Genomic DNA, 72,089 nt, shown 5'->3' with positions numbered 1-72,089 from the left:
TTTATTGTTTGCCTTAAAACAGAAGCTGGAGACCCAGTCAAGCACAGGACTTCATTGTTTGTATGCACGTTGCAGACATATAAGAAAAGATAGTCTTTGTCCTGAAGAGCTTGAATTAAAATAATATAGATCTAGAAGAAAGTATATCTTAAAAAAATTGCTTTTTGCTTATAAGAGTCTCTTCTTTCTGCTTTTCACTCAAACCCAAGAAAACCTGCAGTAGCAATGGGCATTTAAAGGTAAAATCAAAACCTCTTGAAATCTGTGGAAATTATGGAGTATGCTCTTAAAAACTGAAACCCAGTTACCCAGATGTCTGAGGAATCTCCTACTGTAAATGAAAGGAAGGCATTCTCTGCTAATTCACTCACTCTTACAAAAAAGCTAACTGAAAATGAGAATAGTTCTGATCACCAGAGTCAGAAATTGGTATTCCAACAGTTTCATAACAGAAATTGGTTTGCCTCCATTTTACTAAATTATACTGTTCAGTAGTTAGAAACTCATTTTATAAGCAAATACGTACTTACCTATTTTTTAAGGCTCTGACCCGCTGCTTGTCTTAATGGCTTATAACTAAGAGTGTTCCGACTGGTTGATACCATCTGTCTGAATCTGCTAGACAAAAGGGTAGTGGACTAGATCTGCGGCTCTAGCTCATTTAGTTTATATTCAAGAAACTGTGACATTAGTCTTCAGTATGGAACACTGTTGAAATATTATGAAAGCCAAATGATTGTTTTCCTTTAAAAGGAAAAAAAAAAAAAAAAAAAAAAGCAGTGAGTAATTAAACAGGAATAAAAAGGAATGACATGGCAGCTGTGGACTGTGTTATTCTCTAGTCCCTAGATAGGGACAGGCATTGAAATAGCCTGTCTTCTGGGAATTCAAAAAGAGGCACAGAAGGGGAAAAGTAGATTTCTGAGTGCCCAAAGTTAAAACCGTCTCACTAAAATAAAGGCAAGGGGGAAGGGAAGTAGATGGCTGCTCTGAACTGTATCTGGGGACCAAACCTGTGGGCTTGCGTATCGTAGCTGTGGATGGTCCTATGGTTGGTTCCCATGTGAATTCGAGGTATACGATCACCTCCAATAAGCGGAAAAGACTGTTAGTGATAGACGGAAAAATCCTCTCTGCCGCAGGAGGTGTCAGAAGACCATTCAGCACACGGATGCTAACTGCCTTCAGGCATAGGCAAAAGGCAGGTTTGTGTCAGTGACCAACATAGTTTCTGACATGCAATGCCCATGACACTGAGTATTAAGGGTAAGAGAGATCAATGCCTCATTTTATAGAACTCAAGGTTTATACTCTAAAAGCCTGTTTAGAACATGGTTTTCACCCAAAGAGTTAAACACTGACTAAAATCTTTTTAACATAAAGGGTCCAATTTGCTAATGATTTGTGTCCATGCACAAATCAACTTAATAGCACTATTTCTGGAAATATTACAAGCAGAGAGATAGGTTTCACATTCATCAAAGCTGTTTAAACCCATTTGGAGCTGTTTTCTTGAGAAGCATTAGAAAGAGTTAGCAGTTTAAGGAGAGATCAAGGCTATTTTCACACAATTATTTGAAATTGTTAAAAACTGCCTTTTCTTTTTCTAAAATACACGTTGTGATGCCATTAGGGCAGCTCTGACAGGAGTATAGACAATGGATTTTTTCCCTTTCCCTTTTTTTTTTTTTTGATATTGTTTGGAAGTTGCTTTAAGGACTCTGCTCTGGCCATTTGGATACACAGCTGCCTTGTTCCCTTGAGAAACAGAAATTATTATTAGTAATTTGTGAAGAATCAGAAAATTATTTGTCTTTGGACACTGATAACTATACTTACACTCCAAACTCCTACCAAACAAAAAGCTGTCTTTAAGAAGACTTGGTGTTAGCAAGAATTTTTTTCCCCTCAGCAGGAGGGATGATCACAAAATTTAGATCATGGTAAAAACTAATAACTTCTTTTTCTTTTTTTTTTTTCTGCTCAAATTAATTAAACATATACTCAGTTTGCTGCATAATATAGTTTGTCTATGTTTTATGGGTCTTATCAGTCCCTGTGGCAGCTCTGAGCGCCTTCACTGAAAGAAACCTATATAGTAATGTTTTGCCCCAAACCTTGTGTGTCCTGAATCAAGCAACGTACTTAAACATACAAAGAACAAAGTTTCCATTACTCCTCTGTGATTCAGGCCTGCAACTGCCATCAAAATTAAAATTTCCTTTTACTCCAATCTAATTAAAATTAATTGAAGGCACATGCTTTAAGCCAGCTTGCCATACTGTCAACGTAATCAGTTTGTCTTATTCTAGATAAAGCCATACCGACTTGCTAAAGGTACACACATTCCAGCTTCTTTGCTCACCTTTGAATATTAATAAACTTCCCAGAAGGCAGGTGAGGACGGTTTTCTCAGTCAATGCTTTGGCTGTTGGTGAAAAAAGCTTTCAAACGTTAAAATATACTACCATAGGTAAGCATGCTACTCAGAGACCCCAGCCAGGCCATGAAATGAAGCTGAAACAGTATTTCAAGGGACTCCTCATTCAGTGTCTTGGGAGATACATGATCAGTGTGATTTAAGAAAGTGAGTCTGTAGGAAAAGGGACAGGGAAGACAGTCAGGGGAATGAAGAATGCACACTGGAAATGTTTAGCTTGCACAGATAAACAACCACTATCTAACGGCATCATAAATCATGAGACAAAACACCTTTCCTCATCCAGCTGTCACTGTCAGATAATATTATGGGATACTGATTGTTCATAATACATACCTGCTCATTGAATGAAATGAGAGAGTTAAAAATTCTGAGAAACATTTGTTAAATACTCAAAAAAGCAATGAAGTTTTCTTCTTTTCCTGCACCTCCAGTCCTTTCCTTGCCTGCTCACATTCTCCTTCTTTTTGTTGCCAAACACAAGCACAGACCCATGTGTGCGTGCACGCACAAATACACACACACACATTTTAACTTGACATTTGTTTTAAAGGCTGCTGTGCAAAGTCTGGTGGACTCGTAACATGATTCACCAGGATACACACACACACTTACCATGTGTTTTGGATGGACTACTTTGGTCTGGAAACAATTCCACCTTTCCCAGCTTCCAATAAACACGGTAACTAGGAAAAAAAAATGCAGCTTGAAAATCAAAGGATAGATATTCCTGGCACTGCCAGATACAGAAGGTGCAATGTAGGTAAATCAAGAAAATCAGCTTCTCTTATGTCTATTCCTTTCTGTTTGTTTGCTTTTGTAAAAATAGATTCCTTCATTAAGGATTGATCACTTTGCACATCTCATGACCAGCATTAAGTGAGTAGAATTAGTCTAGTAATGCCCCCCATTTCCACTGTGACTTTCATCAAAAGATCTTGGAGAACGCTACAATGCACAAATGTTGTTGAGCCATGTGGTAGACAAGATCAGAGAACTAAATATGCTGAAAAAACACCTTTCTTTAGGGGCAGAGGAGCCTATGTTTCAGCCAAGTCAGTCCCCAACTGTGACTCACCAAATACATGTTTGTGCCAGTAGAGCACCAGGCTCAAAACAAGTGGCCAGGGGAACAGAAGGGCAATATTGTGCCTGCTGAAGCTATCACTGCCATTAAATATCTACTTGTAATCTAAAAAAAAATATTAAATCTAGGGTCCTGCCTCTTCTCAGATCAGGATCAAAAATCAAATCTTTAGTTACCCACTCAAGGTCACAGAGAAAGTCCGCAGAGACAGGATACAGTCCCAGAAGTCTGCTTACTGGGTCTGCATGGCCGTGATAGAGAAACCCTGTTTAAAATAGCTCTTAAAAAGTTTTCAGTGACTTGCTTCTCAGGATATATAATTGCACATTACTTGTGGCATTTTAATCACTTCTGAAAGTACTGTCTGGAATTGTAAAGTTATTTGAAGACAAAGCAATCTCCAGCATGCATAGTTTAAAACGGGCTAACGTTAGAAGTCTGCATTGTTCGCGGGCACATTAACTAGGCCTTTTTGCCCCCCCTCCTCCCCTAAACTGCATGCCAAAAGATGTATGATCCACTTTCTGAGCCGGGTCACCTTTAAGAGCACAGTGACACGCCACAGAATTATTCGCCAGTCCTCACCAGAGATGTCTGCAAGTGCAAAGCCTGTGACAAAGGACTGAAATGACAGCACTTTGACTCACTTCTACATTGTGTTTGTTTAGGAAGGTCCTAGAAATTGTATTTCACCAACCACATTCGCTATCAACACACAATTATCTGGCTTAATCATGTGGAACAGTGGCAAATTCACCTGGGGCTTAAGAACTAATGACATTCTCGTCTGAGCTGCTTTAGTGAAATGGCCTAGCACCTGAAGCAGGAACAGCAAGATTGCTCAAGAAAATTTGGTTTTCTTTTTTCATTTCACAGCATAGGGGCTCTGCTCAAATCAACAAACGCTCCTGATTAAATAGCTGTGGTAGTTGACTTATTTGCACTTGTGTGTATGGCTCTGAATGTACATTGAGAATCCCTAACCTTTACAGGAAAAGAATTGTCTGTGACTTGTTTTTAATACGCTGTCCTTTTGACATAGAAAATAGTCAAATAATTTCGTATTTGATAATTTTGGTATGATGAGATCCGTAAGTGTGGATAACCCCAAATATTCCAAAAGTAGCAGAGGGGCAACTGCAAAAAAAAACTCGCCTTTTCTAATGTTGAATGTATTTGTATCTATTTTCGTCTGCAGCCTGGGCAGGGCTATTTAAATTCTGCTTGCTCGACATAAATTCAGGCCCTTATGTTGGCCTCCCCCCTAGCATATAGGAGAGGAGTTGTGCTGCTGCTGACTATGGCACTCAATCCCAAAAGTTTACAGGCTGGCAAAGATGACAAATTGAGTGTTCAGGCTCCCGAATGCTTCAGAAATGGAGTAAGAAGGGTTGCAGGATCATTCACTCCTATTTTGGCTGCAGGAAAGAAACTAGTCCCATTTCCATGAACAAAGTCTGAAAAAAATAATCAGAAAGATATAGTAGGTGAGACTTTCATACTCACTTTTCATAGTCATCTTTAGCACTTCATGCTCAAGTACTCTGTGTCAGAGCAAAACACCCTCAGACTTGCATAGACAACCACAAAACAAGGCAGCTCAAAACTGGGCTTGGTGTGACCACTTTCCCTGCTATGAAAATTAATTAGCGTTAACAAAATATGGATATTGGCTCAGATTGATATACAGATGAAATTTAGTTCATACAGGTAAGCTGCACAGCCACCCACCCAAAGTTGAGCCTGCATTCGACTACTAATAATACTGTATCTTACTAATGCAGCATCAGCACCGAGCTATATTTGTAGCATAAGCCCCCTGCACAGCCTCTGTATCCTGATTACTCCCACATGAACATGAGAAGCACTCATGTAAGGCTGTGCACAAAGCAGTTTTTGCTAGATCAGCCTACGTAGCCCACATTTCAGAAGCCCGGTGCCCTTTGACTGATTGCCTGGCCCATTGTAACAAAACTCTGGCTGCAAAATCTTTGGTAATTGCTGGAGGAGTCAGTGCTTCAGGATCCTCTTAGTGAGTGGCACTATCGCAGATAGTCCTGCTAGATTATGTGCAAATATGTACTTCCCCTTTTGGGTAAGTGCCTAGACATAGTCAGTCAAAAATCTGACCAAAGGAGTTTGGCTGAAAGATAGCAAAGGCAACTCCAGTTCTGTAAATACAGGGCTAGAAAGCAGCCATAGCCTCAGAGGGCCACAAGGAAGCTATTCAATATGGTCACAAATGAAGCAAGTTTGGTTTGAGGTTGCTCTCCAGAGGAACTGGTTGCTGATGTGTTATGCTATTTAACTGGAAAGAGCTGAAAGTCTGCAGCAGATGGACTAGGGTAGGAAAAAGTAGAGGGGGAGTTATTCGGATTAGCTTTACTGTAACATTCAAGCAACTCAGGAGGTGGTTAGAGTATTCTCGTTTGCTGTGGTACTATAGGAGCTACCTCAACATAAAACTAGGTAAAACAATAATAATTTTGGAGGTTATGATGCAAACAAATTCTTCGTAGCAAGCCCTCTGTGCCGCAAAATGCTGAGGCTTACTTGGAGACCCCATTACACAACCGCCATCAGGATAAGAACCACTACCCCTCAGCATAATTCACTGTCCCTGGAATTTGTCAAGCATCCAAAGACTTGCTTTCTAACATATATCTCAGCATTACTACTATTGACTTCATGGAGAGCTTGGAGTTTCTAGGAGCCCCAAAGACAGTCCACCTATTTACTTCGCAAGCGCTGGGCTCTGCACTGTCTCAGCAACTGCATGACAGCCTGCCCTGGGCCTCCGTGCTGGGCTTTGCGTGATGGCAGGGATTATTTTCCCCTTGATGTCTCAATCTGTCATAATTGTAGTTTCATTAGCACTCCTGATCAGTGTGCTTTTTAAATCTTAACTCACCACTAGTACAAATCAGTATAGCCAAGACTGAAGTCAACAGTTACAGCTAATAATACTGACAGAGTATCCAGACAGTAAATCCAACTCACTGACATGAAGAAAGTGGTTTTTCAATATATCTGTGTCACTGCATCTATAAGACTCCTATGTGCTCTAAGAAAAGGCCATGCTTTAACACTGGAACATCTAACATATCAGGGAAAAGACCATAGTTACCAAACCGGTTGTATTTCGGTGACAGATAGGGGGATAAACGCAGTCAGCATGGATTTGTATGGCTTCTGTGACACCAGTGCATTGCCATCAAGAGCAGTTTAGTCAGTGAGCTCAACAATATAGATTCACTGGATGCCAGCAAAAGTGTGTCACAGTGATAATGGAGGAAAGTTGCTTCCAAATGGTCTTACCCTATGGATGTTTTGGACATTTTGCTGTTAAGGCTGTAGTACTGGTTAAATGACAGAGAAGCAGAAAATGTGAGTCTGGGTGCATTAATGCAGGTATGTGCGTGAATCCTATCATTAAAGCATTTCATACCAGTCCCTACACAGAAGTTACTATATGTACAGTCACTTATCACTAATACTAGGTTTCATCGGGCATAGCTGCATCAGGAAATAATATGGTAATTTTCACAGTCACCAAGTGGAAAATATTTATGGTGCAGCAGTTTAATATATCTGTATTTTATATTTCTAAGATTGTACCTGATGACATAATAAGAGTTTGAGTTTAAATAACAGCTGGATGATTTCAGAAAGAAAAAAAATCTGCACTGGTAGAAAGCTTACACCTTTATAAAAAACCTTCTCCACGTTCATCAGGATTGCCAGCCTGGGGCAAGCTTAATTAAAGTCAATGGAGAAAAAAATTGAATACTTAAAAGTGCTATTTGGGGCTCACAGAGCTTGAATGACTCAAAATATGAAATATTCAATTACTAATAATTGTGAGGTTTTGTTTGGTGAGCATTTTGTCACTCACTCCACACTTCACATCCTTCCCCTTTCTTTCTCTGCTAGACAGAAGGGTTAAAAGAGATGAAAATTAGCAGCTCAGCTCCAGGGGTGAACAGGCGCCCATGTTTCCCCAACCCCTCGCTCTTCATCATGCTGGTCTCTCCTTTTGATTCGGACCTTGTGCTTGCTGCTTGCTCGCTTGCTCCTTCCCTCTCTCCCTGAAACACGCTCTCTCTCCTCTCAGTCTTTCTGTTTCGCTTGTTCAGAGCGTGATCATGATTCATGAGGCGATGATCTGGCTTTGAACGTGACCTTACATTTAGCAGCTCTGTTGGCTTAGGTGCCGGGGAGAGTTTGAATTTCTTACTGACTTGGGCACACCATTTAACAAACCTAAACGCTTCGAATGGCGATTTGGAGGAAATGATGCCAGGACTTACTTTTCAACATAAGCTCGACAGGCTTTGTAAAGGGAAAATCTGTTGGGCGAGGACAATGAAACTTGAAATGGTTTTATTTACTGGATTGCAGTAATAGAGGAGGTGAGCTCAAATTTAAATATATGCCCTGCCCAAAGGTGCATCCGATTCCAGATATTGAGTTTTACATCATGGGAGGCAGAGATCATTGGGATTGATGCTTCAGTGAAAGAAAAAGCGTTCTGCAAGAGGTCAAGCAATTTCCTCAACTTTAGAATTAAAACCAAATCAAACCAATGTTTGGATCAATGTATTAAAACAGGACACGAAAGAAGTGAAGTCAGCCTGCCAGACCAATGTTTAATGTTTCCTCCTTTATTCCAAATATACTCCAAGTACTATGAATAAAAGACAAATTGGGCTCAGTTTCGGGCTATTCAACAATTCCAGAATTACTGGAAGAAACAAGAGTAAGGTTCATTAAGTGACTGATGAGGACAGGCTACTTGAGTGCAAATTTTTTAGCATATTTTGCTTTCTTACAATAAAAGAAAATCCTAACCTGGAGAAATGGCAAATTAATTAACATATTTTCCAGTACTTAACGACACCTCAGTAGAAGGCAACTCCTAAAATGTGAAACCCTTGACATTGCCAGCATAGAAAAATAAAGTACATGTCTCTCAGTGGGTACCAGGGACCTATATTATGTCCTACTGTTGGTTACAGAATTTTCAATATTTTCTTATCCTTTTTCACTCATATGAACCGCAGCTTATAGCAGTGGTAATCATTTCCTGTGTTTGAAAAAGAGATGAAAGCATTCATGGATGAAAGCAAGTTGGATTTAATCTCCTTCTCTCTCATCCAGTGCACTGTACTGATCATTTTCCAAAAAAACAAGACTTAAGCTCATTTTTGTCATGACAAAACTAGTTTCATAATAATCAGATGGCAATTCCTAGTGTACACAATTCTAATATAATTACCAGGAGGAAATGTAGAGGGAGTTGCAGGTTTGAGATAAAGAAAAGCCTGTGAATTTTGTATTAATGTCTCAGACTCTCTTATTTGTGCAAGTAATCAATCTTTCGGGGAGTAGAATAGTAATTCTTTGTGAAAAAAATGACAAGAGTCTGAGGAAGAAAGAAGATAATCTGAGTTTCATTCTGTACACAGCAGGTCAGCTGTGATTGACAAAGCTCATCACAAAACTATAGCTCCCAGAATAATCCCAATAGCAGAGTTTCATTTGCAGCCGAAGCAGTGTTAATGACATGTTTAACAGCTGCTTGTTGAAGTTTGGAATCTGCATTAACCTGCAGAGCAGTGAACAGAGAAATGAGGGGAAGTATTGAAATCAAGCCTTCATTATGCCGACAGCCCAGGGTAAGGGGTAGCGAGGGGTTCGTGGAGCAGGAGGGCGGAGAGGAGGAGGTTTGGAGGGTTCAGTTGCAGATAAGGATAGTCAAGGAGATGACAGCGTCCGATCAACGAACACAAAAGGCTGCAAAAGGGAACTGATGTGCTTGACTCAAGCCACCAAGGAAGGCAAAAATTAGACAACTGGAATGAACAAAAAGGGAGGGGTGGAAAATGAAGGGCTGACAGCATGGCTTGTGAAGAGGAGAACCGACAGCACCATGCCTTGCAGGCTACCACACTTTTTGGCCAGCCCATTCTCCAGTCTGTAGTTGTGTTCTTTTAACCCAAGGCTTTTTCCTACCCTTTAAAAGGGACGAGTTTCACAGCATTCAGTCTCCTGTTGATATCCATTTCAAGATAAAAAGCCATTCCCTAATGAAGAAACAATGACAGGACACTGAATGCCTTGCCATGCCACACTGGTATCCAGCAATTAGAAATTTAGAAATCCTGGTCTGACTCCAATCTTCCTACACCAATGCACATGTTAAGAGCCAGAGTATTTGCTTGAATTGCCCATATACTGTACTGTTCTATGCAAAACCCTTCTCTCATACTGCTAATACTAACATGAATGACACATAAGCAAAAGGCAAAGGCCTGGAAGTCCCTGATCTCTACTTGCATGCTTCAAAATGTTGGCAGTGCCAGCGGGCATCTTTTGATGGAGATGGAAATTAATAGAGACATATACATAAAGTACCTTCATAGGTTAACCAAAATACTTCATGCTGTGCTTTGTTACTCTGAGTACTGGAATCAGCTATGGCTTCCATTAAAGTCATTGGAAGGCCATCCCTCACACCAATTATGTTGACCGTTCCTGTCTGAGAGGCTGCTTAGTCAGCTTTTTTCATTGGACTGCGTTGTTCTCTGTTGCTTCATGATATAAATGGGACACATTTAATTCTTTAGAAAAGGATATAGTTTAGACCATAAATTGTAGGTGGAAGGCACTTCCACCTCAGTCCCAGACTGTCTCAGGCTTCCAGGCAGGTAAATCCAAGCACATTATGGCTTGAACTGAAGAGCTCCACAAGTGCCTGACAAAATGTCTTTCCAAAGACAGGCATTTGAAAACGTAGGCACATTTGCAGTTAAGTTAGACCTAGCTAGGCTAGGCTTGGTAGACCTATCACAATGCCTCTAATCTACTACTATAGGTGCCTTTACCATTTACCTGAGTGACCATTCCAGGGAAGCTGGAAAAGATTTTAGTCTTACAAGAATATTTAGTATTTAAAGCCAAGATACACTAAGGATAAGCACAGGCCATTAAAAACAAATACAAATTTGGAGGTGTGCAAGTCTGACCCAAATTTAGAGGTCACACTAATGGTAAGGTCTACCATTCAAACTGCCTATGATTTTCCTTACGTGCCTACAGCTCCAGTGTTTCATTTGTTACTTCTTTTTTATTTTTAATTCATATGTCTTTGTCTCTAGTGAGGGTCAAAATCTCTGCTCTGGAACAACATTGTCTGGGAAGCAAGCCAAAACACAGTTGATGCTCTCTGAAAACAACAGGAAAAAGCAGAGCAACATTGAATTGGCATGGACCAGAGGCTAAAGCAGGAGTCAGAGACCTGTGTTATATAAATACCTTCAGAGTGACTTATCATAGGACCAAGGGCAATATTTCTTGACATTCTTAGTCAGAAGGGGTTTTGTTTATAGGAAAATCAAAATTAGGCTAAATATTGAATGTTCCTATGGTCATTTTCTCTCACATGCTTGATTGCAGGTTTGTAAACATGTTTGAAAGATTTTGGTGGGGAGTCTTTTCACAAGCAATTTTGCAGACAACCTTCTGACATCTTAAGGCACATAGCAACCCGAACACTGCACTAGGGCAAAAATAGAGATAGAAACATACTGAAGGTAGAAGTAATATACGTCATTTCTCCCAGTTAAAATCTTCTGCTACCACAGAAAATATATGTATTTTGTCATTCTAACCTCTTGTCCAGAAAAATCTTCTCATCCTCTGAAGAATTTGACTTACTCTGTCAGCTGTCCTGTAGACTCAGGTGTTTAAAATCAGCCAAACTTCGGGATCATTTTCTTATGTTTAAACAGCCATTTGCTGACAGTGAATAATGTCAGATACTGCTTTTAGTCATCTTTATGCATACCTGCTAGCTATTGCATTATCAAAAGACTTAGATAGTATTGTTAATTTGTCCCCTAAAACATATGCGGTGGATTTACACAGATCCTGATGGTTTTGACAGTAACATCTACTCCTGGGACAGTCTCCTTAATCCGTGTTCCCAAACAAACCTGAGGGCAAAGACTGAATGATAGTAAGCTGTTGAATGTGAAAATAAATAACAAACAAAAGGAAATGAGATATATCTATGGAACAATTTGGCAGTGTGTTTAAATGCCTTTGTTTTGATTTTCGCAGCTACTTTTTTTAATAAAATGACTATGTTAGATAGAGAATTTTCTCAGTGAGAGCTTAGAAAGCCATATTATTTTCAGCTCAGCCTTTGATTTTGCAGTGGCCAGATTTATTACAGAGAATATAAAGTCAGAAGCAGGGGAAGTCTTTGGATCCAAATACACAAAGATTCACAGTCACTAGAACTAATCAGCAGTTCCATTGCCACTCCATTTTGCTTCACAATACTGCAGTATTATAACTGCTATTTAATGTTAGCATAATTTATGAGTTTGAATATTTTCTATATGATAATAATAAACATTGAGGGGTTTGGTAGCATTATGTACTACTTGTGCTCTTCATATCTGACTTTGTCAAGTGCTCTATCTTCTTCCATTTGGCTTCTCTGCAATAAAGTTAGCTAATACATGCTTTACACTTGCAAGAATAAAAGCTCAATTTAACTTGGCTGAGCAGAGGTTGGAAGACAGGGCTTTGCAGAAGCTGGGAGATAGAGTATGTAGAAGCTACAATCTATGAGAGTTTCCTTAGAGATAAATATTTCCAATGTGAGCACGCAGCTTTTAAATCAAGACAGAAGTCATTTCAACTTTGTTTGAAATTACCCTTTGGGAAACAATATTGCTGTGTTAACATGTGCTGTTGCCATCTCCAGTGACCATGACTTTATATCAGGTCGTGCTGAATGTTATCCATTAATATTATCCAGCTTTGCAAGTGTTTTAGAGAGGCAGATAGTATCACAGCATCTGAAGCACAGAGAGGTGAAGGGACTTACCAGATGCCCCTCATCAGACCAGAGTTATACTCATTCCTACCCCTTCAGCCACACAGCTTCCCTATGCACAGTATTCAACAACCCGACAGCTGAAATAGCAATGCTTTCAGCCTTGTCCAAGTAAATTGTCAGCTGTATTTTAGGAAACTGGGCTAAACATGCACGGAAGTGTTAATGAAGTTACTGAAATGTCCCCAGAGCCAGCAGTGGGAGTTATACAAGATAATTTCATAATTTTTGCTTGTTTAACTGACCACTGAGCACCCTTACTGAAAATCCCTTTTGAAACTAAGGATATTAATCTGAGGTTGTGTTTATACTTCATCACAAAGTCTCTCCACAAACAGTAGGATCAACTCTTTGCACAATAAGAAATAGTCAAAACAGGGATTGCCCTGTAGGAAAAGGGAAGTATGCACAAGTTAAAAAATACATCGATTTTCATACACTTTGGGTGTAAAAATATTGAAATCCTTGTGTGACTTTTTTCCAGTTGTTTAATTTCAGACCAAATAAAAATAAAAAAGCCCCAGAGACTCAACTTTTGGCCAAACAAACATATATTACATACACACACTATAGCCTAATTTAGTGTAAGGAAGCAAGAAGGTTTTGACACCTTGTAGCGGGAACATGTGCTATATTTACCGTTAGCATTTCAGGGCCTTTTTTATAGGCAGATAAGAATGAGGTGGCAGTAACATAAATGAGAATCAAAATCCATACCTGTCTGAACAAATTTCTTACACTAATGGGTTGGATTACAGGAGATGATCTTGTTGCCATATGTGCGTTTTGCTCTTCTTAACCATATGGTTTTATTGCTAAGCAAAATATTTCTAGATTTCTATTTTTTTCATCCTCAAGCTGGGACAAATGTCAGCATTTTGAAATTTTTCCCACATTAAGAATCGGGGTGGGGGGCGAAATGTATCAAAGCAGTTAAAATATTTCCTTTACATCTCAGACTTTTGCAAAAGTTTATAGTATAATTAGTCTAGCTTACAAAGCAATCAGTTATTTTGAGCTGGAAATAGGGATTTTTATACAGAGAAGGTCAGAACAGAATGATAATTTATCAGGATTTTGAAAAGTTTGTGTTTGAATGAATCAGCATATTTAGCAAATCAATACAATTTAGTTGAACATTTTTTCCAGTCATCTCCAAATAAACATAATGCATGCTCTGTGATTTGAAGGGAAGCCAATGATCTTTGTTTCAGTGCAGTAAGTGACTTAGGGAAATGTGAAAGTGGGAGAGGGAAGGCAGACAAAGGTAGGTTTTGTAGAGGATCAAAGCTTTCAAATCAGGCATGGAATGGGACTCAGGAACAAGCAAAGAAAATGGGCAAACAAATGGGAATGGCAAATAAGGAGTAAGTAATCAGCAGAGCTTTGGTAAAGTCTGTGATTTTACCTGTGGCAGAGGGAAAATGTGAAGTCTCCACTTTGTCATTAACCTAGCTATGACTTAAGAAAATTGCTGCCCTTCTGTTGGATTTGGGTCAAGAAACGCTGATGAAACCCAAGGGTCATGAGAGAACATTTAAATGGGCCTGTGGTTTCAGGACCTGTTACTACATATAGCACACTATGTGCATTCCTGTAGTGTATCTCCTGACTTAGTTTCAACCAAAAGAATCAGTTTCAGACAGCCTGAGACTAGTCCATGACATGAACCGATCTGGTAAGAAGAGCCAAGGGCAGACTTCCTTCAACAGCACACTCCAGAGCTGAATTAAAAGTGTTAACATACAAAATCCTTGGCTACCTTTGTACAGAAGGATGGAGCCAGTCAGAGCATCCTCCCTTTGAAATAGTTTCCTAACTGAAGGGGGAAACAGTGGAGGGCTATATGGATGAGTGACAGCCGCCTTTTAGCATTTTTCCACTGGTGGCCAGCTCACATTACAACAAGAAATAATAAGTGATCCTTCGTCTCTCCCTTGATCACAAGCATGAAAGAAAGACCAAGACCACTGATAACTTGAAGAGGGAGGATGGAAAAAATGGAGAAATGGTCTCCACCACATTGCAAAGCAGTGATGCTGGTTCTCTGCCACATTTTGGGGCAGCATGCAGTAAGCAGTCCTGCCCCCCCAGTGCCCATGGCTAGAAGGCACGTTCCCCAACTGTGGCCCAGCTACATGGCCCAGCTACATGACCCAACACTGTGAATGCTTCTCGCAGCCACATATCCCAAAACAAAGAAGAAAAGAAGACACGCGGGAACATTCACCATGCCACAGCTGAAGGAGTAAAGAGGGCCTGCTCTGGTTTTAGCAAAAGATTTTCCATTCCTGAAGTGTCCCTAGGTAACTCAGGAAGAGAGACTTTATCCTATTTAAACCTGCAACATTGATCTAAAAGCAAACACATTCTCTGTGAGTATCAGTGAGAGCAAAGATATGGGCAATTATTGTATATTTCATAATCATTTTAGGTTTTAAGAACTCGGTTAATGCAATGTTAATGTATGTTTTCACTGATAGTTTTAAAGGTCATCCATCCTTTTCTTTAAAAGATCAAAAGTATGAACTAATACCATAGTAAATGGCCAAGCCCACAAAGTGTCCCTCCTCTGTGACATGACTTAGGTGGTTGTTCTTTCCTTGTTTTGACCTTTTCCAGTAGCGTGCAGGCACTATAACCTCTAAGTGTGAATTGAACTTGCAAAACCATAATGACTGATCAAAACTGAACAAAAGTAGTCTTTTCATTGCTAGTGGGATTAGAGGAGCCTTCCACAGTTTATGCTGTCAGCATGGAAAAAGATGTCCATGCTTATTTACCTTTAACTTAAAGAAGACATCTTCTACAGCTGCTGCTGAAGTGAAATTTTAGCCAGTTTCTCCATGCAGCTGTCATCACAGAAAGCTACTGTGTTCAAGACCAACAGTTCTGTCAGTATTTCTCTGGGAAGAGAAATGTTAGATGAATACCTCAATGGCAAACAGGAATTGACACCCTTTTTCTGTCTAGCATGGTAGGAAATGTGCTCGGGAAACATCTAAAAAAAAAAAAAATACCTTTGTCCTTCAAAACCAAAAGATACGAAATTAAAGAAGAAATTAAAAGACTCTTCTGGGAGATAGGGGTGGATGCAATTTGGCCATTGCTACCTCTGCTGGATTTTGGACCATCGTTATCGCTAGTGATACGCTCATGTTGGAGTAGCTGCCACTTGCAATGGTCGTGTTCACTAAATGGACAGCTGGTCTCCTTCCAGGCCAGTTATTTGTCTCACATTGCCCATTTGCTCACTGGGAACTTACACAATGATTCATTAAAGCCTGAGGCTCTCACAGTGCAACACTTCAGCTCCATGAAGAGGGAGAGGCAGGAAGAAGAGGAATTAGACAAGGGATCTTTAGAAGACCCTAGGGCTATAAGGTACCCAGTTCCCATGGATATGGGTGTTTATGAGGCCCTGCACTGACATTTCAAAATCAAAATTTCCAGTAACTGGAAAAAGCCTTAATATTAGACCTTTTTTGTAGACAGTTGTATTTTCTTGTGGGGATGGACTAAGCCATTTTTCATCCTTGCTTGCAATGGAGAGTTATTGAATCGTGACAATCTAAATGTCAACCTGGTCAAGTCATACTTTTAGTATGTGCTATAGCATGTTGCAGGGTATATATATATACTAGCACTTTCTCCTTGAATTTGGAGGTATCACTTCACTTATGGTTCTGGACAAAGACAGTGACTCATTACCCCTATTTTTGTTTATTAGGTGGGTAGAAGGTTAGGAACTACATCTCATTCTTTATTATAATGTGTACAGATTTATTTAAGAGCAAAACAATGAGCCATTAAAAAACTGGAGCAAGCAATAAATCTATCTGATAAATTTAGCTTTCTTTTTCAAAATTCTACCCATTATTAAAATCTCTTTTAAAGTCTATGAATTTATTTGAAGCAGAGCTCTGCAGATATCTGATATAGTCTCTTCAGTGGAATTTGGAGATTGCAGCATGTTCTGAAAGAGCAATGAACTTAGTGCCCCTTTCCATGTTGTCAACAGGAACTGCTGTCCTAGAAAGGCAGCAGCCAAATCTCAGTAAGAAAAAAGGTAGAGAGCTACTGTTTTGCCCTGGGATGACTAATTTGAGTTTCTTGCTGAGTCATCTTTTTGGTAGGGATGGGCTTTACTTCTAACCAAATTTTGCAGGCAAACTTGAAAACCAGTATTTTATTTTCTGCGTGTATGTTTGTGTATTTCAAATTAACATCCCATTAAATTTGTACATATAATGTCAGACAAAAAGGACACCCCAGATTGCAAGAAATGGATTCCTTGAAATGCGATCACATCAGTGTGCAGGAAGTGGTTTTGGCATACTTTTTTTGCTTTTTGCCTTGTTTCAATCTGTTATATTTAGGGTTTGTACTATTCTCCATCTCCAATTTAAGAAATAATACTTTTTTTGAGAAGGTTACCCAGCAAAATGCACTGGCATATGCAGAATTTGCCCAGAAACAATCCTGCCAGAAGTGATTGATAACCACAAATTGTTTTCTGACTCTGCAATATCATGAAATAAATAGTAGTCTTCTTGCTCAGGCAGCCAATGCGCTGCACTAAAGCTGAAATGTTACTTGAGGTTTGGTTATCAGAAAGGAGAAAACTTTGATTCTCTAAGTCAGGGGTAGATGAGTGCACATCATAGCAACGTTATGACCATTTAATCATTTTTCCATAAGAAAAGATTAAAATGCCTTAGTTATGCTAGATTAAATGCTCATTCAATAATTGCAATGGACAGTATGCTTTCAGAGTAGGAGAATTAAATTAAAAGAAAGACAACTACAGAAAATGTACTAGTGGTAGAATTAGACAATGTTTCATCAGTCCCTGATGTCTCTACAGTAATGAACCTGTCAAAAGATAATAATATTTTAGTGAAAGGTGTGATTGGATAAGTCACGTTATTTATTAACTGTTACCCTAAAATATCACTTTTGTCTTATTATTAAAGAATGGTTAGAGGGCAGCAGGGATGCCTGACATAAAGCATTAAAATATGGATTATCGCTATAACAGGCCATGGAGTGTATATGCTATGCTGTAAACTCGGTAGCATAACTTGCTAATACCCGATGACTAGGAGCATTCAAGAAACTATAAACCAGCAGAGACTTTATGCAGCTTCCTTGGATTGACTCGGTAATTCAGTAGCTAGCTCCCTGGAGCTGTTTGTCAAAACTTCTTAACCATCCAGTGTCTACACCCTTAGCTTCTAAACTTGAGTTTCAAAGCACTGCAATTAAATACTTTTTTTTCAAATGATGGTGGTAATGGTAATAGGCAGGGGTGCGTTACAGAAAAAGGAACTATACAAGAGCTAACATGAGCAAAACATCAGTCAAAGATCACAGCAAGCTCTCTACTTTTCCCATAGCACATTCTTTTTATTGCAAGCCCAGACTAAGTCATCTAGCTGTATGGTAAAGAAGGGATCTTTATAAGTCCGCTACACAAGATAATGAAGAGGGAGGAAATAAGCAGTGGCACTATGGGTGAGAGCAAAAGAGCTATTATGAGAAGGGGAGGATGTGGCTACTATAATGAGGAGACTATATCAAAACCACTGATAGTATGTACACAGAAAGGGTCACTCAAAACATTACTTCCTTTGTTTTTGTAAAAGCAGCAGAAGTGAAAAATCAGGAATCCAGACTTCTCAAGCAATGCCTGATATTTTTACAAAAAAAGCAAGGCACAAATAATTTTGTATTTGTTTTATTTTTTTTCCATCCATATTTCCTCAGCTTAAGATTGGCAATTATAAGTAGGGTTCTGCCAAATCACACTGCCCTGTAGCAGTTGCTGGTTACTCAGGATATTGTATCTTTCCCATGGTTGTTAGATCACATCACACTGATAAAATGCAAGATGTGGAGCTGTATACAGTAGAAGCTTTTAAACAGCAAACTGTACCGCCTTTATCTAACCAAATGAGATTGCCTAAAACTGTGCCTCAACTTCATTCTCAAGCAAAATATATCTTGCATTTCCAGAAATTGTTTTGATTAAGAGAAGATGAAAAGTTACCAATTATACCAAGAAAAAGCTAACTTTGTGGAAGGAGGAAAAACTATTTAAAGTGAACCCATTCATTGATAAAAATGCAATTACTCCTGTTAGATGCAACTTGATCCAAAGTGTTAAATGTGGGTTTACAATCCCTCATGTTCCTTGAAATACAAAACCTTCAATAAGTCAGGGGCACCAGCAAGTTGTTGACTTTTTCCATCATTGCCAGGAGAACTTCTGTTAAAAGCATTAATATAGGGAATAACAGTGCAACACTGGACAACACTGAGCTGGGAAAGTCCACAAGTATACCTACACTTTCAAGCCTTGTATGAAAGGCTGCTCATGGAAAAATCAAGATTTTTATACTAGGAAACATAAAAGTTGAATGACACGCTGGGACAGATACCTGGAGTGTGCACATCACCTCAGCTTCATCAGGAGCACTGCATCCTTGACCCACGCTCTTACCAGCCTGGGCATTCAAGGGCTGCTTGAGGCACACACACCCACGTGGAAAGACAAAATCCCACAGAGTACATATGCACATATGTAATTCTCGTACTTGACTCTTAATATTGAGTGAATTCCATACATGCTATTCCACCAGCCTATTTAAAATGAATTAATGTTACCAAAATCGAAGCAGACGCTAAGTTACTGAACAAACCCAGACCCTGGAGCTGAGGCTACACTCCTGTTTGGTTAAGTACACAAATCTTGTTCTGTTTTCCTTTGTGTGAAAAACTGAAATCCTGAAAGGTTTCCTGACCTGGTTTGGATTTGTGAAATTACAGCCAAATCAGCATTCCGGTATCAGATTTCTGCCATAGTCAAAATGATCATGAAGACCTTTTCTCATGGCAAACCAAGGCTCAACTCTGCTGGAGAAATTATGTCAAATATTTTTTACTGTTTGACTCTTCTAAGGATGATTAATGACAATACAACATGCAAGTGGAAGTATCAGAAATATACAGATTACACAGATTTAATCCCTAATACAGGATTATATGAGAGCACCTACTATCACAGCTTTTGCCATTGACACAACATTATTGAGATAATGTGGCTGTAGCAACCAAGGACACTACAATGACCACGATACCCAATTTTGTAGGAGGGGAGGAGAATGGACATAAAGCAAATTTGTGATTTACTGCAAAGCTGAATGAACCATTGCCCAGACCACACACATGCAAAAAATAGTCAGTCAGCATACTCTCCTAACTTAGAGCCCTCCCTAAATACAGTGCAAACCACTCCCAACAGGAACTGGAGAGGAAGCTTCCAAGGTGGTTTGTGGAAAGCCTTCTAAACAGTTTATTTGCATCTTTATGGCTGGCAATTAGACAGTGTAAATACCTGTGTAATACCTGCACACCTGCCTCTACACACTTACAGGGATACTCTTGCCCCAAGGAAGTTTTGGACAACATGGAACCCTTTGGACACAGCTGCCGTAATGGGACAGAAGATAACCCTCAGCTCGGATTTGTAGAAAAGCATGTAGCCAAAAAGCACATGATAGAGGAAAGATATTTTTTTTTCAGCTCACAATAGATGGATACTATTTGTAATGTGGCAAAGCAAGAGTTAATCTAATTTTCTAAAGCTCCTTATAAAATGACGGTTCTTAAAAGGGCTGTACCTACACTTATGGCTAAAGATGCAAGTTGCAAGGAAGTGGAGAATCAGGCCCACTTGACTCTAATCCTACTGAGTAAAATATGTATTTGTACATTAATCAGAGTGTGCACAGAAATACCTATATAACAATACATAAGGAAATGAACGGATTAAAGCACAGAAAACTCCAGATGCTGGAAAAGATTTTGCGTCCTTATTTTTAGCAGTCAGCATCAGCAAGATTGTCTTTCAAAGGAAGGAGAGAAACTGACTTCACAAAGACACTTGCGTTTCAGGTCAGCGGTACTTAGGGAGTATTTCTGTTCCCAGATGGCTTCCTGGGTATATTTATAAGATGCAGAAAAAAGGACCTGCGAATATTTCCGCACTCACTGCATTTTAATCTGGACAAGGGATTAAAGGGAGGTGCTTCCCATTGCTTGCATAACAGTCGCTAACCCACTCCATATACCCATGCCTGTCTGAACAATTTCCACACCGAAAGGACAGAAGATACTTGGCCCTTGAAGCCCTACTGGAAGTGCCACAAAAACCCAACGGATGTACGCGTACATCAGCACCAAGGATCAGACACAAGTTATTGCCAGTCTCTGTTATTTACTCCTGAAATTCTTTGCACAAGCAACAACAATGTACAGTGATCTGATAAACAGTACCGCTTTTTTTTCTTTTTTTCTTTCAAGGTCAGTTCCAAGAAACCCTTGCTAGAATCAGCTAATTAATTTTTGGCCTCTTTAACTACAGGGTATTTGAAGCCACATGTTATGAATCATTTTCAGTTGAGATATTAAAATCAGATTACAAGAGAAAAGCCTTGTAAATATTTGCCTTCAAATGAGGCTAAGAATAAATATATATTCAGTAATTCATCCATATTTAGCAGATATTAAAGAGACAAAGAATAGCTTTAAATTCACTTATCATTTTATACAAAGAGGGGAAATATGAAACTTGGCTTGATTAGCTTGTTTCTTCCTATGCTTTGTAATACCTTATTAAAATTTGAACTTTGAAATTGATATTATCAGTCAAATAATGTCAGCAGAAATATTTAATCTGTGGTTAGAGCTTTATTAATAGAACTTTTATTTGAAGTGTTTTATGTCCAAAGAGAAAAAAATAATAAAAAAGCCTGAAATGGACTTGGAAGGTTGATTTGACTTCACTGATTCCGTTTTGAAACTCTACATAACTTGCTGCTGAAGAAAACTCTCTAAATCTAGCTGCCCACCCTCACACACTTCATGGTTACAAGGCTACTGTGTTCTCACTGGGAAAACTGCTCCTTTTTGACTGGGAGGTATTCAGGTCTTCATACGACCCAAGGTTCAACAGGCCTACTAGATTAGGCAGACAAAGACTGTTGTGTTCACTGGGAAAGACTCATAAAAGATGTCTTCTCTTTTCCTCCCCTGCTGATAACATTTTAAACATTAAAGAATGCCCATACAGTACAGAAGTGAAACAGGGAAAGCATTGCTGCTTGGCTGGTTTTGACAAACGAGTAGTGTTAACTGATGAAACAAATTTGTAGACCTCTGATAGACCAAACCCTAAAATTAAATATAATTATTCTGACGAAAATGAGGATGACATTGCAGAGCCTCCAAGGCTGACATTAGAAATAAAAATCACTTCAGAATTTCTCTTATAGAGGAGTCGCATTTATGGAAATCTGAGTGACTGTCATTCATAGTATTCCATTTTGTGCTATAGTAATGTCATTGGAAATAGAATTCAGTTTCCCGGTAAAGTATCTTTTCATCTCCACTGACACATGCACCAAATACTGCAGAATGCACCCTATAAAGAAATACATATGAGAGAGGGAATCATGAAGTCTTGCTGTGCATTCTTGTTTTTCCAGTAAATATTCTAGTTGTCAGCCCTGTCAGTTATGAATTTGCAAGGATAGGATTTATCTTTAAAATAGCTGAATGAGAGGGACAGAGAGAGGGAGAGGGAGAGAGGAAGGAGAAGGGGGAAGGAAAGAGGAAGGAGAAGGGAAAGGAGAAGGGGAAGAGGAAGGAGAAGGGAAAGGGAAAGGGAAAGGGAAAGGGAAAGGGAAAGGGAAAGAGAAGGAGAAAGGAGAAGGGAAAGGGAAGAAGGAAGACAGGAAGGCCAGAAGGGCAAACAAGAAAGCAAGAAAGAAAAGTGAGAGGGGAAAGAAATAAAGATACACAGAAAGAATTAAGAGAGAAAGAGAAAGGACAAATGTGTCCTACCGGGCAAACTCTAATGAAACCCCCAGTATCTCAGTGTGAGAAATAAAGGAAGAAATAGATTCATATATTCATAGATTGGTCCAGGCCGGAAGGGACCTCCAAAGGTCATGTAGTCCGACCTTCCCGCAGTCAGCAGGGACACCCCCAACTAGACCAGGTTGCTCAGGGCCTCGTCGAGCCTCACCTTGAATATCTCAAGGGAAGGGGCCTCAACCACCTCCCTGGGCAACCTGTTCCAGTGTTCCACCACCCTCATGGTAAAGAACTTGTTCCTAATGTCCAATCTAAATCTCCCCTTCTCCAACTTAAAACCATTGCCCCTCATCCTGTCACTGCAGGCCTTTGTAAACAGACCCTCCCCAGCCTTCCTGTAGCCCCCCCTCAGGTACTGGAAGGCTGCTATTAGGTCTCCCCGGAGCCTCCTCTCCTCCAGGCTGAACAAACCAAGCTCCCTCAGCCTGTCCTCATAGCAGAGGTGCTCCGACCCCCTGATCATTTTAGTGGCCCTCCTCTGGACCCGCTCCATCAGGTCCATATCCTTTCTATATTGAGGGCTCCAGACCTGCACACAGTACTCCAGGTGAGGTCTCACCAGAGCAGTGTAAAGTGGCAGAATCACCTCTCTGGATCTGCTGGCAACACTTCTTTTGATGCAGCCCAGGATGTGATTGGCCTTCTGGGCTGCGAGAGCACATTGCCTGCTCATGTCCAGCTTCTCGTCCATCAGCACCCCCAAGTCCCTTTCCTCAGGGCTGCTTTCTAATACCTCATCCCCCAGTCCGTATTTATACCGAGGATTGTTTCGGCTCAGGTACAGAACCCTGCACTTGCTTTTGTTAAACCTCATGAGGTTCATCTGGGCCCACCTCTCCAGCCTGTCCAGGTCCCTCTGAATGACATCCCGTCCCTCTGGTGTATCGACAACACCACACAGCTTGGTGTCATCTGCAAACTTGCTGATGGTGCTCTCAATCCCTCTGTCTATGTCATTGATAAAAATGTTAAACAGTAATAAAAAAAAAAATAAAAATACAAACGCTGATTTCACAGGGAATCTTGATTTCAAAAGTGCTCAATAATCCTGAACTTTTTTTTTTTTTTAAAGCAATACCTCTGTTCATTACTTTGTTATCACCAAAGTATTCCTTATGCAAGGACAAAATAGAAAAATTCTGCATGTAGTCTAAAAAAACACTAATGTACCAGACTTTCTTTTTTTCACATATACATTGGTCTGAATATTTGATTCATATAAAAACTACAGGTCACGACTCTTAGCAACAAAAAGGGAAAAGATAATGCTCACCTCTTCAGTATGGTTTTAGTCAAGTCAAAACCAGTTCAGAGCCTAAAGCCAAGAGATACCTGAAAAAATCAGACCATTTAAAAAAAAATTAAAAAATAAAACAAAAAGCCTTTCAGGTCTCTACCTTCCTGCTGATTTGTGAATGCCTGGCTTTGATAATACTCCATGTTACCAGCAGAGGTTACGGCATTATCACTGTGAGCAGTTCATGAAGACAAGCACTAAAAAGAGGAATTTGAATTCTCTAGTTGACATTTTCTTTCAGAATGAAATTTATTAAATATGTTAGAAATCACTCTATAGTAGCAGGGTAAAACACATTGTTTCATTCCTGAAAACTTGACTAAAACCACACAGCCACAACTGAAGTTTCCATACGTAGCAAAGGGGGCTAAATAAATTGCTTTCCCAGGACTCTGGAAGTGAGGATGAGAAGGGGGATGAAGGGAGCTTATTACAAACATGAAGTATTAAAAGACATATGGTAAAATCACCAAAGTTTGTAATAGGGAGGGTTTTACTCTGTTGCTGGTGCTGTTTTACAACCAGTTTGCAGGAAAATAAAAACTCTGTGTCTAATGCTCTCCCTGGCGCTGCTCCTTTTGCTGCTCCTTTTGCCCCCCAGCCCCATCCACAGGTGCCTGCTGGGTGCAGTCCAAGGCGGAAGGCCCATGTGCCATCTGTGGCATCCCTCAGGAGACCCCAGAAGATCATTGTAGAAATTCACTTGGGTATTTATTTCAAGCAGCATTAGCTCTCATTCCTATCCATAACCTCCCCACTCAGTGACAAAGTCTTCATTCAGGTATGGGCAAAAAAAAATAACAACCAAAACCAAGGAGAACGCAGTTCCTGCCAACCAAACACTAGCCAGGGGCAAAAGCCTTGCATCCAACTGCCCTTCAATTTACAGAGACAGCTTTTCATGCTAAACAGGAAAAAAATAGAAAATTCAGAAGTGAGGGTTTCTGCTTTTTGCTCCTCCAGCCTCCATCTTATTTCTTTTGGGTTGAGGATTTTTTTTATTTTATTTTTTTTATTTTTTGTAGCAATAGGCATTGCTTGGTACATATAGATGCTACTTTTTGTAGCATCCAGCCTGCAGGATAGCAGAGCTTTCTTTGTTTTGACACTGTTAGCATTTACACTTTCTTAGTAGACCTTTACCATGTAACATTACTATATGCTAAAGCAAACTTTTAAATTTTAGTACTTTTATAAATAAGGAAAAGGCTACCAGGTTTGAGATTGGTCACAACAATGAAAAAAAGGGCTCTCTGACATGAGATGACCTTTTTTAAAAAGACAAATTAATTACTAATTAATTTTACTAATTTCCAAATGCCAAAGAGCTACTAAACAAAGTATTTTTGCATACCTTAATATTCACAATTTTGTCTTTATTGTAGGATAATTTAAAAACAACAGTAACATTAAATGGCAGATTGTCAGAAGGAACCAAGGGATTGGAATCCCAGGCATCATAGAATCATAGAATTGTCTAGGTTGGGTGGAACCTTTCAGATCATCGAGTCCAAGCGTCAACCTAATACTGACAAAAACCATCACTAAACCATATCACTAAGCACTACCTATCTTTTAAATAACTCCGGGGATTATGATTCCACCACTTCCCTGGACAGCTGGTTCCAATGCTTGATAACCCTTTCAGCGTAAAAATCTTTCCTAATCTAATCTAAACCTCCCCTGGCGCAACTTGAGGCCATTTCATATTGTCCTGTCCAGAGGAAGTTCTTCCCCAAAGAGTAGCAGGAGCTTTTCAGAGTTCTGCCCCAAATTAGCAATAATATTAAAGGCAAGTGTTGCATGATTATATCAGCACTTTTCATATTTTCTCTCCAGCACCCCAGTATGCTGTATTAATTCAACTCTTCCTTTGGGACAGAGGCATAAAATAACATGTAAAGAGGCAAAATAGCATGCTGCCATTTTTAGCAGGGGTGCTGATTTGTGATGTTTTCTACAACACTGCAAGGTCCTTAAGAACCAGAGGGCACAGATAGTTTAACAGGATTTGTACGTGACGATGGCTCCAGTACACATCCTTTGGGCAAAGCCACAGCACACAACAACCAGTTAGGATTATCAAGCTGAAGTGTCCATAGGCATCTCTGCTGAAAAGTAGCTGTGGTCAGAATAACCCCATTTGCTGAGCACAGAGGGCTGGTTGAAAATTGTTTCCCACTGGCAGAGGAGCAGCAACCTGGTCACAGACCTGATCTGGGAAGTTATCATCTCCCTTCCCCTTCACTGAGTCCCTGGCGGGAGCAACAGAGAGGACACAGCGGGAACTGGAGGTCCAGAAAGGTGTGATAGATGGCAGGGAAAACTGAATTATGAAGGAGCGAGGCGGCTGCTCAAGAAGGGAGGGAGGAAGGCAATGGCTCACCAGGCTGAGCCTTCTGTGCTGCTGAGGAGGAACAGGGGAGGCTGCGTGTGTACTCTTCCAGTAGGTATGCCAAGCGTATGATTGCTGCTGATAAGGAAAGGGTTTGCACGAAGAAGCGCATTCTTTGTAATGCAAAGGAGATGTTTCATTACCAACTGGTTGAGGAGCGTTACTCTGGCTCCGTGGATGCGTGAAACAGAGAGGCGGCATCCTGACCCATATGGCGTGACCCAGCTGTCGAGTCACCACGGCTGCATGGGCCAGAAAGTTGGTTTTCTGAAAACATCGCAGAGAGTCAGATTCTAGGCTTTTATATTTAAACCCTTGAATTTCAGTGCCTGGCAACTCCCAGAAGGAGTGGATCCTATGGTTGCTTAGTGTGCAAGCACAGCTACTACCTCAGCATTTAAAACAATGTCTGAAATACATTTTAAGCCAGAAAGTAGCAAAGTCACTCACTTCAGTATATGGCTTAGACAAAAGTACAGACTACCTGGTGACTTTTTGGCTTATAGTGCCACATACATGGCCGCAGTGTGAATCTTGCCTTGATGAAACCCTGTAATGCTAGGGCTGCAAATGTCGTTGAGAAATCTTTAACCTCACTGAGGGGATGGTTTTTTTCCACCGGTTAAAAATATTTCTATCCAGCAACAGTTCTGCAGTTTTCCCCCTTAATGAGTGAAACCAAAGTGCAGGGCCGAACTTTTCTGCTACTCTCCGACCATACGAAAACAATGCTGGCATGTGCTTCATACTGCCTTCCCCCATCACCCAGTGGGTGAATTTTGTAGCCTGCCTTGTTAGTGGCACAGCAGGCCGCCAAAAGGAAACCGAGTTGTTTGTATGAGATGAGATGTTGGGCTGCCAACTGTTATAAATCTTATGCTACTTACAGCTTCAGCTTTTCTTCAAGCCTACTCCACCCCCTGCTGTGGTTTCGACTGTTGGAGCAACATTAGGAGGCACAACTGAAAGCAGTAATATTGGCATTTGTGGGGAAAGTAAGAGAAAATGCAAGGAAGTGGCTAGACACAAATGTTTCATTGCAAGATCTGTATGTATAAGACCTTTAGCCGCAGGGATTTGGGCCCTGTGATGGTGGAAAGGGGATCTGTCCCTTGCAATATTTACCTGTAGCTGTACCCATTGCCACCGGCTTGTTTTGTAAGTGTAACTGCTTGTAACCTCACACGTGCTTCCCCACTGTCATATCATATTAAATGAGCTATAATTGTAGTCTATTAGAGTGCAATAACCTAAAAGTGATAGTGCATGACAGCACCTGTCAACACGTCACAGAGGATTGTATGGAATGCTGAATTATACCCATTTTATACCACATTAATGAGGCAGCTCATTCTTATCCAGTCATAAATAAACAGGTTTCAATTTCTTTCTACACCATGAGAAGCTTTTTTTAAATTTTTTTTTCTTTTACACAGAGACCCATAGAAGTCATGATAAGGTGATCTATTGCCTGAAAAGGTGTATGAGAGTGTGGTCATTAATGACAGTGATGATGTGATTTTTATCATTATTAATTGCTCTATGAATACGTCTTGGTGTTTCTTCCCATTTTTCTCGAGAAGAAAATAGAGAAACACATAAAGAAAAGCAAGATTGGTTGTCCCTAATAAAGTTTTAATATAAAGTAAATGAATTTTCTGATTACCTCAGCAGCACCCAAAGGACAGATACAGTCAGAAACCTGCTCCCCTTAAGATCAATGGCTGTGCTGGGGCCTGGTTCTCCTTCATAAACTCTTTAAGTCAGGTTTGAAATGGGGATGGAAAGAGAAAAAAGGGAAATGACAGTAGGGAGAGGAAAGACAGAGAGCGAGAGGCTTTAAGCCAAATCAAAAGAAAAGCAAACGTATCAAAGTGCATGTATAGTGCCCATTATTTTCCATAACCTAACTGGATCAAGGTGTCTTCATTTTGAATAGCTGCTTAGGCTTCAGAGACATAAATAAGTGCCTGTACTCTTGTGCGGAGCCCACGTGAGGAGAGGTTGATATAGTCCCCTCCAAGCGAAGATCTTTCCTCCCCAACTCAGGCAGAGGCCCCATGCACCAAATACACCGGGTTAGTGATGCTGAGAGATGGATGTGGGAAGGGCGGTCATGTTCAACAATTTCTTTCCTCTTCTTACTTGAAGTTACTCAGCTAATGTGAAAAGAAGTAACCCATTCAGCAATTTTTAAGTGCATATAAAGTATGACACGTAAAAATGAAACACTTCTTAAGAAAGAGGAGAACAGCTAAAGAGTATTTATATGAGAGAAAATACTTACAATATAAGGAAAACTAGGGGGTTGGGAGCAGGGCACTTGCTACTAACCAAAAAGATCACTAAACCCTGTTCCTTTGCCAGGCACCTCTCACAGGGCCTGTGCAATGGGCATGTTTCAGGATCCTGGGAAATAGCCTCTGCTTCTTCTTTGATCTTTGAACTGTTGCAGGAAGAAGAGTGACCTGGAAAGTATAGCCCACAGGAGGCATGCCAACTTTTCCCTAGTGAGTGAAAACAAGAGATCTAGCCTTGGGAGCTGACACTTGGGCAGCACAGCGTGACCAGACACCAGACTCCCCTGGCTTTGGCACCACACGGGACCTCCGAGTTGTCCTCTGCACCCACAGTCACCACCAGTTTGCTGCAGGAATGATGGCAGTGCAAATCCATGACATCTGAATACTCTGACACCGCATGCTATTTTATTCTTCTTTATTTCTAGGGACTGATAATTGGTAATTTTACCAGTAGCAGTTTTGGTGGACTGCTTGAGAATAACTACTTTCTGCATTTGTCAATCCTTATTTGCTTATTTACATATATACATATACATTTTACATACCTTAAAAAAACCCTTACAGAATCACTTCTCTTGAATATTTTGTCTGTAATGTTAGCTTTATAACAGCGGAATGGGCTTAGAATTACATCTTTTGTCTCCAGCAGAAGTGAGTTGAAAATCCTCATTTAAAAATCAAATTGTCATTTTCCTCAGAAGTTTCTTTCTTCCAACAAATGCACTATGATATGAAAGCAAGGATGAATGACAGAGGGAACCAGTGTCATTAGGTAGTAGGCAAACAGATCAGACCAAAATTGTTCCTGAATTTTGCTTGATTTGGCTAATAATTTTGACTGAAATTAAGATTATTTCAAAGAAGAGAAATTATTTCCATATTTTCACAATATTTCAACCTTTTCTTCAAAAGTTATTATTTCTAAACATCTCTAATTTAACAATGCACTTAAGAGCATTTCCATTGCCCCAACTAAATGAACCATTAACTTTGACTTCAACCTCAAATAAATTTTTTTAACTCTTTTTCATTTTGCCAAGAAAGCTAATAAAATTTTATGTTTCGGGTCAATCCAAACTGAACATTTTTTTTCTTTAGTTTGACCAGTGAACTGAAAAATCAATTATTCACACAACTCCACTTTGAAATGGCTAGCATGTAGCCAGCTACTTACTGTGTGGTCTTATTACTACTCTCCTAATTCTTGCTCTTTCCCCTCTCAATTGTTGTTGTCTTTTAGAATCATAGAATCATAGAATCATCTGGGTTGGAAGGGACCTCCAAGATCATCTAGTCCAACCATCAACCTCACTCTGACAAAAAAACCATCACTAAACCATGTCCCCCAGCACCATGTCAACCCATCTTTTGAATACCTCCAGGGATGGTGCCTCAACCACCTCCCTGGGAAGCCCATTCCAGTGCTTGATAACCCTTTCAGTGTAAAAATTCTTCCTAATATCCAACCTGAACCTCCCCTGGTGCAACTTGAGGCCATTTCCTCTACCTGTGACTTGGGAGAAGAGACCAACCCCCGCCTCTTCACACCCTCCTTTCAGGTAGTTGTAGAGAGCGATAAGGTCTCCCCTCAGCCTTCTTTTCTCCAGGCTGAACAACCCCAGCTCCCTTAGCCTCTCCTCATAAGACTTGTGCTCCAGACCCCTCACCAGTTTCATTGCCCTTCTCTGGACCCGCTCCAGCACCTCAATGTCTTTTTTGTGGTAGGGGGCCCAAAACTGGGCACAGTACTCGAGGTGGGGCCTCACCAGTGCCGAGTACAGTGGGACGCTCACCTCTCGAGTCCTACTCACCACACTGTTCCTGATACAGGCCAAGATACTGTTGGCCTTCTTGGCCACCTGGGCACACTGCTGGCTCATGTTCAGCCGACAATTGACCAACACCCTCAGGTCCTTTTCTGCCAGGCAGCTCTCCAGCCACTCTGCCCCAAGCCTGTAGCGCTGCCTGGGGTTGTTGTGACCCAAGTGCAGGACCCGGCACTTTGCCTTATTGAACCTCATCCCATTGGTCTCAGCCCATCGATCCAGCCTGTCCAGATCCCTCTGCAAAGCCTTTCTACCCTTCAGCAGGTCGACACTCCCACCCAATTTGGTGTCATCTGCAAACTTACTGAGGGTGCGCTCAATCCCCTCGTCCAGGTCATTTTGTTCTAAGTCAAACTGTAGACTCTTATGGGCAGATACTGTGCCTTCCCGTATGCCTGAAATGTGTGTGTAGGGCAATTGTTTCTACACCATGATTCGGAGAATGAATGGTTAAACATCGTTAGTGTAGATTTAGTACAGCTTGACAAAAAACAGAGCTCAGAGCCCAGCATTCCAAGATAAGGAACTGGCCTTGTGTTGTAAGCACAATGCATAAGATAGTAGAAACAGCCTGCATGTTAAGGAGGAACCTGATTGTCTGGGTGAAGTATCCATCTGGTCAGGACCGGTTTTTCGGTTTGGGGTTCAGCCAGCTCAGCATTCTAAGCCAAAGGTAAAAGTACCCAGTGAAGAAGACTATGAGCCTTCCTCCAGAAGACCCCAGCCCACAACCACCGAACGACAGTACTCATGCGGCAAGGGGAGGAGACTTATGATAATGAGTTCCTAGAAATAATTAGAATAGTAACACCTTTTCTTAGAATTAATTATAATAACCCAGCCCATATTAATGAATATGTATGTTTTTTATCATAAATAGATGCTTGTTTTACAACCCAGTGTGCAAGTTTGGAGGAGTGATCCCCCTTGCACCCGGTGCCACAATAAACATGCCTGCTTTATAACTCTTCGGGAGTTGTAGAGTCTGTTTCCACGCCTCAACCAGCAGTAGAGAAGTGGGACATTGCTGTGTCCATTATGTATCCATCAGCCCTCCCTAACACCTAGACACCTTCCCAGCACACAGGATTCATTCATTCATTTTCTCCTGAAAGTAATAATTCAGTCTTAGGGACAAATCATTTAACCTGTTGTATTGGGCCCATCCACTGCCATGTGAACTGGAAGCCAGCTCAGGGAAGGAGACACAGCAGAAACCCGAAAAATCTCCAGAGCAGAGGGAGAGGTAAGTGTTTGACTTCAAAACTGGAAAGCAGATGAAAGAAGCAGCAAATGACAGAGAAGGTTGGAAGAGTCTCATTTCTGCCTGCTCGCCAATGCTGGCAAAGGAAGAATAGATAAACGAATGAATGGCTCTTGGTGTACATATAATTACCAGATCATTCAAATACATCTTTATCTTTCACTGTCTATTCCAGCTTTTTTGTTGTTTGGTTTGTTTGTTGTTTTTTTCTTTCTTTCTTTTTTGAAAGAAACATGTGGTACTGTTTTCTGGTCTATGCTTAGACTGGTCTGAGACTATTTCAGTGGACTTACACCTCATTGACAGCTTTCTTTGCATCTCAAGAAAAACATTTTAAATAAGATGACCTGTGCTGTAAAAATGTTTTATTCCTCCTCAAAACAAAATGGGTATTTCACCTTGACACAGACAAATGGCAGATTCTGCCAAAATCTCACTGTGGCAAGCAGGGACAGAGGAGAAAGCAAGGTTTTATTCATGCAATATCCTCCAGATTAGTCTCAATCATTCATAAATAACTCCGTTGTTGTTTTGGCTTTTCATTAACAATTTTTAGTGTCCTAATAAAGTTTCACTGCATCCCTCTTTACCCCATAAATGACAACGCAGTTGCCTTCAAACATGATACACAGTCTGAAAAACATGTTTCTCTCTGAAAGGGGACTCATTGGCCACTTATAAAACAACAAGCCCCTTTCTATCTGCAGAGCATTTCCCTTACATCCCCTGTACCTGTAAGTCATAGCTCTCTGCCTCTGTGCATGACCAAAGCTGACACAGAATCCCTGCATTAGACTATGGAGTGGCATTTCAGTGATTTGAATGAACACTGGTGGGGAAGACCATGAGCAGTTGGCATGAAGCTTCCACAGAAATCCTGAAGCTAGCCTAGAAAAGTGGCCTTTCTTGTCCTGTTCACTGTGCTCCCTACTCTTATTTTCCAACAGGAAAGAACTATGATTGTAAATCTTCTTTGGGATCCTAGTTTAGAAGGCAAGGGATGGCAAAGGTAGCCAAAGAAAGACCATCACAAGTCCAGACCCCAAGACTTTAGTCCAAAAGAAGACTTAACATTTTTGGTGACAGTCATGGCCTCCAGCTGCAGGCCACAGAGCATATGAGACGGAATCAGCACCTGAGACCAGGACCACAAGGGACAACTCTGGGAGCAACATCCTACATCGCTACCAGAAAACCACACACCATTCTGCACATAGGGAACATATTATGGAATAAATTGTACCTACTTAATTAACTGTACTTTGCAGTTCTATATTATTAGCTGCTGAGGGCAACTGGCGATTTGGCACCGAAGGCAGTGTGGATTACATGTGCAGCCCGAACCTGCTAATTGAGTATGAGCAAATGTATGTAGCTCAGCTGGCTGATGTCCCAGACCCTCCCGCACTGCTAGCAAAGTGTCTCAGGGTCTTCTGCTGGACACCCGCTGCAGCTATGTAGGTTAAAGTAGCATCACCTCTGTAACCTACACGTGGGCAACAATTTGCAGAGCATGTGCTCACTGCATGGTACCAAATTTGAGCCCTGATTTGCAAGGGCTGTGCTGGGATTGGAAGGAAGCTTTCTTATCCTCAGCTGCATTTCTAAATGAATTTTTATCTGGCACCCAAATACCACCCACATTTGCCAGCTGACACCTTGTGTCAGGCTCTGCTCCGGATTTTGTAAATTCCATGGAGACCCCTGGGACAGCCAAGTGCAACAGTAAATAGATCTGGGGGCTTGTTTTTGGTTTTAGGGGTTGGTTGGGGTTTTTTTTGCTACTCCTCTATGCCAGCAGAGTTTAGAAAGACCAATGCAAATGATACAGACTCATGTAACGCTTGACATTGATTTCAGCAACATCTGAGCACTCTACAAAAGAAGTTTGCAGTTTAATTAGAATGGCTTACATCCAGCAACTGTGTTCAGAATAAACAAAAATTAGAGCATAGTGATGATTTTTTTTCCTAATGGTACCTCAAATAGGGAGAGGGGAGAATTTAATTACACCCACACAGTCCGAGTTTGTTTTAGAAGCACACTGCCAGGGAAGATGCTTGTGGTTGGAGGCCAAGGGCAGACCCCACAGGTTAAATTGGATGAGGTGCATGTTGTCCAACATGCTAGTGGGAAAAGGGAGGGAGCAATATTAGCCCTCTGCCCAGAATCCTTCTTTCTGTGGTCCCAAATCTGCACAAAGTACAGGAAAGGATATGTGAAGCCTGATTGTCTTCATACATGATTTCCTATCTTTTGAACTCCTCTTCTTGCTGAAAGTATCATGGCTAAATCACATTAGCTTTGATCTGAGTCTTTCCCAGCACCCCATAAAACACAGCTTTGCACACCAGAGCACAAACATCACCAATAAAAGGGGTGCACTTAAGAGCAGGATTTTATGGATCCATCTGCCAAGCATTTCTTCACAAGAAGAGAAATACATCATGAGTCTAAGCAGATGCCAGGTCTCACCAAACTGTTCGTTGCCAGCAAAACATCAAGCCATCCCCACGATTTCCTGACCTTGTTTCTACACTTTGGAGCTGAATCTGAAGAAATCACTGAGGCCCTGGCTCTGAGGGAGGACTTCAGGGAATGGAGCACAACAGGAGATGATGCTGAGGGCACTGAAGCACTTTACCCATTCACCTTTGACCACGCATGTTCCTCATCTGCAGAGTTATTTGAGTCCCTCCCAGGCTGAAGGAGAAAGAGGTACATCAGATTTATAATCAGTTGAGGGTATGTCACATCCAGCCTTCCTGATCTCTGAGAATGGCAGAGTGGAAGAACAGGCATTGCCACTGCATAAAACTGGTAAACAGCATACAGAAAACATAAGGGCTCTGGTCAAGGACATGGCTAAGGAAACGTGACCCCACATTTACAGAATTATGGAATTATTTTAGTTGGAAGCGACATTGGGTGGTCACCTGGTCTGACCACCTTTTCAAGACTGGGCTAGCTTTGACATTAATAAATCAGACCTACTATAGTGAGGGATTTCAATCAATCATGAAGGAGAACATGCTTTTTAGAGCCCTGGCAACACACTCTGACACCCTCAGTCCCACAGAACAGAAAGAAGTTGGGGAGGGACAAGCAGCCCATGCAGTGTTCAAGCTGCTGTGTAGCACTCATCAAGCCTTACCATTTGGCTGGGACAAAATTCTAAGAACTGGGACCACCCCAGTTTTCCCAGAAAGCAAGGCAATCCAAGCCAAGCCCAATTTTTATGTCACCAGTATGTCCAGAGCATGCCTCAGAGAAGCTTTCTGTGAGATGCTGAATTCCCCTCTGCCTCTTCACGTAGCCTGTTCTTACTGTCACAGAAGACATGCCGTGCAGGAGTACTCTGGGGTAAAAACACATGTGAAATGTCTCCAGATGAATGTCCTTTCCACTGTCTCCCATTCCTGATTTTCCTCTCTTCCCTCATTTCTCTTGCTGATGTGGAGATTCCAGTATTGCTTGGGAGAGGTGAGCATTTAACCACTGACTCCCCAGGCCTCCAAACACCTTCCCAGATGCAAGGACAAGGGCAGAGCTCAGGCGAGCACTCGCCAGAAGGGCCCACGCCCTGGGAGAGATGTACTATTTGCACAGACAAAAGCTCCTCCAGCACACCTAGGTGCCAGCAAAACCTGACCACCCAAATGTTTGTGCAAAGGGAATAAAAGGAGCAGGAACGTGATCAGATGGAATCGCTAGCCAGCTTTAGCAAACACAGGCTCTAATTAATTTTTTCCTCCCATTGTTTACCCAGCTTTGTATGTAACTGAGAGCTGAACTGGGCTTATCAGTAATTACCAACAGTTCTGGAAACTTTACACGTTATTGTGCTGTGTTACTACATGGGGTAGTGATCCATGAAGACGGGTGTCTCTTCATTCATTGCTAAGCAATGTTTTAAAAAATCAGAAAAAACTCCTCCAACCCGCTATTAGAGTTGCTGCGATGGAGGGGAAAAAAGGGGGGAAGCAGAGGGTGGCAGCACATCTGTTTCAGACCTAATTCTGAAAGTTTCCCGGACGTAGTGGCATGTTATCTCGGTGGCAGTGTCAGTCAGTGCTCTGCCTGCAGCCGGGCTCCTTTCCCGGCCCCGGAATTGCATTTTCCCATTCCATAGTGACACCTGCTGGGAGCAACTGAGCGGAGACTCCCCTGCTGCTCCGCCTGGCAAGGGGCTGCGGAGTGCAAAATGAAGGGTCTACGGCAATCAGGCAGATTGATTCCCCTCCTTTCCTTGCAGATTGAGCCGGGCTCTTATCAGAGGGAAAACGGATCTCTACGGTGTGATTAATGCTCAGAAACACCCTGCGTGAGCAGCCCCTGAGCAGTGGTGCCGGAGCATCAGCCAGAGGCCCGTGGGAGAAAGAAATGAAGGAGATTGGAGGATTGTTTGGATGCAGAGAGACAAATGTAGCCCATGTGGCAAGGAGGTGAGAGCAAGGGTGAATTTGTCCCCTTTGCAGAAGCTGAAAGGTCACTCGAGAGGAAAGGTCACATTACACTTGCTGTTTGCTGGCAGTCTTTCTGTAAATATTGGCCTCTGTAGGAAAGTAAGATCTTGGGCCTTTGGTCCAATTCAATACGGCCATTCTTAAAGGCAGCCCAAACTGTGGTTTCTCTGTGCTTTCTAGTCTCCTTTCCTCCTGAGGATTTCACTGCTCCTGTTCAGCATTTAGATCCCATCATGCCTGGCATGGTGGCTACAATGCATGCATGCAATAACGAGCAAAACTGAAAAATCTTGCCCTAACCCTGCACTTTCCCTTCCCCCACTCAAAGCTGAAGGGAAAAGACAACCCAGCAGTAAAAGTGCCAAAATGTTTTAGAAATAAACGACAGACACCAGAGTCATCACACATTTTTCGAGGCAGTATAGTAATTTCTGTAATGTATTTTTAACAGTGAGGAGTGATGGGAGGGAAGCCACTTAAATCTAATGCAAACGGAGGATTTGTCAGTTACGCAGTTTGTATAATGTCATACCTACAAAATGTTATAAAAGTGGAGGGATTATGGAGAGGAGAGACATTTATGAAATTGGAGGCCTTCTTTTAGGGCTTTAGCCACCTCACTCTCATGGGGATCACGGGGAACGTTTTTCTCCGAGGAAGGGCAGGAGCCTATCTCAAAAACTGTGACAGCTCTCTAAGCTACATGTTACTTAAGAAACAGCTCTCCTTCTCACTGCTACCTCTTCCAGTTTTTGCCAACTGCTGCTTCTCATTTCAGCTCTTCAGTGATCCCCAACCATTTTAACCACAGCAGGGCAGTTTCCAAATGCTTCCAAGCTGTTTTCTTCTTTCCTTCAAGGCAGCAGCAGCTTCTGTGACCAAAAAACCTTATCTAATATGGAGGCTTCCCGCTGCTCTGGTTTTGGTTCCAGCCTTGGCTTAAAGGTGTTAGAAATGGGACCATTTGCCCGGCTGATGCACGGTGACAGCAGCAGTTATAAGCACGTCTGGAAATTCTTCACAGCGGTGGTTCGATAGGGTTAATTGTGCTGACCTCATTTAAAAAGCACTTTGAGATCTTATGAATGAACACAAGTGTTTAAAAAACCCCATGTATTATCGTTATTAATATGTATTACTCTCATGGCTAATTATTTAAGCAAGAAATTGTTGAAGCACCCGTTTATAGCAAAAAAGTAGAGCAGCACCGTGGGAACAGTAGTCTGGCAGGCTGTAAAGAGCTTTTTAGCACAACATTTGGGGTTGTCCTGCCCCAGAAACGGCCGTTGTTGTTATTAAGGTAATGCATGATTCGTGTGAAGGGTAAAATGCGCTTAAGAGTATTAGCCTCAACTCTGTGAAGGCAAACCAGGCTTGAAGCCCCCAAAATAAGCAGGGAGGCCGAGATATCTTTAAATGGGTAAAACCTGAGCTAAGAGCAAATGCTCCGCGGCGGAGGGGAGGAAAGCCAGGCTCTCATTAGCGCTAACAAGCCGCTTTCTCTGGAAGCAGCTCTCGGCTGAGCTCCTTTCGAGGTGAAATGAAGCCCCCCGGTGGCCGCCGGCCGCCTTGCAGCCCCCGAAAGACCGCCTGCAGCCCAGCCCGGCCCGGCCCGCACCGCTCCCGCATCGCATCCGCGCCCGCATCGCATCCGCGCCCGCTCCCGCGCCTCTCCCGGGCTCTTGCGCTTCGGCCCCGCTGCCCCCCGGCTCTGCTGGAAGCCCCGCGGCGTTGCCACAGCCTGGGATCCCCCTTAGTGCCGGGCAAACCTCGCCACATCAACAGCCCCCTGAACCACGCATCCCCTCTCTAAAAAATTTCCTCCCCGTCTTCCTCCAGCCCTCTTTTATGAGTCGCTGAGTGAGAGCAAACAGCGGTGGGCTGACACATGTAGGCATCAGCTGATGGGATTTCCATCCTGTGTACAACGTATGGGTTAGGGCTTGCACTGGGATGACATGGATATTACCTGTGCTCCCTCTTAAACTGAATAGCAAATATCAATCTCTATAAACACCATGCAAATTGCGGTTCTTCTACTGCAGAGAAAGCAGTTGGCGGGAATCCCTGTCTTGTGAGGTGAGAGTTTGTTTTTGCCAAGTGTTTGTCTTATGCTGGAAGAACAGGTAATTCAGAAGCTCATGTAGTACAAGTGTTCTTTCCAAACTTAAAGCCATGCCTTTGGCATTCTTCATCAGTGGGAACCTGGGTGCACTGAAAAGCTGTCATGGGCCAAATGCTTTTTCGTAAATCACTTTCTGAGGGCCCTGCCTTTCTTGAATATTGAGTTTTAGACATTCTTGCATCGAAAGATATCCCTATGTCTAGATATACAGGCGATAACTGAGCACGCAGTGTGTTTGTGCTGGAATAAGGACCTGACCAAATAACACAAGCATACGACTGATCAAAGAGTTTCAGATACCACGATGTAGGGCATCAGCTTCTAAATGGGGCTTCTACTTTGGTCTCTCTAGTTTGTGAATTTCCTCTCTCTCTGAGTGCAGAAGCTCCTTACTAAATTAAAGAGCCCATAGCTGATTCATGCAGAGTCTTCAAGGGATGTGCTCATTTCACTGCAGCAGCAGAGATATGGGCACAGATTACCAAGGGCAATCTGAAGGGTATTTCATTGTCATTGAAATATGCATAGAATTTCTTGGGGTTCTTTTTCTGCAAAGAAAAAATGTCAGACATGCCTTTTTATAGCAATTAATAATTGGAATATAATTACTTAATATTCCCATACATCTGAATTACAAAGTAATGCTTCTTACTGCAGAAAGGTTATCCAAATATTTTCCTACTGGGTGAATCACAGGTTAGAGTTATAAGAGGGTCTCATGTACTAGAAACAGCTGTCACCATCCTGTCTTTAAGCATGTACGTCATTGTCTTGTGACAGATTTCTATGAGACTGTTCGTACAATAAGGTACTACTAGGTTTTCATTTTCACTAAACTGAGAGGAGTTGGGATTTTAATCATGCTAGAATTATTTTTTTTCTGATAGTGAGTAGTAGCAAGTGCCTCCTGTGGATTGCATTCTCTGTAGAAACAGAGAGTTAGTAGTCTATCAGAAATGTCTTCCAAGGAATATGAAGCTCTGCCCAGCTTTTATACAATACTGTTTCAATCCAGCAGAAGAGTCACAACCTACACATACCACTGAATCCCACCAGGCTCATTTCCTCAGACACAGTTAACATCTGGGAAAGCCATGAATTAATGGTGCAAGTTCAAGAACAAAACAAGTATTTGAAGCTACAGTGATGGGACCACAGTACTGGCACACCGGGCCTTGTTTCCATGGGCAAGGCAGAGAACATAGTCCAGGTTATAGTTCCTCCTCTCTTTGACCAACTCTGTCTTGCACACCACAGCGTAGTCACCATCAGGTAGCAGAGTGCAGAACTTGAGCTAAGTTTTTGGAGCTAGGTGGTACGTCCACACTACATCGCTACATAGGCATCTCTCTAGAGACTGCATTTTAAGCTGTATCCTCCCACATCTGGACACCGGCGTGGGTCCTGGAGAAGCTCATGTAGGTGTGCAAGCTCATCTCAGCACCAAGCGTGTCTGGGACTGTTGTGTGCGAGGCAGCAGCACACCAGTGCCTCAAAACATGCAGTGCTCCAAGGCAGCCTTAGCACTTCCCTCCCTAAAGCCTGCTCCTCCAGGAAGACTGAAAAGGTGCTTTTGTACCGGATTATGTGATGTACACACCAAAGAAACAAGCTACCCCTAACCTTAGCACTAGTCCTGGAACATACAGGAATATGCTGTTCATGTTGCAAGTTGCTATTTAAAGTTCAGGGCAAAGCTTTAAACCCTCTAAAGGTTTTTGACATAATTGCTGAGGGTGGGGGGCTGGAAGGGGAAGGAGACACGATAAAATGATGAATGACATGGATGGGATTTTAGAAAAAAGGAGTGAAAGAAGGATTACAGATGAAACTTCAGTTTCCTAAACAATATCCACTGGAACTTCTGGGTAAGCACTATCCCATATTTCCTGAGAGAGGTTAAATGCAAGGTGATCACCCCAGCTTCTCAATTTAATACATCTATCGGGGCTAACAATGACCTGGGTATGAGATCAGTTGCTTTATTTCCTATGGAAAATTCTCCTATTCTCCATTAATAAAATAATTAAATTCCCTGCAGTGTAGAGTATTTATTGGTTAATTCTTCTTGGGAGTCACTTGTCTTGACTTTGTTTAATGTTTTGTAAAATTCAAGATTAGGCTCATTATATTAAGAGCAGGATTCAAATCTATTTCGAATCTCATAATGGCATCTTCTCCTGCTACAAAATCTTGTCCTGGACTGAATATGGGAAGACAAAATTAGTCCTTTTCAAGAAGCAATCATCAAAGATCAATGACCATGAAAGCACTTTACTTGGTGGGAAAAAAGAAAGAGGCCAAATTTCAAGATAGTGCAGACAGTCAGTGAGACTGCAGTGCTTGAAGCTGGTGGAATTTTTTTAAGTCATTCTCAAAAACTATATCTACCCTTGACAGGTCATTTCATTCTATTTAGCACTTTTTATTCTCTGTGGTTTATACGCTCTTAAGCAAATCTAAGAGGGAGGAAAAGCTAACGCGTCTGATAATACACTATATCAGGCTGACAACCTAACTGAATTTCCCCTGTGGTGCTAGCAAAACGCTGTTCCAAAAGGTAATAATGCATACCAAAAAAAAAAAAAAAAGGGAGAAAAGAGGGAGGGAAAAAGGATCATAGAGATCATGCCGTCACATTTAATTTCAGAGAACAAAACCTGAAGCTGATTTCTCTTTAGATCAGTTGTATACCAGTTGGAACATGGGTGCCTAGCACTGCGACAGAGTAATATGATCTGAGCTTTAAATAGCTGCCAAATAACCATGTGGTGGCTGGCAGCATTAAACGTGTTGCAATGAGAGTGATCTGTTTCAAAGTAAAGCCACATAACAGAGGATAAGTCAATCTGATGTGGTATAGAAAAGGAGGGGGGAACGTTTTTCATTATCTTTCTGGGTTTCTTTCTGTTTAAAATGTGTTTCCACCTTAAAGATGAATTAATTTAAGATCTTTTTCTTAAATAGTTTAAAAACTGAATCCTGTGCAGGTCACTTCAGACAACATCTCCTTAGGCACCGGGGGGACAGGGTGGGGAGGATCCATGTGCCAAAGGTGAAGTACCATCACTGAGCCCATCCTCTTGTTGCAGCCCAGTTCAGAGTGGCTGCCTCCCAGCGTAAAAGGCACCTTCTGTGTGCAGGTGCTCCCCCTAGTTTGTACTAAATGCATTCTTGGTAGTTTTTAGGAACAGATAAGGAATACACCTATGGCAAATAACATGGGGTGACTTCTGCTCTGGGCCTTCTCCTTACCCTCACAGTAAAATGCAGAGCCTTGCAACGCTCCTTGATGCCCCTCTGGGCTCTTTGGGATGTAGGGAAAAACCAGGTGCAGACTTTGGAGGTGTCTAACATAGGAGATGCTGCCAGCCCTTCATTCCTTCTTACCCTCACGTCAAATGGCTCTCCTGATCCCTATTGTCAACATGTCTCCTGGGTAGATGAATAATATTGTGGACTGGAAAGATAGACCGGTTTAAACTGGTAACGTGAGTTAAGAGACACAGAGGGAAAAGTGGCACTGTAAATACTTGTGATTCTTCATCCCTTCCATCACTTTTGATTATAGATGACCAACTTCTGTTTTCAATTTCAGTATCTCCACTGACTTCAGCAGCATCAATCCAGATTTACAGCAGAATTTCATGTGAAAATACTGCCCAGAAGTCACACTGCTGAAAGTATATGGAGGGACAGGAGAGACAGAGGAAAACCCAGCTGCTGCATCAGAAGGTAAATAACTCATTTAAGAGGTTCAATATGACTTCTTAAAAGATAATAAGCACAACATGCTTTGCTGACAGTTAGGATTTTGAAAGAACAGGGACACAGCATTACCAGCATTACTTACAATTTTCCTACTAGCAGTTTACTAGCACTACAGAGCACAGTCTTAGTCGCAGCAGCTAGGCAGATAACTAAAGCAGGCTTTATTTTGCATTTCCTCAAAGGAGAACATTGCTTTACCTCACTAAAATAAATGTCAGTAAACAGCCACATATTTCATGAAGGTCAGCTCCAGCGAAGCTTCCAGCAGCCACCCCAATGAGTAACAAGGATAAATCCTGGGCAAATCCTTTTCTGACTGTTTATGTCCACAGCTGCCTTTACCACGTTGTGTCAGCGTGTCCCCCAGGAATGCACAACAGCTGCACAGCGGGCTGGCAGAGGGCATCGCAGAGGGACACTCACCCTCCTTTTCTCCCTCCTTTCTCACCTCCAGCCCCTCATTTTCTCATTGTCTTCTTCGTGGGCAGTCACAGTCCTCACCATGTTTGCATTGGACAAGCGGTTGATTTTCAGATTGAGAGTAATCAGAAAACGCTTCTTATCTACCTGTTCCTTTTACCATCACTTTTTGAAACACATTACTTAAAAAACCAAATCTTTTCTTCTAATATGAGTACAAACTATTAAGCCAGGCAGGCAATTAAAAATAAAAAACCTAAAACCCCATAGGTTTGTGAGCAACACAGTTCTTCTTTGACCAATTTCACAGAATATTTTGATTACAGTATTTAATCCCCTTTGCAATCTTTTACTCAGCTCTAATCATGAAAATCCCTGCATCGCCGCCAAGGATTTTCTAGACAAAAGCGTATCTGGAAGAATGCCATGGAGTGAGTCTCCTTAGCTGGCCTGTCTTCCCTGAGTTCTTACAAACCCATTCCCCTGCACATAGTTCTCTAATGAAATCAGAAGAACAAGAGTTAGACAGTGCTTTTAGGTAAATCCATTCAGCAATGCCTCCCCACTACCCTCAACACCATTCCCTGGTCTGCAGCAGCTACTTATCACACATCGTATGCTCAGCTACGTACAGGCTTTGGAGGCAGCAAGCAACCTGTCCACACCGTTTCAGAAGGAACCTGACTCTCAGTTCTGCTGTTAGGAGAAGGTGGTGGTATCTAATTAAAGCAAATGGATAGAGCTACAGACTACTGCTAAAAGCGTGAGTTTGAGTGAAGAATTTATGAGTATTCAAGCAATTTCTACTGACGCCAGAAAGGTTTCCTGAAGTTTCTAAGGAAACCCTCAGAAACACCTTGGGTCTTCAACGGCCATTACACCCGCAGTCTGACCCAACGGGTTGCCTCCAAGAGAGGCCGCCTTGCACACAAGAGTGTAGCTAATTTAGCTGCATAATGGAGAGAGGTCTGAAGATGCACATGGGCTGAATTAAGGGCTCCACAGGAGCCTTTGGCTCATTCCTTGCAGAGTTTATTAGTTGCTGCTGCACACATGGTTAGGTTTGCTGGAAGAAGTCCAGCTCTGAGGCAATTTTCAATTCTTCCAGCTACTAAAAGTCGCAAGAAAGTGGCTCAAGCTTATTGCCCCCTCTAAGCTCTCATGGAGAAGGACTCTCCCCTGCAGAGAAGCAGACAGGGTTTGGGAAGGGTACCTTGTCAAATAACTCTTGATTATTGAATTTACCTCCACAATTATGAGTGAGTATCCTAGACTGTAAAGGGGGTAAATACCAACAGATTGTATTATTTGAGAAACAGTATGTGATTGTGTAATTAAGGGCAGGAATATAATACCATATGCACAAGGGGCAGGGTTAATTTCAGTGTTTCCTGACTAACCAAGGGCATTATGGTGTAACCCTAATGTTCTCCGGATGGCTATCATTTATATGGAGTTCACAGATATGCTGATGGATATTTGGTTAAAATTCACCCATCATACTCTCTGACACAGTAATTAAAACCACCATGTTAGCTGCCAATAAAAATATTTTTGTGATTTGGTAATTATTCTAAACCTCATAGTCCCAGCTCCCCTACCTCCCCCCCTCCCCCGCCCTTGTTTTCTTCCTGTTCTATAATGTATAAAGCTAATCTTGATGATGGAAAAATAAATAAGTAGCAGGGGAGGCTGGAAAGCTTCCAATCCCAAAAGCTCCTGAAATGGAAGCAACATCCAATCTGGCCCACCACATCTTCTAGGTGGGCACTCCTTTCCTGCCTTTTAGTGATGCTTTCAGTATTCGTAACAGCTGTGGAATTATGAGCAAGAAGAAACCAACATGCAGTCTTTATTTTTCCCCATCAGTCCCAAACTATTCTGCATTGAGTTACAAAGTGAAAACCAACACACTCTCAGATGGATTTAATTTCAACTTGGGCCCAATGCCAGACAAAGTTTCCCTATTGTTAAAACTCCACCCCATCTTTTCCATACCATGCATACAGTCCCATCCTCACCCATCTTCCAAACATACACACACACACAGAACGAGCCATTCCTACAATACAGAACCAAATCCATCTCCTCTGCTGTCTTAAATAGGTTCATTGCTTTCCCTGGGATAACTAGTAGGTAAATTGGATTTGGTCTATAATGCAGATTTTTAATATTTGGGAAAATGAAGGCTATAGAAAACACACATTTTCATGTCCTAGATATTGTCTTCATAATAAACCTTTTTTAATAAAAAAAATCATTTTACACAACCAGGAAAATGTTTGTTGGAGGAGCCAATTATTCCAATCAAAAATAAAAGGGTTAAACTTGATTAAAATATTATTGCTATAATTCAACGTACAATTTTGGCATTACTTCAGCTAGCGGTTTAACTATGGCATATTGGCTTATAGAATCACGCAACAAATATGGATTTCAGAATACAGAAGTATACAGCTTTCAGATGCATAAAGAAAAGAGAAACGTGTAACAGAAAAAGTTAAGCTTTCACGTGTATGGACTAGCACCAGGTCGCTGTTCACGGCAATTGTCTTCTCTCTCGTCCTCTTCCCATGGATGCTGCATGAACAACTGCACTCTATTTTTATAAAGTGCAGACATGTTTGCTTGTATTAAAGCTAAGGCAAGCAGTGGAAAACAGGAGAGGAGGTAGATTGAATTACTGTGTTTAAATATTTGTTTTCCCCTCCACCTTGTACCATTCTCCACAAGCAGAAGCACATGATAAATGTTAAAAGACAAATGTATAAAATGCTGATTTGGCCCACTTGATGTTGGGCTCTTGGTTGCAGAAATATTTGTTTTCCTCTGTTTGCAAAACTGCAAAAATGCTGCTAATAGTACTATATGGAGAACAGTGGGTGTACTTCCTAAAAAATCAAACGCAACTAGTTGGGACTACAGGTGGTTTCTTCCTGTATTGAGTTTTGTGTCCTCTACCCTTAAAGAAGTAACAGAAGAACTTCCAGAAGTCTGCCTGCACACTTAAGATTGCCATAACGGTAATAATGTATAAAACTGTGTTCCAGTTTACTATTGTCCTGAAGTTTCACTAGGATTCCTGTATTCCCTTCAGCAGTGTATGACTAGTCTGAGTGTAAATAAATGGCACGCCCTACCAACAAGAACAGCATTCCTGCTAATAAAGCAAAAAATACTCCTATAGGAGCCAGCATAAAAGACCAGCCATAACGTACATAAACAGCAAAGTCTGGGCAATCCACTTGTTTCATATACGTGTAGTTTTCCAGATCAGCCATCGCCTGGACCCAGATGACATACATCACGACTACCAGAGAAAACAAGACACCTGGAAAAGAAACACCAGATTTTAACAACAGAGTGTGAGACAAGCGCTGGGTGCATTTGCTGTCACACCTTGAAACCCATCAATGCTTGAGGCGCCATCTGCAAGGCACAGGCAGGTGTTTTTTGCCTTTGGCTTCCTCTAACAAGCACTATCTCCATCTTGCTTCTGATTTGCACTGAAAGGCACATATAGTCCCAAGAAAAAAAAGTATATGTTGGCTTTTGTTAGGCAGATCGAAACACAGGTGTGTTTAGGGACAAAATTCAGGTAGGTATTTACTGGTTTGAATTCAGGGGCCAAGGGAGGGTGAAGGAGGCTGGATGGGACAGGGCAACCTGCAAAAAGATATCTACTTTTGCTTCCCAAGTTCTGACATTGTTTCTATCCCAGTCTTTTGGATGAGATATGAAAAGGGGAAAGGGGTGGGAAATCTTTCTATTATCTTCATCTCTCTACATTGGCTTATTTTTTCTCATGAAAAGGACTCTTTTTGGCACATGCTACCTTCAGAGTATTCTACTCAAGTATTTTGCAGACAAAATCAGATGTATTTAATTCAAAATCCTCTACATTAGAAAAGAAGTTCCTGATATAGGAGCAAAACGCACCAATAATGAAATAATAGCTATGAAGCAGGATATTAGTATTAGCCTCAGATTGGATACCACAGTTTCCTGGAATTAATCCACCACATAATTCACAGCCTTTTCCCAGCCACTCCTCTGAAAGGCCTTTGGATTGTTTACACATGATAGTAATAGGAGCACATGTCCTTACAAACTTTGTTAATCTCTTTGTTACTATACACCAGAAGGAGATATAAGAAGAAAGTGCTTTCCAAAGTATCAATTGCACTCCTAATATTTCATTTCACTTTAGAGGAATGTGGACACTTGAGAAATGCAAGCCTGCAGCACAGATGCTCCAGCAGAAGACTTGCTAGAAAACTGAGGGCACAAGTCTGAATTTTTTGCATGCTCCAGCATGTACCCACTTGCTCCCTGAGCTCCAGTTGTCACAGCACAGTCACAGCAGCGGACATTCCAACATTAAAATCTTTGGGGGACACCACCCCATCATGTTTTTATCTCAGGATGTTTAGGTGCCTCCTTAAAACCAGAAGGCAATGTATACTCCTGGGAATACTTACTGCCAAACTTGAGTTTTCAGGCTGTAGAGCAGCAGAGTATAAGTCAAAGGTATTTGTGGTCTCTTCCCCGTCCTCCTAAATACTTACAATGCAACCTTGAACAAACGTGACACTTGTGGCAAAACCCACCAATATCCTGTGTAAGCACCCATGGATCGGCATTTGCTTCCAGACTCACCTGTCCTGGCAATCTTTCATGGTTACCTTTCCCCATCCCCACCCTGAGATGCTGCCTCACCACCTCCTTTCCCTGCCCTTTCTACCCTCTTCCCAGGGAGCAGCTCTTGTCATCACTTCCTCATTTGCTTGAGGCACAATCAGACAGGTTAGCTGCAGCAGTTTAAATTGGTGATCTGGTGACATTCTTGTTGGTGCTTTATTGTCAACATGTAATAGCTTTACATGCTGAACATCTGACAGGTGAGAGCTCACAACTCAATGTTTGTGAGCACTATCTTTTGAAGCCCAGCAAAAAATGAGACGAAGTAGTTAACCTGAGGCATAATCAAAATGTGACTGAAAATCCCAAAGGATCTGCAATTTTTACGAGGCTGAAAGAAAGTAGAAAAACTAAATAAAGGAGGTGGCAGACACATTTCCTGCCTATGTAATATACTTCCAGGATTACATGTTTTGCTAGGGCTCAAACTCCTAACAAAGTTTAAAAAAACCCCCAACACTCAACTCTAAAAGGCATAAATTCAATTTTGAAAGTATTTTACCTAAGTAAAACTCAATTTTGATGGAATTTAGGGCTGTTATTGTATTAAACATACAACTGGTGAAACAATCAGAGAAAAGGATCACCTTAGGGCCAGACATAAAGAATGAGAAATTAAATTGAAGACTCGCCAAATATAAGTCAAATTGACCAGAAGATTCCTAAAACAGAACATCTAATGATAACAGATAATGTAGGCAACACAGGAAAACTAGAACCAAACAGGGGCAGAAACTTTTGATGCAAAAAGTAAAAAGATTCAGGGCCAAATTCATAAATGAAGCTACTAGAGACATGGAGTTTGTTCAAGATTCAAAAACTTCAACAACAAAAAAATTCTAGCCCAGGTAACAAAAAGATTTGGAAAGATATCTTCATAACATGGCAAAATCCATATGAACATTGGAATTTACTTCTTCAAATGGTTGTGCCTGTGAATTTTGAAATGTTTGTAGTCTTCTATTTATTCTCTACTTCAAGGCAAACTTAGTCCAAAACAATAATAATTACAAAAAGTAGTGATGCATATTCCCTTACTGTAGCAGCAGGTAAGTATAACCAGGCCTTGCACATCTGGAATGCTTTTGACCTCTGGCACCCTGGGCAGACACAAAGCTACATAGCCCAGTTATTCAGAAGCATCTGCCATTAAAACAAGACTCCGTCACAGGCGCTTTAATTTCAAAATGGTCAACACTTGCTCCTTGGGCAGTCTGAAATAACACCTTCTAGTTGGTTAAACTAGAGCCAACTCCATGTAGGAGCAAAACAGCAAGCCAATACTGCCAGTGAGTGGTAAAACAACATCAGGGAAGTAGAAATCCATCAGGTGATCTCACAGCGAGCTGCTAATACCTCTGTGTGGCAAATTGTCAGGTATAGAAATTTGCTAAAGAAATGTATGTCAAGCAGAGATAAATGTCCTCCTTTAAAAGTGAAGAAAATAGAAAGGGAGAATATGTAAACCCTCAGTTAATTAAGGCACTAAAAGAGGTTTAATGGTTCTCACTATCCGCTAATGAAGGCTAATTCATAGGTATATTGCTTCCTATGTTCAAGAAATGTCTTGAACAGGAGAATCAGGCTAAGTAAAAATTGACCGTATCCTCTTGACTCCAACAGCATTTCATTTGTTAGTCCTCCTTTTGTCTAATTTTCACAGTTATGATTTCATGGGAGTTAAGCACTTACACAGGAGTTTACTGACGGTCCTGAATGTTAGAAATGGTATCAGAGAAAAAGGAAAACGGAAGCATTTCTTAGCAGGTAGACCCTCTGTTTTGTCCATTTGGTCTTGTTTCCTAAGATGTTCCAGTACATTAGAAGCAGTGGTGAGAGCAGGGAAGCAGACTTTGTACTTCTATTATCACTAATGCATCTATTTAAAATGTTTGATGTTTAGGGCCAGAGGCATTAGTTCCTTCCTATCCATTAAGCACTTCAGGTTGTGCTTAAATTTAAGCACATGTAGAAGTTTCTTGGACTTAAATGTTTTTTCCTCCTGGCATCCACACTGATTGCATCAAAATACCTGATTCAAAGGCAAGTATGAGCTTAATGAATGGTTACTAGAGCTTAAATACTCATCTGGTTGATAGATTCCAAAAGACTACTGCTTCTTTCCAGATTATATTATTTCATGTCTGTTTACATTGTTTTATTTTAACAAAATGGAGGGATGTTAACAGTTCAAGAAAGGTTTGAAGAAAAAGCAGTATCAAGAACAGTTTACAAACAATTTGTTCAGCGGACTGAGCTGCATGTAAAAATCAGACCCACATAACGTGTGAAGTATTTTTTCACTGAATTTCACTGAATTTTTTAGAGTTGGAAGGGACTATAAAGATCATCTAGTCCAACTCCCCTGCTGAAGCAGGATTGCCCAGAGCATATTAGAGCATGTTACTCAGGATTCCATCCAGGCGGGTCTTGAAAATCTCCAAAGAAGGGGACTCCACAACCTCCCTGGGCAGCCTGTTCCAGTGCTCTGTCACCCTCACTGTGAAGAAGTTTTTTCTCATATTTGAGTGGACCCTCCTATGTTCCAACTTGTGCCCGTTGCCCCTTGTCCTCTCACTGGCAACCACTGAAAAGAGTCTGGCTCCCTCCTCCTTCAACCCACCCTTTAGATACTTATAAGCATTGATAAGGTCTCCCCTCAGCCTTCTCTTCTCCAGGATAAAGAGTCCCAGCTCTCTCAGCCTTTCTTCATAAGGGAGATGCTCCAATCCTTGAATCATCCTCGTTGCCCTTCTCTGGACTCTTTCCAGTAGTTCCCTATCCCTCTTGAATTGGGGAGCCCAGAACCGGACGCAGTATTCCAGTTGTGGCCTCACCAGTGCAGAGTAGAGGGGGAGAATGACTTCCCTCGACCTACTAGCCACACTTTTCCCTATGCAGCCCAGGATTCCATTGGCCTTCCTGGCCACAAGAGCACACTGCTTGCTCATTGTCATTTCGCTGTCTACCAGGACCCCCAGATCTTTCCCTTCAGAACTTGATTCCAGCAGGTCCACACCTAACCTGTATTGGTGCCTAACATTCTTCTTCCCCAGGTGCAGGACCCTACACTTTTCCCTGTTGAACCTCATGAGGTTCTTCCTTGCCCAGCTCTCCAGCCTGTCCAGGTCTTGCTGGATGGCAGCACGGCCCTCCGGGGTGTCAGCCACCCCTCCCAGTTTGGTATCATCAGCAAACTTGCTGAGGATACACTCGGTCCCCTCGTCAAGGTCGCTGATTAATATGTTAAACAGGACTGGACCAAGTATTGACCCCTGGGGGACACCACTGGTTACAGGCCTCCAGCTTGAACCTGCTCCATTAATCATTACCCTTTGGGTCCCGTCACACAGCCAGTTCTCAATCCACCTCACTGTCCCCTCATCCAGCCCACACTTCCTTAGTTTCCCAATGAGGATACTACGGGAGACTGTGTCAAAAGCCTTGCTGAAGTCAAGGTAGATGACATCTGCTGCCCTCCCCTCATCCAACCAACCAGTTATAGCATCGTAGAAAGCTATCAGATTGGCCAAACATGATTTACTCTTGGTAAACCCATGTTGCCCACTTCCAATAACCCCCAGCTCTTCAACTTGTTTGGAGATGACATCTAGAATGAGTCTCTACATTACCTTCCCAGGGATGGAGGTGAGACTAACTGGTCTGTAGTTCCCAGGGTCCTCCTTCTTGCCCTTTTTGAAGACTGGAGTGATGTTGGCCTTCCTCCAGTCTTCAGGCACCTCTCCTGTTCTCCATGACCTTTCAAAGATGATAGAGAGTGACCCAGCGATAACATCTGCCAGCTCTCTCAGCACTCGTGGGTGCATCCCATCAGGGCCCATGGACTTATGAATGTCCAGTTTGGCCAAGTGGTCCCAAACCTGGTCCTCCTCTACTGGAGGGAAAACTTCCTCTCTCCATACCCTCCCCCTTGCCTCCAAGGCCAGAGATTCACGAGGGACAGCCTTAGCAATGAAGACTGAAGAAAAGAAGGCATTCAGCAACTCTGCTTTCTCCGTGTCTTCCACCACTAGTGTGACCATCTCATTCATCAGTGGGCCCACATTATCCCTAATCTTCCTTTTACTGTTTACATACCAAAAAAAACCCTTTTTGTTATTCTTAACTGTAGTGGCCAAGATGAGCTCGGCTTGAGCCTTGGCCCTTCTAATTTTCCCCCTGCATATCTTCACCGCTTCCTGGTATTTCTCCTTGCCTGCCAGGCCCCTTTTCCAAAGATCATAAACCTTCTTTTTGTTCCTGAGCTCCAGCCAAAGCTCTCTATTTAGCCAGGCTGGTCTTCTTCCCTTCCTGCTTGTTTTTTGGGATTTGGGTATGGCTCTTTCCTGGGCTTTTAAGAGTGCCTCCTTGAAGTACGACCAGCCTTCCTGGGCACCTTTGCCCTTCAGGACTGTCTCCCAAGGGACACTTTCAACCATGCTCCTGAAGAGGCCAAAGTCTGCCCTTCGGAAGTCCAAGGTGGCAGTTTTGCTGGGCCCCCTCCTTGCTTCAGCAAGAATTGAAAATTGTATCATTTCATGATCACTCTGTCCAAGACGACCTCCAACGTTTACATCCCCCACAAGACCTTCTGAGTTAACTATCAGCAGGTCCAGTAGGGCACTTTCCCTAGTCGGTTCCCTCACCAGCTGCGTTAGGAAGTTGTCTTCCATGCACTCCAAGAATCTCCAGGACTGTTGCCTCTCTGCTGTGTTATATTTCCAGCAGATATCTGGGAAGTTGAAGTCCCCCCTGAGTACAAGGGGGAGTGATCGTGAGGCCTCTGCCAGCTGCTTATAGAATATTTCGTCTGCCTTTATATCCTTTTTACAGGCCACAAGATATTAATTTGGTCTATACATTATGAACTGTAATAGTTATGTCAAGTAACAGCCAGCACTTTATATGGTGTTTATAAAAATACAGATCAAAAGCTGGCTTTATGTCCATTTTGTAAAAAGAAAAACAACTACTCTGATATTCAGAGGTTCTAAGTGTCCAAGCTTTGCTCTTGACTCCAGCTTTCAAAGGTGTTTTGCTCTGCAAAGCCAAGGCAGATTTGCTTAACACATACCATTAGCAGAGTTGCTAATAAGTACAGGTCTTCTGCCTCTCCACCCTTCTATTTTGTACATACATCTGCACTATTTCTGCAACATTCTGCTTTGGATATTTATACCCAGTCGGTGAAGTATCATTCACTGGAGTGTACTTAAACAAAAGGAAAGGCATTGGACTGAAGGCAATACAAAATCGTACTAAGCAACTGTCTATCTTGGTCTGCTCAGGTGTTTTAAATTAGCTCCTATCACTGCAAAAATCTCACTGCCTCAATTTATACGTTGGGAATACAGTATTTTTGAAGAAAAATCATATATTGCAAAAAGCTTAAAATGAGGATATTTCTTTGCATCACCCCCAATCACAAGATTTGGACTTGATTTCGAAGAATCGAGTACAGTCACTAGAATACTATTAAGTCAGAACCATCATCAGAGTCCATGTAAAACTAAAGAGAGGACAGAATTTGAATCTTTACTGCTGGAGAGTGTTTTCTTAGATAAATTTTATGCTGTTTGTGGAAGAAAATGGGGAGAATTCCTCCATTTATATAACTACACTACTGCTTTTCCATCCTACTGTATCCATGAGCTTGCCTCCCTAGCTTGTATCCTTCCTTCAGAATTAGTCATGCCAGTAAGAGCTGAGAAGCATCCATTACAAGTGTAATAGGAATGCCTGTTCATTATGGAGGAGAATATACTAAAAGGAATATATATTTATTCTGGGAAATCTGTTCCTGCAGTCTTGCACTATCTATTGTGAATGTCATGAACTCTCATAGCCAAGCTCCAAAGCAAAATTACTGAGGTTGAAAAAAAACTCCGCAATTTCATGAAGCAAATATTTTTAGGAACAATGTGTGCTATGATGTATTTCTACATTTTTGGCATTTAGACCTTTTGCATAGTGTGCGGGTGTCCATTTGCCCTTGCCTTTTAGTGAATATAAAATAAAACAGCAGTTGCATGAATCATGAATGATGGGGGAAATTATTCCTAGAACATGAAATATGTCTGAGAGAGATTAAGACAAATAAGTAGTTCCCTCCTCCTCCTTTTTCTTTCTTTTTTTCCATTTTGCATTTTTTTAAGAACACACATGTTTGATACACAGCTCTGTGCAGTGTGATAAGACATGGACTTCTCTGAGGTCACTCTTTTCTGTCTTTCGCATTTATTCTTTTGAATTTCTTTCAAACAAATACTTGTGCATATTGCAGAGGAGAAAGAATACAGAACCTTTAGAAATGTCTGTGAATTCAAGAAGCAGTTTGCTGGCCTTTAGTACTTATTCTTCCCACGTAGAAATGCCTTTCACTTGTCAATGGTGAATAGCTGTTTATGGCATGAATCTTTTACTATGCAGACACGAAGAAAACAGGTGTTGGAAAGAATGATGTGAGCTTTTTACTTGTGCCTCGAAGTTTAGAACTCTTATTCTCACTTGAGGAAAACTTGTATGTGTGTGTATATATTTTTTTTTCAATTACATTTTTCTGTCCTTGTCCTTATTACAGATTCTACCACCTACCTTGGCCTCTTGTGACCTCTATTTACAAAGTATGGTTGACATTCCACTCTGAGGTGCATGCAGGGGATCCCACTTCAGAGCTATGGGAGTTGACACATATCTCTGAAGACAGATTTTTGCCCTCACATAGGAGCTAGAATTAAAATACTAGCTTTTTACAGTCTTTTGGCAGGAAGCAGAAGTCATATTGTACTTCCAATCTTGCTTCTTTCACAAGGGTGTGATTCTGTAATGCTCTGTGCACATCCTGGGGACTTGCTTCTTTGATATCAGTACAAGAGGACAGTTTTCATCACCACCCAGACAGCAACAGGCCCAAGGTAATTATGGACTTTATTGAAGGCTGCTTTAAGTGATTATTTTATGGCAGTTTTCCCTTCTTTTCCTATGACCTTTGAAGCAACTTACATTTTTCACTACTGTAGCTGCTCCTGGTACATCCTCTGATATTGTAGACACGAGGGTGAGGCTAAAAAGACAGTGCTTAATCACTGACTGTCATATCATTGAATTGATATGTACTTTTCCCCCACAGGTGTAGCCTCTGTAGCTTCACCTGCAGCCTCAGGTAGTTAATGCGGTTACAAAGCTTAATAGGGAAAGCCGCTAGCCAATAAGCTGCCACCAGTACTAATAATTGTGTGTGTCTCTCTAGGTGTGGTAGTTCAGCTGCACCACTCAGTAAGAGAAGTGGGCAGCCTTTCTTAAAGACCAGGATGAAGAAAAAGCAGGTGTGTGATTCCACCACAGATCAGACATCAGAATTCTTTTGCTGCTATTCTGGAAATATGCGACACTGTGGAAAGACTTCTGAAGCTCTTTTGACCGCTGGAGATCCTTTGCAGTTTGTCTGCGAGGGCACCAGTGATGCTGGCAGAGAGTCCTTGAGTGAGTAATTACAGGGCTCTGAGGGTGAAAGGTAAGGGCATGGTGGCCCAGATGATGATGGTCTCAAACCTGCTGCCCAAAGGATAAAAACTGTACAAAAGTTGGTATATGCTATGCATCAGCTTGTATCTTTGCAACTAGTGCCACAAGCAGGTCTTTGGCTTCTGTGACCACAAGACCCTCTTTGAGATATGAATCCTGAGATCCATCAGACAGGGTGGGGAAAGAGCAACAAGCTCAGTAACTTTGTGGGGAGATCCAAGCAATGACCGTCGGCAGATGGAGGTCAAAGCCTCCAGATAAGTAGGGGGAAGAAAATGGAGAGTATATGCATGGGACAGAGCAATGAGAGAGGCTCGTACGCTTCCACTGAGAAAGCAGCACAACTGAAAGCCCATCTCAAATGCATGTACATAAATGAACTCAGTTTTGGAATAACACAGAAGGAATTGAAGTTCATGCAGTCACTGGATGATGGATGAGGCCACTTCAGCTGCAGACATGGTGAGACAGCTTCCTTGATTGGAATGCTTTGCTGGATAGATGCAGACTCTTTAAGAAAAGGCAGTTAAGATGGGTGGGATGGCTGTAGTCTGTACAGAGAAATATCTTGAATGGGCAGAGATCTTCTAAGTAACAGGAGCTTATGGGTTAAAATCAACAAGGTGGACAAAAAGGGTGTGGTCATGGTGAGCATCTGCTACAGGCCACCCAATCAAGAAGTGGACTGGAAAAATTGGTAAGACTTCTGGTTCTCACGTGGGACTCGGCCACCCCAGTGTCTTCTAGAAGGGTAACATTGCAGAGAGCAAGCAAACTAGGAGGTAGGTAGCTAGACTGCATCAAGGATAACTTTTTGAAACAGCTGTGGAACAGACCAACTAATGGAAGAGCTTTGCTGGACATGCTACTCACAAATAAGGAAAAACTGTTAGCTGTGGTTATAATGGCCACGAAATGGCAAAGTTTAGTATCCTAGGAGGATGCCCAAAGAGGTTGTGGAGTCTCCTTCTCTGGAGATACTCCAAACCCGCCTGGATGCATTCCTGTCCAGCCTGCTCTAGGTGAACCTGCTTTGGCAGGGGGGTTGGACTAGATTTCCAAAGGTCCCTTCCAACCCCTAACACTCTGTGATTTTGTGAATATGGAAAGTGAGAAGGAGATTAAAGACTCAGCACTTCAGAAGAACAGACTTCAGCCTGTTTGGGGCACTGGTAGACAGGATCCCAAAGTAAGGCTACCCTGAAGGACAAAGGGGCCCAAAAGAACTGGTTGTTCCTCATATGCAATTTCCTTAGAGCATAAGAATGGTCCTTTTCAGTGTGCTAGAATTCAAGGAGATCTGGCAGAAATGAAAGTTAACCTCATACAGCACTGCATTAGCGAGAACAGAGTCATCAGGTTTGAAAATACTATTATTTCTCTTTACTCAGCGCTTGTGACATCATCTCCGGAAAACCATGTCCAGTTTGAGGCCCCCTGATGAAACAGAGATACAGATAAACTGAGGTGATGACCACCAAGATGGTTAGGGGGATAGAGGACAAGGAGAGTCTGAGTGACCTGGTGAGTTTTAGTCTAGAGAAGAGAACACTCTTCATCTTTCTTAATGGAGTTATAGAGAAGATGGGGATAGACGCTTCGGAAACCTGCACACTGAAAGGATGAGACACAATGGTTACAAGCTGCAGCAAGGACAATTTCAGGTGGATGCAAGGAAAAAAAAAACCCAACCATTTTTCACAAATAAGTTGGTCAAATTGGGACAAGTGCCAAAAGACACTGTGGAATGTCAGTTATCAGAGATTTTAAAAACTTGACTGGATAAGGCTCTGAGCTGCCTGATCTAACTTTGAAGACAGCCCTGCTCTGAATGGGAGGTCAGACTTGACTGCCACAACAGGTCTTTTCCAACCTAAATTTATTTTGTGTCACTCAGGATCTCTGTTTAGGCTCCTTCCATAGGTCCCTCCAAAAGGCAAGTCTATCTGCCTTAGCACAGATAAGGTGAAGTGTCCCTCAGATGGCTGAGCAGTTGTCATGAATCCCATTCCCAATAATATCTTCAGCTGCTTTCTGAACCCTAAGATGGCACAGCAGATCATGCTACAAGCTGTTCTCTTCAGTTGAGGCAGAGCTTTTATCTGCTACCTAATTTGTCAGTTAAGGTTGCAAAAGGATACAGATACTTCAGTCCAATAATAGGTATTAAAATTGCTTCATCTAGCATTTTTCTTTAAGGATATGTAATTAGGAAAATGACTGACCTTCCTACCTTCTTTCAAACTTCCACAGAACAACCACCTTGTCTAACCTCTTTCTCAGAAGCCTACTATTCTCTCCAGTGTAACAGCTACTTGAACTCTGTGGTAAGACAGCATCCAGACCCCTTTAAAACAATATATATAATTCTGTTTTTTTCTTCAAATCACTATGCTGGTTTCTGTCTTACAAGAACTCCAACTTCACCTATGATCTAAGTCACTTTACAACTTTTCATTTTCCCGTTAGGTGTGTATCTAAATGCATGCACACCCTGGCTGCATCCTAATCCCTTCCAACCCAAAGCACTCTATGAACACAATAGAGCACACCACCCTGCCTTCTAGAGGCAGGCTAAACCACTCCTCTTCTGCACTAGGTTCGACCTTATCTCACTCTGCCCTCAAGTTTATCCCAGATTTAAGATATTAACTATCGTGAGGAATTCCTATTGGGAGAGAAGGAGAGAGAGCAATTTTATGCTGTCATACCTTTGGGTCTGAGAATCCCTCTTACTCTCCATTTAACATGATGGGCCATCGATCAGTAACACCACAGGAAACTGAGGTGTTGCCCCGAACATTCCACAGGACATCATTAGTTTTGGCTACTGACAACGCGAAGTATTTACAAGCTCTGCTTATGTCAGTATGGTCACTCCCAGCAACATGATTTTAATTCATCATATAATTAAACCCTGACCTTGGCTACGGGAGTACTTGTGAGAAGAGCTGAGAGCAACACACTTTTTTTTAAATGTTTTTGCCGGTGATCTGAAGTGTTGGATAGGATAATGATATTTACAATAAGGACCTTCCCCAAGAAGCCTGCCCTACTGGTGGGACTGGGAGGAGATGCAGAAGAGCTTGGTCAGGAACTGTGTACAAGCTGAATGGCTCCAGAGTCCTATATTCTGCTGCCACCACTATGTGGCAAATCATAGGAAGATTTTGCTGAATATCTTTGCCTTTCAAAAACAACAATGGTAATAGTAAAAATAACACAGCTCTTCTCTGAAGCCCTGATTGAAAACAGTCCTGAAGTTGAAAGATACCATAAATATAGAAAGTAAAAAGTCAGGATTTCCCTTGCAGAACATCTACTCTATAGGGACAAAGGGTGAGAGGGGCAAAGAGACAGGCCCAAGGTCACACACTGCGATAATAAAGCTCACTTAACTTCACACACCTAAAAAAATAGTCTCTCTAGATTCCCTCAGTAAAGGAAAGAGAGGTGTAGGGCTCGTCTCATAGCACATTCATCTGATCCAGTTAGGCCCCTCTTTCCGGATGAAATGAATCCCCAGCTGGGAGAACTTCTTACATACCCAGTTTTTACTGCCAATGAATGTTATTGCCACTTACAAGCCTCCTGGGGAAGCCAATGGAGACTAGCACAGACTTGGGGATCTAACTTTCTCCTGCCTAAATGAGGGCAGAAAAACTGACCCAGAGTGGAGAACACACGTCGCTTCAGACCTCTGCCAATTGGTTCCTGGTGTCTTTCAAGTGCTCTTTTCCTCTCTAACAGCCTCTGCTACTTCATAGTGACAGCTGAGTTTTTTACAGATTACAAATGTGGAAAAAGAACAGAACTCACAGGGGCTCTTACCCTGAAAATTAGTGACAAAAAGCATTGAAATATCTTAGGATTTCCATCAGACTATGAATATTTTTTTATGTCTTTTAAAAGCGTGGAGGAGTAATTCTCAAGGGATCAAATGCAAGTATGCAGGAGTTTTTTCAGCAAAAAAATATTATAAAATACTTCTCACACTTCACTGAGGGTCCTTTAAAAGCGAATAATGATCACTAGCTGCGTATGAAGAGCTGAGAGGTGAAGTGGGGTCAGCAGGTCAGTAAAAGAAACAGAAAGAGAGCCCAGGCCTTTTGGTTCTGACACGAGTGGCTCTACCCTGGAACACAATATGGCTCTCACAGGACTGCCTCTCATCAGGCTTTACACAAAGGAGAACAGTGATTGAGCATATACTATCATTTACATCCTACACAACTGTATCTTACACACCAGTGTGACATCTTCCCAGACTTTTCAAGGTTAACCGAACAGCATCCCAGAGAGCTGCCCGTATCAGCTGAATCCTGGGAGGGTGCATCCTCCATAGTACATGTGGGTTATGAGGAAGGAGGGAATTCAGTTATTTGTTATCTTTAATTCACAGAGGTTTAGAGCTCCCACTTACTCATATGTGACAACTATTTTGTGTACTCCAATCACATCCAAAACATTTCTCCTACATTGGTCATGCGAATGTGACCTGTCTTCCAACTTCTTTAGAGCCTACTCTAATCATCTTTCATGTCACTGATAAGAAAACCAAACCCTCCTTAGTTAAAGCCCTTGAGAATCCTATAAGGCAGGATCCCTAAATATGCACTCTTTTTTCTGCTAAAAAAAGTAGATTGAAATTGCAGTGTAATTCCATGATTTGTCCTGGATTTTTTTTATCTTAATCCAAAAGTAGCTTTTTGAATAGCTTCATGACTAATAACTGTGGAAAGAATTGTCTCCAAGGCAGGTACTCCACAAGCCAAAGGATAGAAGCATATGCTTTTTTCTTTCTTTTAACCATGATTAATATAATTTTTGGTCAAGGAAAATGGAAGAAATACCTCATCCTTTCTCTTCTTTAATTGACTAAACAAACAATATACCCACCAGCAATGATGAAAAAGCCTCCTCCTGCTTTGTACAGAATGTGGCTGGCAAAAGGAGCTGCACAGATGACGAAGAAACTAGCCATCACAATAGTAAGCACTCCCAGGAGCATAAGAACTGTCCAGAAACCTCGATAAACTGGAGAAAGGAAGAAGGAAAAAAACAATATAACGCTTTTTAGAACTTAAACAAGTGACATACTTGGCTAACAAAGATTTTTCTCTTCCCCTTCTCTTTTCATTTGCCTTATTAACAAATGAAACATTCATTCTATTGTGCATATAAGTTATATATCATGTGGACCAAATTAGGTTTGAACGCCAGTCCTTATCTGATGATCATGGAAAATAGGTTGTACGTTACCAGGAATGAAATCCGTCTGCTTAGTATTTAGCAGTAACTTGTAAGATAGCAACTTGGCCAAATTTATGCTCTTTAGAAAATGGTACACCAAAGCTGTAGCAACGATTCTTTGGGATAAATGACTGGACTGACAGGATACAATTGTTTTAGGAGAAGCTGAGAGTTGTAACATCTTGACATTCTTAGTGCTCAGACCAAATCAACAATAGCAATCTTTAAGTTCTCTACAATTTAGAACTGGATAATTCTCCTTACATATAGCCATATTTAATAGATGGAAATTTAAAGCAGGAGGGGGGAGAAACTAAAAAAAAATGTAAAACGAGTTTCTGAAAAACATTCAAGTATTTTAAACCAGCCTATTCCTGCTCTAAAGGTCTTTGTATTTTATTAAATTTTAAATGTGATGTTTCAGAAGCCCCTGTTAGACAGTGCCAAGCAGTGCTGAATTAATGGATGCAGCTGGTGATAAATGAGCCGAGAGTTTTGTGACATACTCTGGCCAAAAGAGTCTTTCTAACAATTGTTTTTTAGCTGGTTAATTGCACATCCATTTAACAAAGTCATCATTTTACAAATGCTACAAGAGTGACATAAATTTCTCCCATGAATTTAAAAATTGGTACATTAACACAACCCATTAGTAAAATTATGAGTTGCAAAGATCTCCATCGTCAGATCTGAAAATCTTGAAGCACTGACAATTCAGTCAGTGAAAAACATTTCCACCCAACTGAGGGAAAGCATATAAGCCAGCTGGCAAGTCAGGAGAAGTGAGTCACAAAAGAAACTGCCACTTATCATTTGACAGCACCTACTTACTGTTATGGCAAAACACAACCAAGCAACTATTATACTGGTTCACATCCTGAAAGTTTCAAATTCATACAGCTTTTTAGAGCCAGCTATTCTGGAATAATTCAGGTTTGGTTTCATCTGATATCCGAAGGTGCACATCCTCCAACACATTATCAGCTCATGCTTCCCGCTAATGTGTTCCAAAAAATCTATAGTTTTTAACCTTAAATGTATTAGCTAGATCATGTTCAACACATCATATTAGCCACACTTTTAAAACAATATCCTTTTTAATCCAGGTAAACATTCAGAGACATAATTTTCCGCTGCACTGATCAGCAGACTTGGGCATAGGAAAGATGAATGTGGCTGAAAGTAGCTGGCAGAAGGGTTAAAACTGTGTTTTGGTTCATATCCAATACAAGTCTTCTCTCCACATAAACAAAAAAATATGGAAATGGTAGGTAAGAAATAAGGCTGTGGCTCAGCAAAGCAGTTAAGTGTGTATTCTCCTTTAAGTACTCTACCTCTTATGGGATTTAGGCACCTGTTTAAAGCTAAACACATAGTTAAATGATCCACTTAATGCAAATAGACAGCGAATGGAGACCTAGAAAGGTAAATCTCCCAAGTCCTTCAGTCTTGGGTCTCTGAAGCAATTTCATATTATTTTACTCATGGGGCTACTTTGCTAAGCTTCATCGCAGTCCCCAAGTCCATGGGACATTACTTCCTCATTTAAAACCTAATACCTCTAAATCAGTCTATAACCACCCAACTCTTTTACATGGATGGCCCAAGGTACTTCAAAGTCATGCTACATAATAGGACACACTGGCCAAAATGGACCTTGAAAAAGCTTTCTTCTTTCTCAGGTCAGTCACCTAAGTCACACAGCAGTGTTTCTATTTTCTGAATGGATGAGGACACAAGCCTCTCCAGCATTACAAAATTAGTATACAATTTCATTATCTACTCTTCATACAGGAAGCTTTGAAGTCTGCTTTTAGTGCAATTTTACCAGAAAAGCTTGGTTTGTTCAAATATTCTGGGAAACTGAACACAAAAGGAGCACAAACATAACTGATGAAAATTTGCTTAAACCTCTCTGCAACTATAGAAGAAAAAAGCTACTTCTCTGCTCCAACAGCATAACTATTTTATGCATTATATGTGAAATACTGATTTGACCTAGGTATCACCTGAAATAAGCTTCCATTCTATTTCTCTAGAAATAATTATTTACTTTAGAGAATCATAGACAAACTCTGATGATCCTAATACTTGTTTAGCCACCTAACTCCATCATTAAACATCAATTTGAAAATAGAGTAGACAGGTAAAAGGTCTGCAATGTTCCCAAATCAGCGACTTTTCAAGTGAAGGACTACCCTCTCTAATCTGCAAGACATTAGGGTCGTTTGTGGCACAGGTCTGAGGAAACATCCTAAGAGCATTTAGACTTTTTCTTTAGTTAGGGAGTTAAAAAGCAACCATTTTTCTGCAAAGAAGGCTTCACTTATTTCATGCTCAGACCATTTTTGTTCAGATCACATTTCCCATCTTCCCTCCCTAGATGGGCAAGCTCAGTTCCTGCAGGGCTAATGATTCAAAATTACAATGCAGCCCTGCTGCTGTCATTTAGCTTAGCTGGTATCTATAGATGAACACAAAAGAGCTGGCTGAAATGAAAACCACCTAAGAATGAACTCGCTCTTCAAGTCAAAGACTTTGCTGCTCTGAGATTAAGGTGAACTATGACGGATAAAAAGCAACAGAAGATGCTGATTTGCATTATGCTTCTTTGAATCACATGAAAAGGGATGACACTGTGATCCAAGCAGGCTGTTTCAAGAAACAATGGCTTAGTAACCTAGAGAAGGTGTTAAGAGATGTTTGCACCATTTCAAGTCTCACTGAGGCAGTTCATAAGATAGCCCATGTTCTGGTTCAGATGACAAGGAGTACCCTTGCTTCAAGGCACTTCACAGGTATCTTTGACTTAGCTACCTCAAGTGCATGCATTATTCCAAGTATTTCCTACAGGAGAAGAAATAAAGTACAAGCATTACCACAGAGTCCAAGTCAAACCTATCTATCTGCAGCGATAATCTTAGATACCATTGGTCTGTGTTGCAAGAGTGCTAAGCAGAAGGTTCTGTAACTTGTCTTGGTAAGATGCCCCTTCATCAGGTACAACATTTGCCTTGGTAGTGACAGGCAGGCCTAAAAATAAAACAGTACTCAGAGGAAAACAGGAGCACACACGTTATGCTTGTCTCTGAGCTCTGCACTGTTCTGCCTGTATACCACGGGAACATTATAGCTGCAGTAAATTCCTCCAAAATTGCATGACCTGTAATTTTCCCTTGCTACTCGCATTTCTCCCTAAAGATCCTAAGTTAGATTCCTCTGCATCATTTGAAAACTAGAAGTATCTAGTTTTGAGTAAGGGACCGAATTTTGGAGAAAAAGCTGAAAATTATCAAAAGCCCCCTTTTCTGGTATAGTAGATCCCAGTATTGGTTATAAACTGAAACCACAGACTTGTATTTTAAGATGTTACTAGTGCATGATATGAAAGAGAAACAATAACGTGTTTGACAAAGCTACACAGCTGTGTCACCTGCAGTGCACGCTTGTTATGTAGTATCTGTGCACGCCTCTGAAGCTCCATAATGGGTTATCAGGAGCAGGTTAGCTAAGGACATAATGGGACACCCATCTACAACCAGAGACATTAACACCAACCTCATGAAACCATACCACATATTTTATTGCCTTTGCTGACTTCAAGTGTTTTAAAATCTCAGCCGTCAACCCATACATTTTCTCTGGCCTATAAAGAAAACCCAGCCCCTTAATATCAAATTCAATATTGAACACAAACTATTAAGCACTACAAAGCTGGAAAACTTTTTGAAGCATAGGTGAGTACAATGCTGCATAAACATTACTAAGGATAGGCAAAATGACTTGGAAAAGTTGCCTTGAATTTTCACCCACAAGCTCACATCCTAAAGTGAACCTTTCCTGTGATTTGACTGTGGGTTGTATCTTAGATTATGTCTTTTTTACCTCTCTACTTAATTTAAGAGATATCAAAATACTTTTGACAAGAGTATTTCCCCCCACAATATAAAATAGAGTGAAAAGTGAAGTGCCTGAACTGCCTTAAATCAGGAGTATCTTCTCTGCAGATAAACAGCTGTAAATGAGATCACAGATCTCAGCAGCAGCGCAGGAGACACACCTGGCAACATGATAAACCTTGCAAAACTTTTCTCAGTTTCACTCAGTACCCTTTACTATCCCTTAGTAGTAATAATCTTTTTTTTTTTTTTTTAATAGCCTTAACAGTAAAACAAATACAATATTCACAGTATGAATACATTGCTTTTTTAAATACTTCTTGCTTTATCACTGCTTGGTGGCTGGGGAGTTCTCCCTTAGTAAATGTACTGTATTACAATCTCTCATGGGCAATTATGTGACTGTATTACATGACAGCATTTTTTTGCCCTAGAAATAGGCTACTGCTAACATTTCATTGTATGATTTTTACTTTCAGAGTTCATTGCTGATATTTTGTAGATTACTTTAGGTTAATTTCAACCCAGTAACAAGCCTGCCAATAAATTTGATCACACCATTTAAGATGTAATAGTTGCTGAATAAGAATTTTGCTTCAGTCCTATAAACATTCTGTATTATTATATTAGGCACTACTGCAAATGCTGGCTATGTGCCCAGTGCTGGGCAAAATAAGATACTAATGGTCAGGAAAAAAAGTACTAGCAGCTACAAATCAGAATATTAAACTAATGTGTCGGCACAGCCCCATTAAATGTCTTCCAATTTAGCTTCAGAAGGTGCTGGGGCAATTTACAACAGTTAAGAAACTATTGTTTATTTCTAAATAAAGTTAAAAAAAAACCTCAAAAATAAAATTAATGACTTGACTAAGCGCTAGATCTTGCATGTCTTTTTCTTAGAAATAATCTCACTATAGCCAATGGGACTATTTGTATGGGTAAAGACTGCACATTTTTCAAGAACAGGCCTAGTATTGTCCTGTAGTAAAAGAGTTTCATAAAAGTGTGATAGTCCTTGAATGTCAGTGTTAAGTAATCTAATGACAGGATACCACACATTAATCTAGCTAGCAATGAATTATTATTTAAGTACTATACTATTATGTTTTCAAAATAGCTTGACAGGATAACCAATCTGATTATGATTATACAAACGTATGTTTGTTTTAGAATGCAGAGGTCACTACTCTGACACTTTTATTGTATGGGCTAATTTAAATTTTTATTCCTTGCTTGTAGTTTGTTGCACGTATGTTTGTGAATCATCATATAAATGAATGTGCTGGCAACACAATGAGGTGCTGTCCAAATCTACTCAATAGCTGCACGCTATAATAGCTGTCACTATAAACCACTGTACTGTCACAGAAAGTCACTGGAGTCAGACTTCCCCTGAGTTCATTTAGACGCCTGTTTCAGGTTAAGATAAATGGCACTGCCTGCAAATTTCTTAAGGCACGTTAATCATAAATGATGGTTAGCACAGCTTGGACCCTACCTTACATTGTAGGTAGGTGAAGTCCTCCCCACTCCACCAAGATACTTAACAAAACCAGTGAATCAACAAAACCGTTGTAACTGTGATTAAAAGATACAAAAAGCTGCAATTTCAAAGCAGTGCTATCTAACCCTTCGAAGCTAATCATGCATCTGACAGTAATGATGAAAAGAAACCTGAGACATCTAACCTCCAGCATTAGCATCACCGTAGGCTCTTTGGTCTCTACGTTTCCATCTAAGGCTATAATTCTTGACACCAAGAGCTCATAGTCTAGGTTTGCACAGCAGGATGAACCATTGGTCTAAAGCTCTGAAAATTGTACTAAAACACTAAACCTGAAGGTCTTCAATGTTTGAGTCTTTTGGGCACCATCACACAAACACCATAAAACCAACACACAGAAAGATGTAAATAAGCTAAGAGGAGATAGACTGAGCCTCCTTTGAATTCTGGCCCAGAAAATCTCTGAGCCAAATTCCTACTGATACTAAAGCCAAAGGAGTTATGTCAACAGTGAACTTGGTCCAGTCACTGCACTCAAAAATCATCCGGGAATTTATGCTCCTCAGGAAACTTATTTTTGCCTGAGCGCTTCTAACTGGATGGCAACATGGTAGTCCACCAACAAACCACACTTGTGTTTCCACTAGGGGCTGCAGTTAAATCCAAATTCCTCTGATAAAGACCCAAAATCTCTTAAGACAGTCAGTCTGTAAAAGAAGTCACGTGCTTTTGTTTGCTCAGAAAACAACAGAGCAAAAAGTTCTAAAGTTCTGTTAACAGAAAGTTAGATTTTTAGAAAAATGTCGTACATACATGTTTGATTATTTCTAATTAAGTTTAAAGCTTTTTATTCAGCTGTTTATTTTTCTATGAAAGAGCAAGTTAAGTATTTTTCAAATGACAATATTTCATCTTATCTGCTTCTAATTAAAACAGGATTTGAGGGACTCACAAAAACACAGTTTCTGTGTGGGAGTTTTATTTTTAACCCCAAAAGTGAATATGCTGAGAATCTATGAGCCATGAAAATGGTAATACTGTATCAAGAAACAGTAGCAGAACCAAAAAGAGGGACAATAACCTCAATCTTCTGGTAGCTCCCTTTTGTTCTATGTTTAGCTGATGCAAGGAATTAGATGCAGCCAACTGGATATACAAATAGTTGATGAAATCTTGTTCTTCATGAAATCAAACTGAGGGCCTTTGTCGCTGGCTTTTACAGAGAAGCATTTCCTCTACTGTGAATCAAGAAGAAGATGATAACCTTCTAGCATTTCTTAATTTAGCAACTGCAATTGCAGTGAGGTCTTAAAAACTTGTTTGCCAAATACCATGGGGAGGACTGTCAAACTAGACTAAAGGAGAAACAAGTTTTGAACTAACAGAAGAGACAATGACATAACCTTCTACATAAAAAGTTGTGAAAGATTCTTGAACAAGCATACCTGCTCTAGTAAATAACTCAGCTTGGATGCTGAAAATTAACTGGAGGCATAAAAAAAAAAACCCTCTTCACTTTTAATGAGCTCGAAAGCAATCCAACTGTATCTATTTATATAGCAGGAATGGCTCTGAATATACTCTACCTGGGCCAGCATCTCTAGTACAGTTCTGTCTATTTTTAATCTCCTAATATGAAATATAGATAGGAAAATTATATTTGAGCAGTGGTTCTTTTGGCAAACATTAACTAAAATTAATTAAACTTTTGATGATATTCCTTCTCCTTTCCTTATTCTTTGTTTGTCCACTTCTGTGTAATCATGCAATATAATTTGAAGATCCTTCGTGAATGTATGAGTGAATGGTGGAATACAAACCCTGTCTAGATTATTAGGAGCTGATGACTCTGTCACTTTCAAACGGAAAGATAAACTGTTCTAGATGTGCTTGAAGTTACAGATTAGATCTCTGAATGGCGAGGTCTGAATTCATCCTGGACAAACAGTTCATAATTTCTAGAGATTGACAGAATCATGATCAGTCCAACTTACTTTCTTGTTCAAGTCTGCAGGATAAAAATTGGATTCTGATGGCACTTCAAAGTTAGCAAAGGCATAATTACAGATTTAGGACAGGAGGAGATCACTTAAGTCACTGAGTCAGTGAGCTCAGAGATAAGAAGCATCCACACATCACGGGTTGTTTAAAAAATCATATGCAATAGGTATCAGAAGTTATTTACTTCAAATACATTTGCATAAAGCCCTTGATCTGATGAAATTTGACTAATATTTAACGTAGCTCTTAAGAGTTGTAAAAACAGAGCTTTCCAGGCATCTTGGTGTTAATACCTCAGTTTAACATAGTATTTTGAACTGTTATAGAAAATATATGTATCTAATTTTAAAAAAGCTTAGTTCACAGAATGAAACTGCCCACTGCTACAGTCTTAGGCCACATTATTCATGTATGGCACACACCGTTCAGAGTAATTTCAGTGTCTCAGCTCTCTATAGTGTCAATGGAGAGAAGATGGCACTTCCAGCAGTTGGTGTAGCATATCTGAGTTAGTTGAATAAACTTAGACTGTATCAAGACCCCTCTCCTCCTTCCTCACAAAGTAAAAATGCAATATATTTCCACATATGGTTATTTACTTAACAAAAAAAACCCCACAGTTTTATTGGAATACATGAGAAAACTTGTTTAATGCCTTGAGACCAAGGAAGTTACTTTTTATGTTAGAGAAAAAAGCACTAAAAGGGAAATGTCTCTTTTTTTTCAGAAATCAATTCCACTCTACCATCATGCTTAAAGCTAAGCATTCATTTAAGTACTTTGCAAAATAGTGGCTTAAATATGCATGTTGTAAAATTATAAGAAGTATGAAACACCCAAAACTCTATTAATTAAACTGTGTGGAGTGATAAGGCTGTTTTATACTGAAGCATCCAAATTGTTTTCTTGGAAATATAGGCATTGTATCCATTTGCAGCCAAAAAAATACTTACTAATTGCAGAGTCATAGGAGGTTGAGTTGTGTTCATCTCGGATAAGAGGAAATGGTGACAGGTAAGCATGTGTACAATTCTTAGAAGGTGACTGGTTAGCTAAAAGTGAAAGAAAGCTAAAGATTAATACTTTACTGCCTTAACAATAAAATATTTTAAGCCTGTTCTTCAAATGGCCAAATTGAGTTTCATAGGTCAAGATTCCAGGTTCTTTCCCAGGCAATAGCTTATAGTGGATTTGGTTTGGTAAAAGATACCAGCATTGTTATCCAGCCAAGGATATTCCTTAAAGGGCAACACAGATTTGTACTATGGGAATAGCAAAGCAGCCTTGCTGAAGGCACACTGCAATTTATATGCAATGCATACGTATGCTTTTATATGCATATGTACCTTTCTCCTTTCTCTTGTGAGGGTTAATTATGTCCATCTCATTATTGCATGTTGCACAAAAAAAAAAAGGAAATTACTTTTTCTCTTGTGAAAGAACAATGAAAAATATCAAGCATCTTCAGAAAGTTTACAGTTTCAACAAATATGAATTTAGTCTATGGAATCAATATCCCCAGAGAAGAGTAATTTCATCCTTTATATTAAATGCTTATAAAAACATCACCTTCTTCCTTGGAAAAGATAAAGGCTGACTATAGCTTAAACTACATTTACATTTCAGATTCCTGACCGCAGAATTCTCCAGATAAATAACAAGGGGAAATTAACTACAGTGAATATTATATTTGACACCTAAGACCAAGCAATATATTTAGCAAAATATGGCTTATTAAAGTCAAATTTGTATGATGGCACCTGCTTTTCACAAGGACTGAGGAAATCTTACAATAAGGAGAGGGAGCTCTGGACCTCAGAGGAAGGGTCAAAGACAGGAAAAGAAGTTTTACTTGACCTCTTCTTCATGGGAGATTTTGATTGTAAAATACTATCTGATCTTCCAGAATCTTGGCACATAGTGAAAGAAAGCAAAGGGTCATCTGTGAATTTAGTAGAGGAATTCTTCTGGAGATGATATGTCCTACACTATTTTGACAGTGGAATTGCCCATGCCCTCCTTAACCCACTCATAGAACTACTTGGAGAAATTCTCCAAGCAAAAATTCATGGACCATCCTAACCAGTAAGATCTTTTCCCCTATGTTACAGAAATAAAGTCTGTTTAAAAGTGGCAAGAGACTGTCCTGATAAGAATGGACTCAGGTTAACCGGGCAGCCATAACACTCACGGTGTAAGCTGATAATTAAACATGTATCATTTTGTCCCAGCATTTGCTTTAGTACAGAGTACAAAAATGTAAAGAATTTGGTTTTGGGTAGCTGAAGAACCTGATCACCAAAGAAGCCATATGAAATCCGGTGATTCATGAGACAGAAAAAAAACCCATAACAATCTTGAGAACTGCTGTAGACCATGTAAAAGGTTACTTACTATACCAGAAATTCCACATGCTGGCATTATTCTCTCCTGCACTTCCACTAAACCAGCACCTCCAGAAGAAACCTTCATGATGGAAAGTGGCCTTCTCTCCCTATGGGGATTAAAAAAATAATAAAATAATAAAGCCATTATCATACAATTTTTAAATGGCTGAAAGACTCAAGTTCAACTGAAATTAGATGGTGAGGTAGAAAACACCAACGTCATAATGAAACACAGCCTGTCTGAATATAGGTTAGCTATAGCATATCTAGACAGTCATACTTTGAAAGAATGTCACATTGCGAAAGTAGTATCACAAATTACAAATTCATTTTAGATTTGATTACAACTGGTTACAAGAGGTTTTGAAGCAAGCTTGTAAGCCTTCAGAAGGCCAAAATAAGTATATTGAGAAGTTCCTACAGAACTAAAGGCTTACAAAATAAACACATTCAAGAAACCTACACACATAATTTGCATCATAAACAAAAATGTCCATACAAACCCCAGCATCTTCAGGTGTTTTTGAACACTTTCCTGTTTCTGTAGCAAGAAGCCAGTAATCAGTTCCAAATGCCACCAAAAAAAGCAAAACCCCCAGAGCCGCAAAGAAGCCTCCAAAAAATATCCCCACACTCAATTTCATTATTGCAGTTATCTTACAAAAAAATAAATGCTTAATTACTTAAGAGGAAACAGTAAAATAAATAAAAGTATTGGGAAAGTGACTAAAAAGCTGTTTGGAGAATATAGCTCGTATCTGAAGAAGTTTCTCTTCACTTGACTTTCTGCCTGTGCCCTTCTTCCCAATGCCCTGTGAGTCAATTTGTGTCTCCTAATTTGTGTCCCATGTGGCTGACTCAAGCCTGACAGATGAAAAGGGCCTTCTATTTTAGGACACTGATGGCAGAGCTTCATTCTGTTTCTCTGTCTGGGTGAGGCCAGTCAGAAATAGCCGACCTTCCCCTAACTAATCAGGGATTGACTTGAAATATTATTACAGCTGGTGCACAACATCAGTGGAGATGGCAATGGAGATGCAACGGCTCTGTCTGTTGACGGGAACTGCATTACAGGGCACATAGTAGCAGCAAGAACTTCCAAAGTTCAGGCTTGGTGGTGAATGTTTCCTTGGCTGCTAGTGGGGAAGGAAACACACACAACACTTTGGAAGTTACTGTAAGTCATATTAGTAAATGAAGGCTGAGATCTTCTTCTGGAACTTTAAAAACATTACAGCCAAATTGCAGAGATGCCTTTGAAAAACCCTAACTTTTATTCCAAATCCAGTTAGCTTTAAAAATCTACATCTTACCTTTAAAGTAACAGCTTTAACAACAATATAAGCATTTAACTGCTTTATTTATTCAGATGCATCTTATTTGCATATATCGCAAATGCATGCCGTTAAAAATTCCTCCCAGCACCTGAAAAAAACACTTCGATCTTTTTAAAAAAAAAGAAGACACTTTCCCATACATGTGCTTTGGCCATTTTGGAAGATGATGAGGTGACACATTTAAACTCCAAGGACTCACTGCACAAGAAAAAGGCTTTTCCAACAACTTCTTTTCATCCCAAGCAGGCCTTCCCAAACATCTCTAGTGGATTACGGGGCATGCTCCTGTAGAGATTTGTTGAGTTCACTGTGCACTAGATCCTGCACTTGGTCCTTACTCAATAAATTTCCACTGGCATTACATACCACCAGAATAGAAAACATTCTACTGACTTCCCATGCTGTGAAGTGCTGGAAAGCAAGAGAATGATGAAGTCAGTTTACTCCACAAAACATTTGCCACAAAATTTTATTGTAACAGACCTAGGTCTCCAGGTCGAGGGACTCCTATTTCCAGTAACCCAGTATCCGTTTGGACAGTGCAGCAGTGTGCTGAGTGAGGAACAGACTGTTTCTACCATGTCTCCTCATTTCCAGACAGATGAACCAGAAATGCATCCTGAGTGTTTTTATAACACTAAATTATCTGCCTGATGCCATATCTGCATTTGTTACAAGTCATATTTTATTCGCACATGATACTTATACTAACTTCATACACAAGTACATCTGATATTTTGTGGCCTTTTTGCACTGCACAGCTTCAATGTATGCAGAGCAGTAAATGAATTTTCAGTCAAACAGACTCTTTTTGCCATATTTGCTTTCCCTGACAGCCGCTGATGCAGTTCACTTTGCTACAGCAGAAAGTGATGTTTTATTGTTCTTTGTTATTAAAGAAAAAAAAAAAAAAAAAAAGAAAAGAAGGAATGGAATGTGCTATAAAAGAATAATGCTTTAACTTTTGGTCAGCCCTGAAGTGGTCAGGAAGGTGGATTAGATGAATGTTGTAAGTCCCTACCAAATGAAATAGTTTATTCTAGTCTAGTCTAGTCAAAATAGAAAAAACAAACAAACAAACAAACAAAACCCACCAAATCAAGGGTGGACCAAGGTAGCTAGTTACCAAGGTAGGTATCAAGGTAGGATTCCGTTCAGGACAAACATGCCCAAATTGAGACAATTTCACATGAATTAGATGTCTCTCCATTATAATCAATAGTGTTCTAGTCA

At 40.8% G+C, this 72,089-nt stretch overlaps 1 protein-coding gene across 4 annotated transcripts; it reads right to left on the bottom strand.

Moving 5' to 3' along the window:
• Nucleotides 1–44,070: 44,070 nt before the first annotated feature.
• TMEM182 (transmembrane protein 182) lies at nucleotides 44,071–70,379 on the bottom strand. 4 transcript variants are annotated; one of them, XM_074147546.1, is made up of 6 exons: nucleotides 70,023–70,333; nucleotides 69,527–69,626; nucleotides 68,086–68,184; nucleotides 59,372–59,509; nucleotides 50,581–50,707; nucleotides 44,090–45,578 (listed from the first exon to the last, which is right to left on the bottom strand). In XM_074147546.1, exons 1-6 carry the CDS (start codon nucleotides 70,161–70,163, stop codon nucleotides 45,521–45,523), a joined length of 663 nt encoding a protein of 220 aa, XP_074003647.1. In that variant the 5' UTR covers nucleotides 70,164–70,333; the 3' UTR covers nucleotides 44,090–45,520. The 4 variants fall into 4 exon arrangements, with proteins under 4 accessions (XP_074003624.1, XP_074003640.1, XP_074003632.1 ...); XM_074147523.1 differs by lacking the exon at nucleotides 50,581–50,707 and having other exon boundaries at nucleotides 44,071–45,578; nucleotides 70,023–70,379; XM_074147539.1 differs by lacking the exon at nucleotides 50,581–50,707 and having other exon boundaries at nucleotides 44,082–45,578; nucleotides 69,527–69,617; nucleotides 70,023–70,163.
• Nucleotides 70,380–72,089: the final 1,710 nt, after the last annotated feature.

Source organism: Numenius arquata, chromosome 1 (genome assembly GCF_964106895.1).
Source record: "Numenius arquata chromosome 1, bNumArq3.hap1.1, whole genome shotgun sequence".
In the NCBI taxonomy this organism is placed as follows: Eukaryota; Metazoa; Chordata; class Aves; order Charadriiformes; family Scolopacidae; genus Numenius; species Numenius arquata.
Note: the sequence above shows the minus strand (reverse complement) of the source record. Positions and strands in the feature narration are given on the sequence as shown.

Bases quoted from the DNA above. Each gene is read 5' to 3' on its own strand.
- TMEM182 (XM_074147523.1), bottom strand. From the start codon at position 70,163: ATGAAATTGAGTGTGGGGATATTTTTTGGAGGCTTCTTTGCGGCTCTG. The intron at 68,185-69,526 runs GTAAGTAACCTT...TTTCACTTTTAG, and splicing joins CATGTGGAATTTCTGGTATA to CTAACCAGTCACCTTCTAAG. The intron at 59,510-68,085 runs GTAAGTATTTTT...TCCTTTCTCCAG, and splicing joins CTCCTATGACTCTGCAATTA to TTTATCGAGGTTTCTGGACA.